The sequence below is a fragment of the Aplidium turbinatum genome, chromosome 5, assembly GCF_918807975.1.
Source record: "Aplidium turbinatum chromosome 5, kaAplTurb1.1, whole genome shotgun sequence".
Taxonomy (NCBI): domain Eukaryota; kingdom Metazoa; phylum Chordata; class Ascidiacea; order Aplousobranchia; family Polyclinidae; genus Aplidium; species Aplidium turbinatum.
The window spans coordinates 38,488,231-38,560,319 of record NC_137476.1 but is presented as its reverse complement, the minus strand read 5'-3'; the positions used below and the strand labels follow the sequence as shown (position 1 = coordinate 38,560,319).

The following is a 72,089-nucleotide window of genomic DNA, read 5'->3' as shown; positions in this document are numbered from 1 at the left end:
ATAAACATGCTTTCCTTATAGTTGGGCCATGCTTGGAGAATCTTAGACAAAGTTTTTACAAATTAAATGCGGACAGGTTAGAATTAAAATATAGTTGGTGTGATTTTCTCTCGTTTCCTGAAGTGAGGTGACGGCAATTTGTGAACAATATCACTTTTTGTGAATGATGCACTATCATCTTCATCAATTACAAAGAGAAGCTTTTCAAAATTTCGTGGTAGCCTAAGCACTGCATTTTCTTCAAAAATACTCCCTGGTATTTGCCATCTTCAAAAGAGTCGATTCTCGCGATATATGGAACTACTCTCGATTTTCTGGTAGGCCTACTATTTACTACAATGAAGTCTCCTTCTACAATTTCTGTATCACTTAAGCGCCTTCACTGGAGCTATCGGCAAAAGGAATTGGCATTGTATTGAAGTTCCAAAGAAGCATTCCCATGATCAGTTTTTCGTTTATAAAGGCCTACCCGTAGGCATTATAGCTTAATTCTTTCAAAAAAAGTATGGTAATTATGTTATGAAGTATGGTAGGCCTAAATCAAAAGATCTACAATAAAATTACAGTGATTCATGAAGATGTCACTTTATGGAATTTCACGAGGTTAACCAGGAACAATGCAAGCAATTTTAACTATAAATCCACTCATTTAAATTAGTTTAGAACTAGCAGAGTTATATTGTCCAAAATTATTTCAAGTGAGGCAAGATGATCTCCCTGATCAATTTGCCCCACGTGCAAGTGATCATCTTGCCCCATGCCAAACATTTTATTTTCAACTGCACTCTGCTGAAACTTAAAAATCGTCAGACTAATAAAATAATGGCATAACTCATTTTTTCTTGTTTTGAGATAATCGAAAAAAACTGTCTACACGGTTGTTTTTATCATATTTATTGTACAGTTAAACGAAAATAGCATGTCGATGGGAGTACAATGAGCATGTATACTTTGATTTTTTTCATTTTGCATCCCATAATGGGCTGGCATGACTTAGGCCATTTTCTGAATGCACTGACATGACTTAGGCCATTTGATATTTTGACTTTATCAATATGAGTTTTTTAACGGTGACATAATAACAGTGATAATACGACTAGAATTAACAGGAAAATCCCTAATAGCAACTCCAATCTAACGATAGGAGTTATATTTCATGCTAGACTGCATATTTCGCCCAAAAACAGGTCACAGTTGGCAAGACAAGCTGAATAAATTATCAGTAATGAGGCAAATTATCAAAAAAGGAGTGGCACAATGTTGGCATAACATGTTTCATAGATTGGAGATCATTATATTTCCTCAATTTGATTGGAAGATGGCTTGAAAAAATAGGAATCCATGTAGTGTCGTTTAAGTTTGTTTGTGACCGCTGTGGCAGATCCTGCCACTGTGCAGCCTCACATAATGGGACCTTGTACAATGCCTTTCCACTGCTTTCATGATTTCGGCCTATAAGATCATGAACCGTGGGATCTTTAGCTTCTTTCCAGGCCTAATACTCAACAACCACCATCCATCGATTTTCATAAAATCACTGTGTTGCATCCTCTGTACATTGTTGGGATGCGGTCTGATCTTGGCATTCTGGATGATAATTTCGTAATCTCTCGTCGTAAAAATGTTGTTTACCAATTTTCACTCGATAGTAGGCCTACTGTGCAATGTGCATGCTATCGCACTCCATTTGAGTGTGACCAGCCACGAGGTCCTTCTGAGTAATAGTGATGTCATGCTTCCATGCAAGGGCATAGTAGGCACTAGAGACATTAGAGTTACTATTTTGATATTCACACCCATCACTCCACTTTCTGTTTCATTCCAAATAGAGTAATAAGCATCTTTTGATTCAAGATTGAATAGTGTAAAATTGTGTACCTGCAGCTTGGTTTTATAGTAGGCTACATACTGCTTGCCTTAGTTTTAGGACACAGAAGTACAGCCTGTAAATCCATTGTCCATACGGATTTTACTGTGCTAGCGGACTCTTTGTCTTCGTCTTCTCATCTAAAGCTTCATTCTTCAACTTGATATGGTCATCGTATTGTTCCTTGGTAATAATACTGTATTTGAATGAAACACACACGTCGCACTGACCCTTTTACGTGGTAGGGGAAGGTCGGGACCCATGATCATGGTGGGAGCCATAATCCACCCCCGTTTTTTTTAATATAAAGTACTTTTTTTGCATTTTTTGACGTCATTATATTTTTTATGCCTGGATAACTTTCCCACAAACCTTTGGTCAAAATTGTGCTAAAAATGGAGGTGCAAAGAGGATTTATAGGTTTTGGGTTAAAAAAGTAAATTTTTTTGGCTGATTGTGTTTTAAAATAACTCATTTGTTATGCAAGAAATGTTCATGAACTTTTTTGTAGTGGTAGGTGATGTATTTATGATGAGATTAAGCTGAAAGTTTTTTAGATAGCAATGTTAGTTTTTTTTCAGCTGTTGTTTCATTTCTGAACGATCAGGTAGGGAGCCTTGAGTCACCTTGTGTTGGGACCTACGAGCCATGACAAGTGCCTGTGATAGTAGATGTTAAAGTGTCATATGACATCATTTTTTTGCTTTCACACCTTTCCATTAGGATATATCACAATTCTGACTTTTGTTTCGTTTGCAACTATTAATTATGCTATTTCACATGAAAATTCTGACAACTCATCCCAAGGAATCATTTGAAAATTCTCCATCGCTTATTTCAAAATTTAAAGCTTGGAAGCTGGCTTGAAGATTGATTTCACACATAAATAATACAACTATGTTTTAGAATTGTATTTTTGATATGGCGAAGTGATTTCTTTGCTAAAATACTACAGTTTTGGCTTATCGCAATTGTGGCTTATCGCTCCCCACATGTGGGGTGCGATAAGCCGCTTGGCGCGTGTTTATGTTTTTAAGCGTAAATTAAACATTTGCTGAAATAATAACTTGTGCTTTTGCTGTAGAGTAGGTAGCACTACAAGGCATTGCAAAACCAAATTTTAGAGAAAAATATTGAGAAACGTAGAAGATATGCATCTAAAAGAAAAAAGTGGCTCGCAGGTCCCGACCTTCCCCTATGAACAGAGCATTCGGCAGCCCGTTGCAACCAGTTCCCCTGAAGCTGCACGTTTCGATTTTATTGGGCCGCATTGGACATGAAGCTGGCCAAGAGTGTGTGCGTAGCCCTCGCGTAGTTACGACCACCGTAAATAAACATACAAGCAAATGGCCTAAATTGTTTCAATTTGGACCTGGAACAAACAAAGCCCAATGGCGATGATATCACGGGTAACGGGGACAGGCGTAGTAGAGTTGGAAGCCTCCAGCCCGGTTTCACATATTGGCGGCGGATCTATGATAATCGTCTTCCAGTGCCTTTTGCCCACGTATTTTCCATCACAGACTGGGCCTCCAAAGCCACATACGACATCACCATCCAAACTCAATTTGAAGATCAACCAATGCTCGGACACGAGCTGGAGCCGACGATGAAAACGGAGAAGTTCTCATTATGAAATACTTCCCTAAAATAGGCTGTGCTCCATGGTAGTATTCCTGATGACTCAGCAAGCTTTTTAGCTTGTGGATAAGAACTTCAGCTGCATGGAGACATGGGCCCAGGAATGGAACGAGCTGCCACATATCCCTCCCCAGTTTTCAGTTATACCAGCGCTCTCCATCCCTCCTGGAGCAGACCTCTCAAGAAAGGCATGGGTCACATTGAACAGGATCAGATGTGACGTTGGCTGCACTGGAGCTAATCTGTTTAGGTGGGGTTGCATAATACGCCGCCCGATATGTGTCTGCGGAGCGGTAGAACAAACAATGCAACACATACTCCACGAATGTCCCATCTTACGGCCCCCAAGTGAAATCATTGGTATTCGACAACTGGACCCAACTACCGTATCATGGCTGCACGATGAGGCATTGCCAATCTAAGCTACTACAAGTCAAACGAGAGAAGAAGAAGCAAGCTCTTTGTATTGCCGATGAAGTTGGGTTATGGTATAGTTCCAGAGTACAAGAATTTCTTCTTTCTGTACATTGTGACCTTTCTACAGTAATGGGAATCTACAGTAGGCAAGTCGTTGAGAAATTTCGCCAAAAAGTGATTTTCCTCTTTTCCCACTTTGGCACATTTAAGCTACCTACACATAAAAGTCAATTCAAACGTTTTGAAATCTATGTTTTCCTATGTTCTCCTTCTCCCATCTGTGAAACTCAAGAATGATGGCGAAGAACTCAGCAACGAGCTTATGAAGTCGCTAAGTGTGATATTAAGATGAGAATTAATTAGGTACCGTATCCAACAATAGCTTGCTACAAAAACCTGCCATGGGTACGAGAAGACTCCGAGAAACGGCGCATTGAGAAGATCTGACCTGTATCACAGTGTGAGGTGATAAGTCGCACTACCAGAGTGCTAGGAAAAGGAAGCTTCTCAAAGGAACAGAGAGAAAACAGATTGATTTAAGTAGGGTGGCTACTTGAAAATGGCCAAGATTACGATACCTAGAATAGAAAAAACATAATTATTGTGTGTTAAATTAATCGTCTAGCCTTGTGATAAAATGAAAGCTCTATTTCTGTACAATTGAGATCGTCGTCTTCTGACCATCTGCTCTGTTGGAGGAAAGCTTTACTTCCAGCAAACGATTAAAAAGATTTGTAAAATGGCCTAAGTCATGCGTTTGAGTTAGGCCATTTGACATTTTTACGAAAATACCACTTTCCCGTTAACGTAGGTCTTAGAAAATTATGTGGCAGATGCGCTACATTTTAGGGACCTACAAAACACTAATATCTCAATTTCGTCAAAAAGTGAGTTACGCCATTATTTTATTAGTCTGACGAAATACTAACGAGCTGTAAGAAGCAAGGCTAAATTATGAATTGACTCCCTACCTGATGCGCATACTTTCGCTTTTCTGACATTCTTAAAAAACAACGTTATCACCTGCTTTTTGTGATTTCGCAATTTTACTTTTAGCTACCAATATCACGTTTTTCAGCACAAGTCCTAAACGGCTAGTCTAAAATGGCTGAAAGTTACATATAAAATGGTAGGCACTTTAACATTACCCACTGGTCGAAGAGGTACGCAATCATGCGTGACATGTTCATTCGCGATTCAGCTGATTTCAGTCATGTGACTCGTGACGTGATATTCTGATCGAAAAATTTTGATACAAGGAAATTTAACTGAATGCTTCACCACAACCACCGTTGCCTAATGGTTAGGGCAGAGGAGTATAGTAATTTCGATTTTGTGGGTTCGATTCTCACCCTCTGCTAATACTATTTTTTCTTCTGCAACTGAACTGAGTGCAAGAAGGATCTTAATGGTAGCCACTTTAACAAGTCGAAGTTGTGACTAAAACACAAATATTGATTGAACATGTCACGCATGATTGCGTACCTCTTCGACCAGTGGGTAATGTTAAAGTGCCTACCATATAAAATGGCGCTTTGGTAGAGCTGCCACTACTTGGCAGCATTGCGTTAAAGCTTCATGTTAAAAGAAAATAAATCGGGGTAATCATCTTGTCCCCGTGATCATCAGTGACGTTCGGTGGCTTAAACCGTTGGGAAAGCAACTTGGAAATATGCTGCAGCAAGGTAGTAGGCACGAAAGGCGTAACCGTCGGGTGAAGCCCGAAGGCGCGTTGCCGAAGGCAACACTTCCAGCGGGGGGTCTGGGGGGCTTCCCCCAGAAATTTTTGAAAAACACTTCCAATTTGGTGCGCTCTGAGAGCATTTCCAAAACAAATCAAAAATAAAAATCTGTCAAATTGTGCTTCGCCTATGTCGTGATCATACATCCATTTAATGTTTAGACCATTCGTCATAGCACATGACTAGGGAACTGTGTTCCGAAAGCTAGTGTAATTTGATATTGCCAAAAAAAAACCCGCAGCATCAGGCTATAACAGATCGTTTGAATCTACACTGTGAAGTAATGTTTAGAAGTCATGAACAATCTTAATTTTAACGTTGCAGGACCAAAATCCTGTGTTAGACATGGAATAATAGTTGTCTAAATGTTTAATTCGTCATGAATGTTCATTCTCAGATATTCAGTTAAGCCTACACTACAAAAACTAACACTTAGGCCTAAACATTACAACTGCAAGCAATTTGTACAAAAAGCTGGATAAGTTTGCCTCCTGCGTATAGAAGCTTAACAAACTAAATATTGCATCCGCACCTGAACGTTCATTGGCGAAGTAACGTTATATCAACGCTGTAAAAAGGGCAAAGGCATGACTATGAAAGCTAGTACAGTAGGCTAAAGTACATGGCGAGGAGACATCACCAAACAGCAACAAGCTTTTTGGCATTATGATGCTGTGCGTTTACCGTGACGAGATACCATTCTGACGAGTTAGTCTAGTCGCTCTAGCGAATGTACGCATTGACGTCACTGGGAAAGCACAACTAACCTACCATAACCATAACACATCTGATTGGCTAAGCAGCTGGTGACGTTTTGCAAAACGGGTGAGGATTGGTTAAAACGAAGGCGTTTTTTGACATTTTTGAATCTGGAAAAGCAAGTTTGATAGTTGCTTACCTGGAGCCTTAGTGATTGTTTCTGACAGAAGTGTTTGCGTCAATTGGCATTTATAGGCAAGACATGCGGTTTGGTGAGGACTTAGACTACTCACAAGCGTTACGAGTAATTCTAGTCACGAATACAGTAATTTTCAAGTTAAAATAGACATGATAAAAATAATAAGTTAAACCTAGAATTCAGTCATTATATTTTGCATAGTTTTTGCTAAGGTAAGCACTGCTTTCCTTGCTTTCCCTCACCGATCGTCACTGGTGATCATCTTACCCCAGCTTGCCCTACTTCATCACTACAAACTTGTTTATTCAAAATTGTACACAGAGAAGTCAACAGGTATCAGTTAAGTTCTCAAAGACCAATTCGATCAACTATAATGGCTTAGTCAAGAAACGCTTCAACATACGCATTAAACTTCCAATAACATAATTTTCGAAAGATCATTATTCAACCGCCGAGATCAGTTCAGTTCAGTTCAATTGTTTTTATTTCTGACCATCATATCAAAACAATACACGTCAACATAGCAAAGGTCGAGAAAAAGGTAGAAGCGACAAAACGCGAACGTTAAAAACGTGCTTGTGACCGAAGTAAGTTATTGAGTTGAAAAAAAAAATTTTGGCACGGTCGCAACACCTTCAGAAAAATTTAAGATATAAGAAAATAAAAAAAAATAAAATGTTAATAAACAAAAAAACAAATAAATTTAGGCTATAGCTTTATTAGCCCACATAGCTTTAGCTGATATATTTAAGATTTGTATGGACAGTTGCTATGAAGATCGGCCATGGTGCGTTATCAAGAGTGCTGATGGTCTTAAGGGGAACACGTCTTGATGCGTTTAGCTCATAGCAAAAAGAGCAAGGCAGGCAAAGAAAACCCCACAAAGAAATCCTACCACGTGCAAAGCCATTTCAAGCGCAACGCACCATAGGCCTTGCACGACTCACAAAATACAGTAGATAGGCTATAACTTGACGACACTGAAAACAATGACGAAAACAAATAAAACAAACTAGCAAAAACAACATCATCATCTTTCGGAAATTCAATTATACCCAGGGAAGTTATGTCTTGAAGATATCAAGCGTGCTTTGATAAAAGTTGCGTTGATAAAGCGATAATTTTAAAACCCAGTCAGCTAAACTCGTCACTTCCACACTGATCCAACGTTAGCAAACGTTGAATTAATGCAAAAACGACAGGCATCGCTAGCTGGGAAGTAGTAGTGGCATGTCACAGTAATATGATAAATTTGGGTTACCGTGTATATGTTTTACACGTTAAACCATAACAAAAGTGATAAATAAATCCAATTTGGCATGTTAGAAAAATAGATAAATAATCAGACAATAGCATGACGATCCAGTCCAAGATATTGATATAAAAAACAACTGGTTGGAGCACATGGCCACCGCTTCACCGAAAGATGGCGATTGGTCGAAGAGGATGGAGAAACTTCTGAAGACTCTGTAGAACTTTTGTGGACAAAAAACACAAGAACCAGAAGGCCAGTATAGGAGTACTTACAACCTTACTATTTTGCTAATGAATCTACACACATTGGCCTATCATTTATGGGCAAAAAAAAAATAATATTAGCATGTTTGGTGCATGTAATACTTAGATAGGATCATTTTAAGAAAGATTTAGCTTGTTCATTTTTAATTTAAAGCCTTTTACAGTTTTGCATTCATTTCTTATAGTAGGGGGAAGCTTGTTCCAAACTGTTGGCCCCATGTACCGTATTGATTGTTTGCAAGTGTTAATTCTACAATATATCGGAATATAAGGAGAATTACTTCTTGTTGTTAGGCTACTTGATTGTTTACACATAATTATATCATTGAATGTTGTGGGAAGTAGCCTTTTTGAATATTTAAACATGAAAGTTGCAATCTCTGTAGTTTTCATTTGGTTAATTGATTTTAAATTGTTGAGTTCCATTACACCTTTTACGCTTTCTCTGCGGTCAATGTTAAATACAGTACGAAGAAAGTTATTGCATGTACGTTGTAGCTTTTGCAATGTAGTTTTGTTTTCATGACACCATGTTGAGATACAATATAATATCTGACTCTCAACTAGAGAATGGTAAATGGAGAGAAGTGCTTGTTTGTTTAGGAAAGGCTTAATTTTTTTTGTCACGCAGAGTGTTGATCTTATTTTTTGAAGCAAGATTTCTATATGAGATTTCCATGACAAATGCTCGTTTACAATTATTCCCAGAAACTTTATTGAGGCAACTTGTTCTATGCTGTTTTTTCGAATATTTAAGGGTGGGTGGCTTGATAGTGTCTTGCTTCCTTGACTTGAAAATAATATATGTTTGGTTTTGGTGACATTTAGAGACAATCGATTTGTTGATAGCCATTGATCTATGCATACAAGCTCTTGATTTGCAATATCATATACAGCAGAAACGGTTTTATTTTTATATATAATGGTGGTGTCATCTGCAAACATAATTGCAGTTCCGTGTTGAAGGCAGTTAGGAAAGTCATTTACATAAATCAGGAATAGAAGAGGGCCTAAGATAGACCCTTGTGGGACACCCTGCCGTGTGAGCGGTTTAATGACTACGCTAGGCTACTGCGTTCTGTATGGCATGATAGAAAAGTGTCAGTATGATGATATGTCTGATTAGATAGGCTACTGCGAGACAGACTCGTCGTAGGAATTACAAACAAGTTGCTGTCCGAACGCATGCAAATGGACCCAGAGTTAACTTTACAAAAAGCTATCGACGTGGCATGACACGCAGAAAGTATTGTAGAGAAACAAGGTAGCCTAAACTGCAAGGAAGAAGGAGCAAACATTTCGACTACATGGACGTTGTAGAGCAGGGCTACTCAACTGGCGGAGCGCGGTCCCAATCGGGTGTTGATGGTGGACCTTGAGCTTTTACCTTTACTTCTACTTTACTTCTGTAGCTTTAATGTTTTGTACAAGTTGTAACAATTATGATCTTTCTCCTTAATTTGCTTTTAAATAGTTTTTTTTGCATTGCGATTAACCTATTTTGGTAACTTTTTTTGTGAAGTAGGCTAATTGCATTTAAATCGCCAAAAATTTATTTCTCCTGTAACTTTTGTACAACATTTAAAATTTGAAACTGGAATTGATTGATCAAAATTTGTGTGAACAGAAGTAGGCTACCTTTGGTAGGCTATGTCTGTATTTTATTATATCTATTTAGTTTTTCTTTTTTTTTCTGAATCAGCATGATCACGCTGAGCCGGTTTTCTGTAATTTTTACCTTGCTGAATCATTTATGACAGGGGTCGGCAAACTGCGGCCTGCGGGCCAAATGCGGCCAGCGGACAAACTTTTTGCGGCCCTCGAACGATCTTACTTTTAGTGCATAAACTAAAGTTTCATCTTTATCTACGCGTGAATTTATTTTATATCATAACAAAAAGCCCTTTAACATGTGTCCCGACATTACTCGGTAACTCCCATGTAGCCTACGATACAAGAACTTTTGCAAAGTTAGATGGCTAAGTCGCAGTGCTATGTTACAACGGTTTTATGATTTGCTAAACGAAATAGTGGGTTTCTTGAAACAAAAGAATGCAGGTTTCGGCATTGATGAACTTAGTGATCCTGATGGGTTAACAGATTTAGCCTTTCTCACTTCTCATATGAACAAGCTAAACTTACAACTACAAGGAAAGGAGCAATTTATTAATCAGATGTATGATCATATTACTGCCTTCGTAAACAAGCTACGTCTTTGGGAAACTCAACTAATCAATTCCAACTTTGCTCATTATCACAATTAGGGCCTTTTTGAACCTTCCAACCCTGATAAGTACATATCACTATTCACTTATCGTTTCCACTAAAACTAACTTTGAATCTCGTTTTTGCGATTTCACAATCAAATAGGCTAAACAGATTCGATTTATTTGCCATTCCATTTTCAATCGATGTCAATACTGTGCCACATGAGATGCAAATGGAAATAATTGAACTTCAATCATCGAACATATTGAAGGCCAAATACGATTCAGTTCCAATTGCCAACTTTTATAAAGAATATGTCCAGAAATCCACCTATCCTCACCTGTATGACAATGCAATACGTGTAATGTACATGTTTGGAAGTTCATATCAGTGGCGGATCTACCGGGTGGGCCTGATTGGTACAGGCCCACCCAGATTGACAATGGGCCCACCCAAAATCAGATTCATAAAAACAATTTACACAAAGCTACATTTTGCAACTTTCCGCGAGAATTCGAAAGGTGACTTTGGTGACGTGCTCAAACTAACAGAAAAACTGATGGTAAAACATGAGGTAACTAGCTGGGACGTGGTTGTCTCTCGTGAACGCAAGCTACCTTCAAAGTTTTACAAGTCTATTGTCACCACTATTGTCACCACCTCAGGAATCTCTCCGGCAACTAACGTCAAGACACCCCTTTGTGCCAGCTGCTGTTGAATTACTACATCCATTCAGCGATCATGCCATCAGCGCAGCACACTTCATGGAAGACACTTGGAATGCAGCGTGGTGCGCCACCGACACCAAACTACATGGTTTTATACCCCACTCGGTGGCGCGCCTCCCTGGTATGGACCTGCCTCGGCCGACTTGGCTCAAGCTCAACAGAATCCGAACCGGAGTCGGTCGCTTCCATTCCAACATGCACAAGTGGGGTCTGGCTCCCTCATCGACCTGCGAATGCGGCGCGGAGGAACAAACTGCTGACCATGTCGTTCTCGAATGTCCCATCTACAAGGCACCAAATGGAACGCATGGTATAGCAACGCTGGACGAAGCTACATTCACCTGGCTCTCCACCGCCTGCCCTGAAATTTGATTTGATCTAGTCTCAAACGAAAGAAGAAAGAAGACAATGCTGGGAAAAATGTCGGCCGTCAAAAGCAATGAGGATTTAAGGGCACTGTGGAACTGTATTCTTGACAGACAGATCACGGAGTTAAACTGCCGCTTTATCGACAACACGTAGGCCTATGGATTAATCAGGGCAGCGGCCTCTTTCGCAGCTGGATCTATCACTGTGCACGTGTGCACTGTATGGCATTTAGATCGCAGATGCTAAACATGCTGTATTCATTCAACACATCAAACGGAAAATAGATCGGGAAAACTTTTCAACATTGATGAAAGTACTGGACAGCTGCCCTGCTGTCATTTTCTCGAACATGAACAGTGTTTTAAGGACCATCATAACACTGCCTTCCACGTCCTGCATCGTTGAGAGACTTTTCTCCGCAACAAACAGGATCCAAACGCGCTTGAAATCATCCATGCTAACTGGACGCCTTAACAACTTGACACTTTTGAAAAACAACTCATTGACAGTTCGGATTATGATGACATAATCAACTTTTTAACTCGAAACCTAGGAGACTCCGTCTTGTGTAAAAGCTCCGGTAAGTGGTAACACTACGTTTTTGTATGCTGGCCCTCCGTGGCATTATTGGTAAAGGCCCACCATGATATTTCCTAGGCCCACCCATAAATTACGTTCTGAATCCGCCTCTGGTTCATATTGTTGTGAGCAGCTTTTTTCAAAAATGAATTACGCAAAGAATAAACTTCGCACTCGCCTGTCAGATCGTCATTTGAATGACGTATTGCAAATATCATCAACAAAGTTGCCAGTTGATTTAAACACCTTGGCCATGACACAGAAACAACATCATCCTTCACATTGATAAATGATAAGTAAATAAAAACAATGCATTGCGTTCTAATACGTGTTTGATACTAAATATGAAACGGCAACAAACACGTCTCATTGTGCAATGGACACAGAAATACGAGTTGCATGTGCGCCATGATTTTAAGGATAATGTGGCGATTGTTTATAGGTTGAAATTTATGCGGCCCGCACGTTACCGGAAGTTTGTAGATTTGGCCCAGTAGTACAGAAAGTTTGCCGACCCCTGATTTATGACATCACAATTAAGTTTTTGAATGTGAGACTCTTAAAGTAAAAACTTCGGGTAACTTGTCACTTTTTGAAGTTCTTTTGTGTTAAATCGCTTTCGTTACACTGGCAAGTGTTGAGTGTGGGCCTATTTTTACAACCGGCAAAATAGCGGTTTTATTTTTCTTTCTTTTCTAGGTTTGGTGGCTGCGCAAATAGTAGCGTATTTTCCAAACACTGTTTTATCGATGTATATTTTAAGCTTTTGAGTTTTCTCATCTTTCTCTTTTGTTCAGGGGCGCCGGAAGCGGGGGGGCAGGGGGGGCGAATGCCCCCCCTGCCCTCAATTTTTCTGCAGATGGAGGGGCAGGGGGGGCAATGGTGCCCTTTTAAAGTCATGTAAGCTACTGCACATTTCGCAATATAACAAATTTCTGCTATTCGCTTTCAGCCTAATTATGATCTTTCATTTTTGCCTCAAAATAATATTTACGGCACAAAATGTTGCAACACAGTACAGGCCTTAAAACTCGTTTTCTTCGGCGGCCATCGTGGCTTACTGGGAGCTCCTTCTCGGCGGCCAAATCTGCGTGCTTGGAGGCCAAAATGCAAATAATAACGATAGCACAAGTAAATAGAATTATACTTGCAACAATGATAAAATGATAACTTAACGTTGTTGAAGGCTGGGCCTGGGCGACGTCCTACAATAGAATCGTTACACAACGCAATAACTGCTTTATCGGGATTGCAATCTAGTACTGCGGGTCCATCTAACGACACTCGCACGAGTGTCTCCAATGTGGCTGATTTTAAAGAAGTTGGCCACTCCCCTAGACTTCTTTTTACCAACGAAAAACAACTTTCGACATGAGTTGACGATGACCGCAAGGTAATAAAATAAGTATTTCAATGATGTGAAGGACATTACTAAAAAGAAGCATAATTTTTGCAAAATATGATCAAAAAATGTTTTCCCCTCGGATGTCAACTAACTTAGTTCTCCTTTTTAACAACGATTCACTGTCCGACAACATCGACTCGACATAAAAACGACAATATTACCAGCCGATGTAAATTAGCACTTCGGATTAAGACTTTGTTAAAATTAACGTCGGGAATTACAAACAAGACTTACAGCGGATCGCAGATGGATATCTTCCATCAATAACAAAAATCTTCCCGCACAATGCAACAGGGTCGATTATGACGCGCTGACGTAATTTTGCGTCACTCTTTGATACCACATATTTTCGACAGTTAATCCACGATCATTCTATTGCGAAATTAAATCATTGGCTAGAAGAGACCGGTGACCAAACTTGGCCGATTGAGGATGTAGCACCGGCGGTCATTCAAACACTACTTAGCGGCCATGGCCGCAGGTTGCTTTAAGGCTTGACAGTAGGTTACATCATTATAACATAGCATGATGCCCTTCTTTGTATACCGGACACTTGTAGGCTATCATTACTCAATATTGAAAAAAAATTGAAAACTTGAAAAAAAATTGGCCTTTTAGTAAACAAAAGTGCCCTATTTTCGTAATCTTGCCCCCCCAGTCAAAAATCGTTCCGGCGCCCCTGCTTTTGTTGGTATCGACTTTGTGTGTTTACTTATCGTCCTCTACATGTTCGCACCAGCAATGAAAAATAAAATTGAACTGTTGAAAGTTTGTGTTAATCTAATTTCCATTTTAGACCCGCCACTGGCAGTTAGCCAATTCCCCATTTTTTTTTCAATGCGATCGATTCATCGACCTCAACAAGTTTGATGTAATACCAATAATTCTTGTAAAAGTTTCATCAGCGGGATCTATAATGTCTTCAGTTTAAGTTGATATGTTATGATCTTCTGTGGAAATTTTATAATCTGTCTTGTCAGCACTAAGCCATTGCGGTTTGCTACGGTTTTCCCCACCTGTTATGTTCATGAATATTTTGGTAGTTATTATTTCCCGCCATGTTTTCTTGACCGGCGTCGAAAGACTGAAACTTAGGAGGAACCTTACATTATGTAAGAAAAAGTTGTTTGGAAATATTTTCAAAAGAATTGTAGGAGAGTTTGGTTTTCCGTTCACGTTTTGAAGTGCTCGGTTTATTGTTCTGTTGCTTTTACCAATAGCTGTAGGACAGGAAAGTTTAGTTTGTTTTTGTTTATAGGATAATCAACCAGGATAATCAACCAGGATAATCAGTTTAAAATATGGCACGGTCGCAACCAGACTTGGACAACTAGAAATTAGATTAGAATTATAATTAGAGTAATTTAAGCGTTTACAAATTAGAGTAGGATTAGAATTAGAGCTACCCAAGTTTTCACAAATTAGAGTGGAATTTAAACTAGATTAGAATTGGTTGGACAGTTGAACACAGATGTCACATGGGCTATCTTTTTTTGGGTTGGATAAAAACGCATTTGTGGCAACTCGGGATGAAAATGTCATTCCACCATCACAGCGCCAAAACCACTTGAAAAATTGAAACGTTAGTGAATTGATAAATTAATCAAATTTTTCATGACTTTGCTGCTCAAGGGATGGAATGACACTTTGATCTTGATCGTTTTATTGCATTTTCTTTGTATAACGTCGATAAGAGCGCAGTATCCTTCCATTTGCCAAAAAATACTGTTGGACAACCTAAAAATTTTAGCAAAACTGGAGATTGGATAAGAACTACAATTAGAGCAAACAAGTTTTAACAAATTAAATTATAATGAGAATTAATGCAAAGAAATTTATTCTCACACGAGTCAGTTCAATCATATATAGCTAAATATCGATTTCGATCAGCTAGAAGCTAGATCATCTTCAGTTAAGCTTATTCAAATAGAATAAAAGACTAGAATTACTTCTATTTGAATAAGCTTAACTGAAGATGATCTAGCTTCTAGCTCAGTGTTCTTCAACGGGGGCGATATCGCCCCCCGGGGGGCGATTTTGGCCATTGCGGGGGCAATTTGTACAATTTTTGAAATTGGGGGGCGATTTTACTGTTTAGGGGGGCGATTGGTAAGGCCGAGCGCAATTATCGATCAAGATCGTTCTGGATGCTTAAACTACTTTTTGGTTTGTTCGACTACCGTATTTATATTGTTGGGATATTTGAAGTTTTGTATGTAAATTTTTAGCGACATGAAGGTATCGCTGCAGCGCTTCGCGTTAATTCCAGGCGAAAAACGTTTTACAAACGCACGATATTCTTGCGTGTTTATTCTGTGAGCTGCTACGAATGGTTTTCACGGGAGGCGGAACTCAAATCATTGCAGTGAAACTAAACTGCCTTGTCTCCGCGGTTCGCTAAGAGCAGTAGTGCTGGGCGTTCTTCTTTCGCTGCAGTATTTCATTGTTTTGATTGTTTATTTACGTAATAAAGGTATCGCAACGAGTTAACGAGCCGAATCTCCGATGGTAATAAGAAGAAAACGAGTTTTGCTTTCGCAATACGCATACAAAGCCCTCGATAGTTACTTGTATCCTTCTCGAGTTCCCTGCGGCCGAGCAGAGCTTACTTTCGGTGGCCGTTTCTGAACCCTTCGGCGGCCACGGCCGCCGTTAATTTCGAGGCCTCGTTTGAGGGGGCGATTTGGATCCGCACTTTCAACAAAGGGGCGATTTTGTAAAAAAGGTTGAAGACCACTGTAGCTGATCGAAATCGATATTTAGCTATATATGATTGAACTGACTCGTGTGAGAATAAATTTCTTTGCATTACAAGACATGTAACCGAGTCGTTCATATCAAGCATTGTTGCGGGTTTGACACCTGTCAGAAGATACTTCATTTTCTTGATAATGAGAATTATCGACATTTCGCTTTAATTTATCGAATTAGACAACTACAATTATCCAGTTGTCCGAGTCTGGTCGCAACACTTCAGGAGAAATATCAAATTTAGAAAGCACCAAATCTAACAAATGAGAAAGTTGAAATGAAAACTATGAAAAATCGGTTATAGGCAAATTGTTTGTAAGCAATTGTTCGTAAAGCAATTGTTCGTAAACTGTTTTTCGTAAAATGAAATCCGTAAAACAATTCTTCGTAAAGCATTTCTTCGTATACATCAAATTTTAACTGCATGCACGAAAAAATGCTTTAGGAAGAATTGTTTTACGAAGAATTAATTTTACGAACAATTGTTGTACGAACAATTGCTTACGAACAATTGCTTTACGAACAATTGCTTACGAACAATTTGTCGGACACCGAAAAATTACCTGAGTTTGAATCTAAGCTAATCAAAAGCGCCATGTATTGGGTTAAATGATCTCAAAACTGAAAATTAAGACCACCATTTCACTTTGTTCTCATCATGTGCGTGGTGTTGTTCCCTAAGGGTTGTTTCTGCATTGAAATGCTTAGGATGTTGAATCATGACAAGCAGAATGAGTTTTTTTGTAGTAGTCTGCAATATACGCGATTTCTTTCAGTCTCCTTTTATAGACTAGGCTATACCGACTTACCCATTTTGAACAGATCCCCTTTTATAAGGTTTGTAGTCAAACTTCTTATAAGAAAGGAATAATTTACTCTCAAATCGAAAGTTTGTTTCAGTGTCAGTCATAAGGTTGGCAATTTATTAAACCTATGACCAGACTTGGCATCGAGCTCAGGTCTACAACTCCCAATATTTCCAGACAAACTGACCGAGCGGCGAGCGCTAATGCCTGCTTGGCGCTATTATTCATTAAACTTTGCAAAAAAGTAAAATTGCTCTATTTGTGTCACCAGATGATAATTAAAATGTTGTTTCTGCTTGAAGTTTTGTTTTTAATTATTGCTCAACAAAGCGACTTTGTCAAGACGCAGGTGACAATGTCCTGTAATGTTCCCATCGGCTTGAGAGGCTTGAAAGGTGAGTGCCTTAAATAAGAGTTGCCAAATAAAGTCCTAGCCATCAAACCTAACTGGGTCCCAGTGAAAAATCCAGTCGGCACCTGGGATTGTAGGCATTGTCGGCAGCAGTGGCCGAGTGGTTAGCGCGTTGGGCTCGCAGTCGAGAGCCTGCATGTTCGACTCCAGCCACCCGCACTTGCTGTTGTTTCTCTGGTCAAGAAACTTTACGATAATTGCCTCTACCCAGTGATCGATTTCGAGTAATGGGTCGTACTAAATTTAAGTCATAAGTAGAGTAGACAACCGGAAACAGACATTGCCGTCGGCTGCAGCGTGGGTCAGGTGTACGTCGGAAGGCGTACACCGATGCATAGCGCTCAAGTCCGTTTTCCCGCAATGCATGATAAAGATATGACAAACAAACATTGTAGGCATGCCATGTGGGTTATTTATCGGCCACAAATGAACATTTTAACAGCTTCTTGAAAACAAGAAGTTAACCCTTGCAGTGCTTTATCCTCTGTGTTGGGTAGCAAGGCTGCATCATCAGCAAACAGCAGTTCATAGATTAGTTGTGTTTTTGTAAGTGCTCTAAGACGCCGAAGGTCGAACAGAGAGATATTAGTACGGTAGCGAATGTAGATACCATCATCATCTGAAAGATTTTTTACAAGCTTTTGGAGCATTGCAGTTAAGATGCTACGTAATGTTGGTGCTAAAACACAACCTTGTTTAAAATCGTTTGATATGTTAAAAGTGCAGATAGGTCATTTCCATGTTGAACTTGGTCGTGTTGGTTTGTGTGCAGCTGGATGATCACGCTGAGAAATTTTGGAAGACAGCTTAATCGTTCCAAGATATTCCGGAGTCCATTTCGACTCACTGTGCCAAAAGCTTTGGTGATGTCGACAAAGGTGATGAAGAGGGCTTTGTTCCCAATATTCTTCTTGTAACTTAAGGAGAACAAATACCGTGTCTATAGTGCTTCTATTTGCTCTAAATCCGCATTGTAATTCTGGGAAATACTCTTCGATTATGAGAAGTAGCCTGTTTAAAAGCATTCGGATAAAGATTTTACCGGCAGTTGATAGAAGGGTGATTCCACGGTAGTTAGAACAGTCAGATCTTTGTCCTTTGTTTATGTTTTAGCCTACAGGGTAATGATGATTGCATCACGTAGGTCTTGATGTATAGTTTGTTGTTATCCCAGCAGACAATAAAAAGTGCATGGAGTTTTGTGTGTAACAGAGGTCCACCGTGTTTCTAGATCTCTGATAGTATGCGATCTATACTTGCAGCTTTTCCACATTTTAACTGGTTTACCTCATTGATTGTTTCTTCTAACGTGATGACATTGTCCAGCTCAGTTTTAATTGGCAGGTGAAAAATACGACAGAAAAGTGAGTCCTCAACTATACGGTCGGTACAGGTCAAAAAGCATGTAAGTTGAACATAAAGAAATAGTCTACACGTTTTTAGAAAAAAATTCACACTTAGGCTATGCAAAAAAAACAGTAGGCTACTTTAAGTCCAAATCATCATCATCATCATCATAATCCATCGTCGGTTTGTTCCCCACTAGTGGGGGTGGCCGATTGTTTCCGCGCAGCAATTGTCTTAATCCCTTTTCTCCATTTCACCCTGTCCCTTGCATCTTCCTCCTTCAGTCCGACTTTTTTAAACTCATCCTTCACTTGTTGTTTCCACGTTCTTCTTGGACGACCGCGTTTCCTCTTCCCATCCACCTTTAGATCTAGTGCCTTTCTAAGAAAACTTCCTTCCTCCCTCCTTATCACATGTCTATACCATCTTACTCCATTTGCCCTTGCCAGTTGGTCTATGGTCTCTCTCATCTCTAGCATATCCAACAATTCTTCAGTCCTTTTTTCCCTTCTCGTTTTCACCCCACACATTGCTCTCACCATTGACCTTTCCGTTCTTCTCAGGATTGCCAGTTCACTCTCTCTCAATACCCATGTCTCGCTACCATATAGCATTGCAGGCCGCACACAGCTCCGATATACTTTTCCTTTCATCCTTAGTGAAAATTTTCTGCCATGCAACATTTCCCCACATTCCCTGAACTTTGCCCAGCCCAATCTTGCCCTTGTTGTCACCGCTGCTTCACATCCACCACTTCCATTTATCCGATCACCCAGATAACAGAAGTCTGTCACTGTTTCGATGCCATGGCAGAACTCATCATCATGGCCTTCCACTTCGGTAGGCACTTTAACATTACCCACTGGTCGAAGAGGTATGCAATCATGCGTGACATGTTCAATCAATATTTGTGTTTTAGTCACAATTTCGACTTGTTAAAGTGGCTACCATTAAGATCCTTCTTGCACTCAGTTCAGTTGCAGAAGAAAAAATAGTATTAGCAGAGGGTGGGAATCGAACCCACGAAATCGAAATTACTATACTCCTCTGCCCTAACCATTAGGCAACGGTGGTTGTGGTGAAGCATTCAGTTAAATTTCCTTGTATCAAAATTTTTGATCAGAATATCACGTCACGAGTCACATGACTGAAATCAGCTGAATCGCGAATAAACATTTCACGCATGATTGCGTACCTCTTCTGTAGTGTAAAGGCATAATACATGTTATGCCCTGAGACGCCACGCAATGGTAATTACGCAGCACTGTGCGCGTACCTGCCGTTGGGCGACGCAAGGACTGCTACGTGAGCGATGACTGAGGTTTTTGTGGTCATTCGAGACTAACACAACATGGTGTCAGAAGTGGGATTCGAACCCACGCCTCCATCCGGAGTATAGTATGTAGGACTATAGTTGTGTCTTACTAGTGCATATTGTTTTAATTTACCATATTTCCTTGAAAGTGTCTTACGATAGGAAAGTTGACAACGTTCCGCGAAGTTTCATGATTGTTTGACTTGTATACATGAGACTGGCTCACAGAAGCTTCACTGATCTTATTTAATACCGTACCCTATTATCTTCCCATGAACCGTGTGAAAACTTATTCTGTTTATTGTACTGTATTTGCAATGTGTGGTTATACACCTGTTTCTGTATGATGTCTTTACAGTACCTCGATGCTTGGGCGGAGATGTAGTGTAAAGGCATAACACATGTTATGCCCTGAGACGCCACGCAATGGTAATTACGCAGCACTGTGCGCGTACCTGCCGTTGGGCGACGCAAGGACTGCTACGTGAGCGATGACTGAGGTTTTTGTGGTCATTCGAGACTAACACAACATCGACCAGTGGGTAATTACCCACTTGGTCATTACCCACATTACCCACTTCGACCAGTGGGTAATGTTAAAGTGCCTACCTTCCACTTCATTCTTTCCTTTACTGCATTTCCCACAAACAAAACACTTCGCCAATCTTGTTGCAGCTCTCTTGACATTAGCACATCTTGCATGTATCCACTTTCCACATTCCTTGCATTGCATTGAATTTCTCATCACTCTCTTGCCACATATTCCACAGGGATCTACTTTGCTCTCAACAACTGTTCCTTCTGCTCCACTCACCATCACTTTTGTTTTTTCAAGATTCACCTTCATACCCTTGGTTTCAAATGCTTCTTTCCATTTCTCAAACTTTCTCCCCATTCCCTCCATACTATTACTTGTCAAGACCAGGTCGTCTGCATACAAAATTTCACTCAATAAGCCTTCCCTCACTCCTTCAGTTACAACGTCAACCACAATAGCAAATATCAGAGGTGACAAAACTGATCCCTGGTGTACACCAACCTTCACAGAAAACTCGTTTGAATAATTTGATCCAACTCTCACTTTTGTTCTTGCATCCTCATACATAGACATCACAGCTCTCACTAATACCTCCGGTATACCTCTTTTCCTCATTGCCCATTCCATCACTTTCCTTGGTACTCTGTCAAATGCCTTTTCTAAGTCGACGAAACACATATATAGTTTTCTCTGCTTCTCTCGGTATTCCTCCTGCATTCTTCTCAATATAAACAGAGCATCCACTGTACCTTTTCCTTGCATAAATCCAAACTGCATATCATTTAATTTCACCAATGTTCTTAACCTCTTTTCTAGTATTCGCTCCACAATTTTCATTCCATGCTCTAGTAGTTTTACACCTCTATATGCACTGCAACTTCTCACATCCCCTTTTCTCTTGAACAGTGGAACAACAATACTATGCTTCCACTCCTCCGGCATTCCCTCTCCATCTAATACCCTTTGGCTAAGTTGTAGCATTACTTCAATTCCCAACTCTCCACTTGCTTTTATCATCTCTACGCTCACTTCTGATGGACCAGCTGCTTTATGCAGTTTCATTTGTCCCATTGCCTCCACCACTTCATCACGAGTAACCTTTCCCATTGGACCCTCCACCAGATCAACCTCTGTCATATGATCCCATACATTCTCCTTATTCATAACATTTTCCATATGTTCCTTCCACACTTCTCCTCTGCTTTCCGGGCTGAAATGCAACTTCCCATCTCCACTCCTTATACATCTTCCCCCTACAATATCTTTCCCATCCTTTTTCATTTGCTTTATGAGTCTGAATACTTTGTTTTGGCTTTCCCACATTTTATTAAGTTCCTCCTCAGGACCATTCTTCATAGCTCTTGCAACAACCCTCTTTGCCTTCTTTTTCATACTCTTATACTTCTTTTTATTCTCTTCTGACCCATTTTTGCGCCACTGCTTGTATGCATCTCTTTTCTGTGAAATCGCATGCTTCACCTCCTCATCCCACCACCATGTGTCCCCACGATCCCTCCTCAGTTTCTTTTTCCCACATACTTCATCACATGCTGCTAGGACACCTTTCTGAAATGAAGCCCACAAATCCTGCGCACTCATGTTTACCAGCTCTTTTGCTCTTTTCACAAACTTAATTCTCGTTTCTTTTTCCTCCAGTTTCCACACATTTCTCACAAAAACTCGTTCTTTCTTCACAATTTTCTTCACTTTTTTCATATTTAAGTCTCCTCCCAGCTAGAAATTTCACGTGTATTACACGTAGATTCTACGTACCTTGGGTCGTGCATTATACGTTAATTTTCACGTATAATACACGCATATGTGTCGACCCTATTTCGCGTGTATTACACGTATATTTGGTGGTGGATTTTACGTGTTTTACACCCGCATTACACCTAATTTCCTCGTATCTGACACGTAGATTCTACGTTCCTTGGGTTGTGTATTATACGTTAATTTTCATGTATAATCACGCATATGTGTCGACACTATTTCACGTGTATTACACGTATATTTGGTGGTGGATTTTACGTGTTTTACACCCGCATTACACCTAATTTCCTCGTATCTGACACGTAGATTCTACGTTCCTTGGGTCGTGTATTATACGTTAATTTTCATGTATAATCACGCATATGTGTCGACACTATTTCACGTGTATTACACGTATATTTGGTGGTGGATTTTACGTGTTTTGCACCCGCATTACACCTAATTTCCTCGTATCTGACACGTAGATTCTACGTTCCTTGGGTCGTGTATTATACGTTAATTTTCACGTATAATGCACGAGACTATTTCACGTGTATTACACGTATATTTGGTGGTGGATTTTACGTGTTTTTACACCCACATTCTACCTAATTTCCGCGTACCGTATCTGAAATCAACAATTTAACACATTTGTATTTATTTAACACATTTGTATAACACATATTGTTATAAGAGGCTACTGTCCAATTGTGACCCTTCTAGCACTCATTCGGAGAGTTAATGCTTGTTTTAACCTTATTTGGAATTAGAGAAGAAAAAGAGAAATAGCAGTGGTGGGAATCGAACCCGCGTCAATGAAATGACTACTTTCTAGCCCTAACCTTAACCCCTAAGCCAACCAGCTGACAAAAAATCCATCACTTAATTTGCTTTCTATCATCTTCTTTTCGCCATTTTTACGTCACTTAAACCGGAGCTTATGATTGGTTGGCGGTTTCATTCTAGTCATTTTTAGTGGCAGAATTTCGACTTGTTAAAGTGGCTACCGTACCAAAGCTTAGTAAGTAATTGTTTAATATCAGTAAGCGAGACCACTTAAATTTACACTAAGAACTATCGTTAAAAGATCACATTAATTTGCGACTAAAAATGTCATGAAGTTTCCTTTTTACATAAAGTAATAAAAACGTGTAAAGACACCTACAAAAACACATAATCTAACTTATATCCTAAAAAATGCGGAGGAGCTTGGTTGACACCAATCCACTTGAGTGGAGAATTCTTTCTGTTTATACCGTCCTTGGGAGGTAGTTTTACCTAACACAGATTAAAAATTGCCCAAATGAACGAAAGAACTTCAACACGTTTAATATACGTGGAAAACACGTGTTACTTTTCAACAGATGGAAACGTGCAATACACGTGGAAACAACATATAATCAACATTCAAAAAATTCCGGTAAAACATCCTTCTGCTGGGGTAAACATTTTTTCTCTTTTGTATGCCCTCTTCTGGGTGTGATTTTACCTTATATACCTTAAAAATTAGTCAAATAATCATAGGATTTTGAACACGTGTAATATACGTGGAAAACACGTGTTATTTTTGCAAGAGTTATATTCACAAAATAATCCCTGATAAAACTTCTAGAATCATATTTACACACTAGTCATACTAAATGATAGCTAAAATATGTCTCTAAAATATTGTTTTTTAAACAAGTGAATTTTTGTTGGTGTACACAAACTCCTTAATAACACCTGAATTCTACCTAAGATACCATACTACCTAAAATCAACCAAAAATCAACGTGTAATATACGTAGCTTTCTAGCTGGGCTACTACTAGTCTATGCTGCAACTCCCACGGAATTACTTTCACATTCTTCAAGTACTTTCTCTGTTCCTGCCCAACCACAATAAAATCAATTTCCGACTCATGTCCTCCTGATCTGTAAGTCACCTTCCTTTTCTCTTTCTTTTTAAACCATGTGTTGGCAATACAAAGTTTCCTTTCATCACAAAATTCAAGTAGCATTCTTCCTTCCATGTTTCTCTCCCCAAAACCATACCCTCCATGAATGCCCTCGAACCCATTTGCTTGTTTTCCAACATGCTCATTAAAATCTCCTAATCCAAACACCAACTCTTTTGAACTCCGTAAATCCCATTCCTCTGCCAAAACATCATAAAAACTTTCCTTTTCTATGTAATCCCTACCACTTTGGGGTGCATATGCACAGATTAGCCTCACTACCTCCTGTTCAAAAGCAAGTACCATTGTCATCACTCTGTCACTCCTTCTTCTAACTTCTATTACTTTCTCACATAATTCCTCTTTTACCAAGAAACCAACACCACCGATTCCTGTGTTATTTCCTGACCACCATAACTTATATCTCCTCTCATTGACACCTAAAAACCGCGCTGACTGTCCCCTCCATCTTACTTCCTCTAGGCCACATATATCCACCCTTCTTTTTCTTAGTTCTTCACATATTTCAGTTTCTTTACCACACAAACTTCCCACATTCCAGCATCCGATTCTAACACCATAATCTTTTTTCAATGTTTTTTCTGGGAGGAGATCCCCCAGACCCTCCGCGAAGGGTCAAATCGTTTTTGTTAAATTTCTCAAAAACAGCAACAAGCAAGAGACGATTAGGCTACTGAGTAGCCTATGCTTAATCATCACGTGGCAACATACTAAAGTGTGTCACAAAAGGCGAAAATTGCTTCGTCTCCTGCTGATTTCAAGAAATATAAAAAAACATCGAATGCCGATATCTCAAAGCCCATTTTGTGACTTAGGTAATCTACCGTACTTTCTGTTTTCATCTCTTCAGTTCGGCTATTGACCACTTTGTAGTTAATTTCGCTAATTTTGTGAATTTTCTGTGATTTTCATAAAGTTAAATTTCAAGTGCTGTGATAACTCTTAAAATTAGAAGCATCAGCAACGATTTGTCATAACAGGGTCTCTATATCGTTTTATTTCTGAAATTAGAGTTGGTAATTGCAGAAAAAAGATAACCTATAGGCCTACAGTAATTTTGACAAGAAAACTTTAAACTTGATCTTTATACCACCCATCAGACTTTTATGTTTTGTTTGGACTAAAGAAGCTATGACAACTCAGCAATTACATTTCAGCCACTGCCAAGTCAGCAAATGAGATTTACGTGCTCACGTTGGACTTGCTTGGTCATTGTTTGCTAAACTGCATTTGCTGACTTGTGACATGTCAAGTTTCGGCATGCTCAGTTGTCGCTTGCTCAGTTGTCACTTGCTCAATTGCCGCTTGCTGAGTTGTCGCTTGCTCAGTTGTCACTTGCTCAGTTCACAACTGCTGATTTGTAGGAGACTCGTTGTACCAATGCGGAAGAGAATTGGTTTGCTGTGTATCACCTGATTGATTATAGCCTATGTTTCAACCTTGATTGATTATAGCCTAGGTTTCAACCTTGATTGAATTTTCTGCATTGAGCAGCGGAAGCTCCGTTAGATAGCTAGACATTCGCTCTTTCTTCTTGTCTGGGAGGGCTGTAGGCCTACTCACAGAGAAAGAAGTGCTATTCAGTCGCATAATTATTCATTAGGCGTTCTGACTTCATCATTATTCGAAATTATGATCTCATGCGAGAGTCTGGATGTTTGTAGACGCCATTAAATTTAAAAGCTTTGCTTCAAAATAGAAGTTTGGCAGTTGAAATTGAATTCTTTTGACTATTGAAGGAGTCCAGCCATAGCCTAACTTGATGACTCTACTGAGGTAGCTTTTTATTACTTATTAGCAGTGTTGTACGCGTCAATGAAATAAATTGACAGCGTCAGCGCGAATTGCCTAAAAACTTTACGGCGTAAAGTACTGCTTCAGCTCTCAAAGAAATTGATGGAGTCAGCGTCAGCGCTAATTTCTAGCGCTATTTTAGCCAGGGTCTCACAAAACGGAAGTATTTCAACCAAGTTTAGGCTTAACAATAGCTATGAATAAAGAGCAGGTAGGCTATTGTGTTTTGAGACTGTATTGTAATTAGCCGCTTGGCCTATTAGTTATTTCATTGTAGAAACAGAAGCATTTCAAAACGTTTGTCTGACAATCTGCTGCGTTAGGGACGCATAATGTCCTTTCCAAGTGAAAACATGTGTTCCACAGCAGCGCTGGATGGTATTGGTGTGTTGTATTTCAAAAACAAGCCTTGAAAACGTTCACTGTTCCAAGCGATGGGTGATGGATGGTTTAGCATATCATAAAAAACAAGATATCATATTTGTAGGTATGCCAGATTTGGCCAATGAATCTTTTGCAGCCCCCTTATATGGCCTGATTTGTTAGCCTACATTTTGCAACACGTCTCCAGATTTTTCGAACTTTTGGTTAATGTCTGAGTAAAATTTTTAAAAATCACATTTTAACATCTTTTGCTCTCGTTCCCAAGTAATTGAAAAATAAGACTGCATTTTGTTTATTTACTGTTCCAAGCGTGCTGTGATGGTTTAGCATATATAAATTTTTTAAAGAGGTCCGCTGCAACAAAATCACTCTTTTCAGGGGCATAGAGCTCTTGAAATAAAGTATCTTCAACCTCCGCGATGACATTCATTGATTTTTCGCTTTCTTTCTCTGATCCTTCGTTCTCGATACTGCTCACGATATGAGTAATCACCATTTGGCGAACTTCTTCCGCTTGTATTCCAAGTAGCCATTCCAACCAACGCGAAAGCTGTTAATTCGGATGAGTTGCGCTGGCCAAAATACATTATGAAACTCTCATTGTGAAACGATATAACAAAGAATGACGCATAGCGCTTGACGCTTAAAATCGGCAAAATAGTTGACGGCGCTGTCACTTCCGTCAATTAAAAAAAAAAGACGGCGCTAGCCTCAGCGTCAACAAAAAGTTGACGCCGTCAACGTACAACACTCCTTATTAGAGTTCCTGCTATTGTGGTTATGGACTCATAGATGCAATCGCTTAATTGAAAGATAAGCCAGAGTAATTACCCACAATGCATTGCAGGAGACCCAGGGCCAAAAGGAAGTGGCGGAAACTGCGATTATTGTAGATCGTCGGTGCGTTTGTTAGAAGATAGATTATCGAAATTAGAGTCGAGGACTCTTACTTTACCGACAAGTCAGTTTTAACATTATATTTGTCTGTTAATTTGTTCAGAGTTAGGCCTACACTGTCGCTGGCAATGTCAATCAAACAACTGTTCACGTAGCTAGGGCCTGTAAAGATGGCAGGAGATACATTTGGACACAGCATACGTTTTAGGATATTTAGCCTAATGTAGCGTTATAGTTTCTCCGTTTGCGTTTTATCCATGTTTTGATATCAATCCCTGATTTGTTTTTGCCGGAAGCTCATTTTTCTTTGAAATTCTCACTAATTAGCTTATATTTGCACTTTCACTTACTCGAAGTATTGTTTTAGGCTACTTCTTTTAAAGAAACGGCTTGTTTTGGATCCTGGGGTCTTCTTTGCACCGATCTCAGATTATCCTCACACGGCCCTGCTGGAGTTGAAGTTGCACATTTCATTCCTGCATGATTGGAACTTTTGTGTGAAGAAATCATATTTGTAAAGTTCAAACTTCTACTTGGGTTTGGTAGTAAAGGATATGTACATCATCAGTGGAGGATATGTACATCATCAGTGGAGGATATGTAACTCGTCAGTGGAGGATATGTACCTCATCAGTGGAGGATATGTACCTCATCAGTGGAGGATATGTACATCATCAGTGGAGGATATGTACATCATCAGTGGAGGATATGTAACTCGTCAGTGGAGGATATGTACCTCATCAGTGGAGGATATGTACTTCATCAGTGGATTATATGTACCTCATCAGTGGAGGATATGTACATCATCAGTGGAGGATATGTACATCATCAGTGGAGGATATGTACCTCATCAGTGGAGGATATGTACCTCATCAGTGGAGGATATGTACCTCATCAGTGGAGGATATGTACCTCACCAGTGGAGGATATGTACCTCATCAGTGGAGGATATGTACCTCATCAGTGGAGGATATGTACCTCATCAGTGGAGGATATGTACCTCACCAGTGGAGGATATGTACCTCATCAGTGGAGGATATGTACATCATCAGTGGATTATATGTACATCATCAGTGGAGGATATGTACATCATCAGTGGAGGATATGTACATCATCAGTGGAGGATATGTATTTCATCAGTGGAGGATATGTACCTCATCAGTGGAGGATATGTACCTCATCAGTGGAGGATATGTACCTCATCAGTGGATTATATGTACCTCATCAGTGGAGGATATGTATCTCATCAGTGGAGGATACTTCCTCATGAGTGGAAGACATGTACATCATCAGTGGGGGGGTATGTATTTCATCAGTGGAGGATATGTACCTCATCAGTGGAGGATATGTTTCTCATCAGTGAAGGATATTTTCCTCATCAGTGGAGGAAATGTTTCTCATCGGTGAAGGATATTTTCCTCATCAGTAGAAGATACGTTCCTCATCAATTGAAGATACGTGCATCATTTCCTGAAATACATGAAAGTTGTTGCTGGTCACTAGCGGAGTGATGGGATCGAACCATCGACTCTAGGAAGGATGCTGGTTCGATTCTCGATGGATACGTCTATGTGCGACACCAAGAATATTGGCGACATTTTGTCTAATAGCAAGAATCCTCCATTGCTACGGTGATGCAAACGTACAAACAAAAATCGTTTTCATTAACGGACAGCTTCCGCTGCTTTCTTTTTGTTGTGAAGGTCAACCGAGATTTTTCCAAGTAAAACGAACGAAGTTTTTACCACTCCTTTCAATACACAAACGGGAGCAAACTTCTGTAGACATAGAAGACTTAAACTTATTAGTCCTAGGGAAATATCGATAGGCACATTAACTGTATCAAGTTCAGTAATTTTGTTCAGCTTTTCCTTCATTTTCTACAGTTCCTTATGAAAGTGACACATCTTACCAGAGATATTTATTCTTTTGGGAACTTTCTTAACCTATTCAATGTAGAGTAGCTTAGTTGAAACTTATATTGCATTCTAAGGACTGCTCTCCATGCAGCGGCAATTAGTGGATGGAATAATTCTCTGATAACAATATTTCAACAATCGGAAAACTTCACTCTGCCAATCTCGGTAACCGGACCTGCGTTAAACTCAAATGCCTCTACAAGTATGCGAAACTACGAGGAATAACCTATCAAGGCTTTGTCAGTCCGAGGATAAAGATTCAAAACCAGTCAACCAATCAACATGATTTCCACAACTTTTTGGTAAACTCTACATGGTAACTTTAGTCCAGAATCTTTTTCTAGCATAGGCTACCAATGTTAGAACTTCTTTTTCAACCAACGTTAAGGTTAATTGTTAATCAACGTTAAGGTTAATCAACCAACAGTTTAATGCATACGCAATTGGTCAATTCGGTACTCATGCAATGATGCAATCTATATAAGTTATAATCAATATGCAATCAATAAGATGATTCCAACTGTGAATCTCAAATATCAACATCGGCGGTTGATGGTTTCAACAACAACACAAAAGTTTGATGACGTTTTGATGGGTGCAGTTCTAACCAAAGGAAACTCATCTTAAAGAATCCCACAAGGCCCAAATTCTTCTTCAACATACTGAGCTGATGAGCGATGTCTTTTCCAAAGTTCTACTTCATTAAAACCTACTATTATTTCCGAAGGTCGTTTGATGAGCTCGCTGTAGCCTACAATTTGTCCATTTTCGTTCACAATAACTGAAGTTTGGAACCTCTCAGGAAGCACCGGCGTACAAGGACCACCTGGCGACTGCTCCTACTGTAGGGACTCCCTCTACCGGCTGGAGTCTAGACTGCGTGACTTGGAGACACATGTCGCCCGTTCAGGTTGGTCGCTTGTGGATGACATTTCAAACAATTAGAAACGTTGTTGATACATATTTCATTCATACGCAGCAAGTGATAGAAAGCCGTACGAAAAAAAAAGAAAATATCCGATTGGAAAATACCCACTCGGAAAATATCCCCAAAGAATTATAAATATTTCCCACTCTGATTATTTTCTGTATGGATTTTTTCCGTGTAAATTTTCTCCCGACGTTTTCAGCAATAAGCATGTAGCTGCATGTTAAATCTTCATGCATTGCTACCGCGTCAATTTCTGAGCATGCCCCCTTGTTTATTTTCTACAAGTATTGCTCAGATTTAGAGATTTGGAAGAAACTTTTGTTTTGCAGGTAGCGCTGCCACTAGCTCACCCATAGTTTGGGGTGGAGGGAGCTCTTCGGTGTCTGGAATCATTCCTATAAACCCTCCACCGGGCACAGGAAGCATCGGGTACTGCGACCACCTTTACAACGCGCGACTGGGAAGGGATGGTGTTTATGACATCACTTCCCAAGGAAGGGTGATCGAAGTCTATTGTGACTTTCAGCATGACGGACACAATTGGCTGGTAATGTTAGTTCAAATATTATAATCATAGGTGGGCAAAGTTACTTACAAAAGTAACTAAGTTACAGTTACTTGGCCAAAATAGTAACTGAGTTACCGTTACAGTTACCGATTTTAAAAAGTAACTAGTTACCGTTACTAGTTACTTTCAGTTACTCACAAATCTGAACATAAAATTCTGCACCTGGCCAGCTCTGCATGCAAGTCCAGTTTAACCGCAATGTTTGATATATAGCCTAGTGTTAGAGCCATCCATGCTAACATAACAGCACAAGTACAAAACCAACAAGGTTTTATTTAAAAAAAATACTCATTAGCTTATATGTTTATTTCCTTTGAGAAATACGAGCATTTCAAAGTGCTCGTCACACAAGCCTGCCCTTTTGGGCTTTAAAATGTCCTTGCCCAATCGTCGTCGTCGTGTGAGCCTCTGGGGCCGAGAATCTATTCTTTTACCGCCCCAGATTCACGATGTTCCCCGGACTACACTGGAAGGCTACTAGAGAGCAGCCAGTCTGCTTTCATAATTCATGACACGCAGACCTTCCACTCCGTTAGGTGGCTTGAAGATGTTACAGTCATTGATGATGTCCGCCCCGATAGTTCAATTGGTTAGCGCGTCACTTCTGGAACGAAGAATCTTCAAGATCAAGCGGCACTGGTTCGACTCTCAGGGCATGCGCTTGAGCAACGCAGGTTAAGAACTGCTCTCCATTTAGCGGCATCTAATAGATGGAATAATTTCCCGGCAACGAGACTTCAACAATCGGAAACTTCACTCTGTCAATCTCGGTGACCGGGCTTGCGTCGGTGATTTAAAGCCTTTAGTCTACTCTACAAGTATGCGAAACTGCCAGGATTAAGTCCTGCAAGAAGCTTTCCCAGTCCGAGGATAAAGATTTAATCAATCAATGATGTGGTCTGTTCCTCGGCACCACATTCACAGGAGGAGGAAGAGGCCATTTCCCATTGGTGCATGGTTGAGCGGAAAAGCCTCACGCCCGCACGGAGACGGTTGAGGCGTATCCATGCCTGTCTTGGTAGTGTCAGGTCGATGGAGCGTGTGTCGGCGATGAACGAATAAAGTCTGGTGATGAACAAGTGCTGCAATGAAAACAATATTTCTACTGCAGCACTTGACGGAATGGGAGTGTTATGTTTTTAAAACAGTTTTTTCATCGGTCCAATTGTGAATCTGGATCCGCTTAACTTGTCTTCAGGGTCCGCTTCCAAATACTCCTGTAACAGATTCAACGCGCATTGCTTTTGTCACGATTTCTTTCTATCTCTTACCAGGAAAAAGACTTGGAAAGGTTCAGTGACGTAGTTTAATGGGTCAAACCGAAAAGCAGTCAATTAAATGTCGAATAATTCTACTAGTGAAATGATAATCTGACTTCTTGAAAAACTTTAACGAACGGCTTCTCAAATAACTCTAATTTCGAACACAATTTATATTAGCACCAATTCTCATCTACTTGTATTCAATTACTTCAACTCTCAATCACCAAATTCTGCATCAACTACCAATCCACAACTCATAGCACAACTCTCATAATCAACTCATAATAATAATAAAACATTACACAAACTACACCACTATTTATAGTTGGTTGTTCAGTCCAGTAACTTCGAGAAGGTTACGTAAGGTTACATCATAAAGAACCATTGTTCAATCAAGCAGCATTTAAATGTAAACAACAGAAGTCTCTAGAATGTCACGTAGGGAAAATGATTCCAGAAAACACATTTTACATAATACAGATTTCGTAATCAGAGGTTACTTCAGGTCATAACCGATAATAACACATCGCACCAGAATTCTACAACCAAAACAACACGCTCGTTGAAGATACAAAGCAAGCCATCGCGAGGCATTGCACCTTGATTGTGACAGCTTTCTTTTCTTGGTTTTTGCGTAAAGTGGTGCAAAAAGTTCTACGTGGCTCTACCTACCACCATCCACTTCAGTGTCGCTGCTACTCCCCTCTTCAGCAGAGCAGTTTGCTTCTTCAATTGCTTGAAGCATGTTCTGTTTTATTTTGGTCTTCAATTCAGCAATGTCGCTTAATGATCAGGCATTAAACACAGATAGCCTAAGTCTAAATTGTGGGTGGAATGCAGTAGCAAGCTGAAAGTCGCTGTCCTCGAACCAATGACCAAATCTGGTTTGTATTGCTTCCACAAGAACGTCCACCAACGGCAAGCAAACAGCAATGCTGTTGCTGGTTTTAATGTCAGACAATCTTTTTAGAGGTATTGCAAGCGTTACACTAAATGCAATAAATTTCAACTTCTTGAAGGTAACTAACTAACTGACTGTATAAGCATCAACAAATTGCTTTTAATCGCTGCGTGTTTCTTGATGCTTATAGTCAGTCAGTTAGTTAGTTACCTTTAAGAAGTTGAAATTTACTGCATTTTTATAAATATTTTTAGGTTCCTGATGAGGGCTTAAGTTAAACTGAAAACGTTTGACTGTTAAACTCATTTGTAAATAGGCTATGTAAAATATATTATTATAATGCTCAACCCTGTTGTATTGTTGTGTCTTGCCTGTCTTTGGTACATATTGATTAATCGCCAAAAACAGTTAATTTAGTTAAATCAAAAACAGAGAGACTGTTCACCAGGCATTTGATAATAAAAGTAATTTGCGTTCTTCTGTAAGTTACGTACGATATCACAAGAACGCAAATTACTTTTATTAGCTAAATCAGTTATCAAAAATCGCCAAATCATAAATATGAAACCAAACATCTTAATATATCGCCAGATTTCTGGACTTTGGCGATAAATTCGCCAATATGGCAAACCTTCTCCACCAGACCACAAAACAAAAGTAGAACCGCGCATGCGCGGTGCTGCGCCGATACATCTGCGATAAAAATGCATTATTGCGCAAAACGCAGCAAACACGCACTAAGCAAGACACAAACACGTGCAGAGAAATAAACGGCAATTAAACACTGAAATTTCAATGCAAAAGTAACTTGTAACTGTTGAAAAAGTGCTAAAATAGGAACTAGTTACCGCGTTTCGTTACTTTTGGAAAATAGTACAGCAGAATTCGCCTATAACGGCACCTCTAGGGGATTGCAAAAACTGACGTTATAGCCGAATTGACGTTATAGACGAACTACCGCAAACTATTCCAAAACTGTCTTTTGATTAAAGAAAGAGGTGTATAATCCAGTCAGGTTTACTGTGTACCACCAAACTGACAAACGTCACGCAGAAAATACAGTAAACAAAGAAATTGTTTAAAAAAAATAACCTACAGCGAAAGGTAGGCTACAGGAAATTTGCGCAATAGGCCTACAGCTCGTTACATAGTTTATACAGTTACTGAACGTACAACTGTTGCTGTGAGTTTAAAGGTCAGCTGTAGAGTGTAGAGCTGCTTTTTACATGTGATAGTTTTCACGCGGGCAAAAAGTTAATTCAGTTAATTAAAGTCCTTGCTCCGAACGACGTAGCAAAATAAAGGGAAGACATTTTGCAAGCAGCAGCGCTAACTGGATTAAAAGACTGACCGTTCGTGGTGAAGGTGATGACTTGAAGTGACGTTATAAACGAACAAAAGACGTCTGGGGACCAATAAAGGGTGCTGTTATATGCGAATTGACGTTATAGGCGATGCTGTTGTAGCCGAACTACAATGTACGTAAAAGATAGGAATTCTGCCGGGACCGAGCGAAATGTGACGTAATAGGCGAATTGACGTTATAAACGAAGCTGCTATAGGCGAATTCTACTGTAACAAAGTTACCGTTACAGTTACTCAAAAAGTAACTAGTTACTGCCCACTTCTGGTTATAATAAAGCTGACATGTAGTGCCATAATCGATTCAAAGGTTGGACTAAACCACGTTTCGTATACATGATGCTCCTGCCAGCAAAATGTTTGCCTGACTCACAATTTAGTCCATTGCATGCACAAACCACGTTGCAAAATAATAAAAATTAACCACTGCAACTAAATTCGCGACTTCAGTTGGTTTTCAAGACTGCGTGGCCGAGTGGTGAGAACATCTACACTACGTGCATACGGTCGTCGGTTCAATACCGCTCCAAAGCACGTGCTTACATCTCCGCACTACATTGAATGAGAGCCTAAATAATTTAAAGCAGCTGACTCAATCATCGTCTCTTGTATTACGCATGTGCTTCGAAATAAAATCTACTTTGTGTTGTCACAATACGCGCAAAACAAACAATGATTTCATTTTAAAACTTTCCAGGTGTTCCAAAGACGTGAATCAGGTGGGGTGGATTTCTATCGGAACTGGGCCAATTACACGGCCGGATTTGGGGATAAAAGAGGAGAATTTTGGCTTGGTGAGAAGTTGTCTAGTTTTTCAAGCAAATTTTTCGAGGTGTCTGTTACTGTTCAAAAAGGATATTAGGCTACTCCAGCTAAATTGACAACAGTTTTTGACACATTTTTCTACATCTCTTCTTGAAAGAATCAGACAAAGTAACTTCAATGTAACTCACAAAATACTTCAACAACAAGCAGAGACATAGCTCTGGCAAACTTTAGAAAAATCCCATCACTATGCTGAAGAAAGATGATGTTGATCATCATATCTGCATTGTAGTGGCCACGTCTTTGAAATAATATATCGCAGCCCAGTGTCAGCGCCGCTTTAGTTGGTTCAATTTCAGTAGGTAGGCCTATAAAGGAACTTTTAATGGTAACTTTTGGAAAGTTACAACCCGGCTGCGTAAGTGGTTCAAAGTCTCTCATCGTTTAATTCTTGGTTCAGGATTGGAAAATCTCCACATTATTACAAGTGCCGGACCGAAGCTTTTGCGAGTTTACCTCCAAGATTGGGACGGATACAGTGCCTATGCTGACTACACGTAAGTAGACTGTAGTGAAAACATATTGAGTGATGAAAATGTAACAAGCGATAACCAGAGTGAAACAGGTTTCAAGGACTTTGCTCTCATCGTTATTCGTGTTGTTCCGACTTCACTCAGTGGCTAAATGCCTCGGTTGAGAAACTCACTACGATCTCACAGTCTTTGATGCATTCCCTCTGTGACTCCAAATCTATCCTCGCAACGAATAATACAACTATTGGATGTTTCAAAACCGAGGCTGTGTAAATATCTTGTGCATGATAACGGTGTTGCAAGCACAGCCGTGCTTGTTTACTTATCACAACAACTATTCAACAACCAAATGTTGTCTTGCAGGAACTTTCGAGTCGGCGACGCAAGTTCGGGTTACATTCTCAATGTTGGAAGTTACCATGGCAATGCAAGTATGGAAGTCCCAGTGAATTTTTTGTGGGTGATATCCCGACTAATAATATACGGATAAAAAATAAACAATAATAACAGATAACTCAACGTTTCGCCCAACTCCACACAATCTTACGGTTCCGGAAAAAGTCATGGATCCTGAGTCGACGCTTGACTGAATGTCATTGTGCGCCAACAAAGTGTCAATGGAGTTGCAGCGATTCTTATCAATTTGTTTTCATAAATTTTGTCTACCATTTAAACCTACAGGTCAAGTGCGGTCGCAAGTTTTAATTTTTATTGTGAAAAATTGGTTTCCGTTTATATAACGCAGACCATACCAAGTGCACTGCAAATTACCATTTTTACAATTTAATGAAAACCTACAATGTTTGCCTTTGCAAGAAAAGTGCGACAATGTTGCCAAGTTTAAGTTGGAGACATAGACAACGTTGAAATCAAAAACCAAATGACCCGAAAAAACTATAAATGATTTTGAATTTTCAGAGAAGTGATTTTTTGAAAAAAGGTTTGTATTTACCTTACAATCATAATCGGTCATGCCTGAATAATGCGTCGGCTACCATGAGTCTCCACAAATGAATTGTCCATAGTGCTTATTAAGTTTACAAAATCTTGGTTAGTCTATGTTGAAATTTTTTGAAGATTTCCAAACGTGGACGCCCCCGGTGCCTCTGACCAGGAAGTCGCCCCATCATTGCCGAGTGTTCAATTCAGCGTTTGCGGTAGACATGCCCGATAAATGTCATTCGCTTTTTTGATAGTTGTGATGAGGACGCCAGGGGTACACCCAAAGCGTCTCCACACTTCTTCGTTAGTGATCTTATCCATACAGTAAATTCCCATAGGTCTATAGCTTTAGTTGATATTTCCAAGAATTGTACAAATCGACATTTGCTATGAAGATCGGTCATGATGTGTTATCAAGAGTGCTGACGGTCGTGAGGGGAACACGTCTTGATAATAAAAGTAAACTGAAGGGATAAATATTTTTCAGAAACGTGCTTTTATTTTGTCACAGGCGACTCGTTATCGTATCACAATCACATGAAATTTTCTACTAAAGATCGCGACAACGACAATTGGAGCCGGAATTGCGCCATTCTTCGTCATGGAGGCTGGTGGTACAATGGATGCATTGTCTCCCATTTGAACGGAGAGTATCTAACGGGAGGAAAAGTGAATAAAAGGGGAATCTCTTGGCATCATTGGAAAAGCAGTTATTATTCTATGAAAAAGGTCGAAATGAAATTGAGGGCAAACTGATCGCGAACAATGAAAAAGAAGATGGCAACATCTTGAACAGACTTTTCAAATTTCACTCCGACATTAACAAAACAAAAGATAAATCTTTATGCTCATTGTAACTTAATGAAACAAAATCATTGCGCAAGGAAGGGCATCATCTGGAACTAACCACATTTTTTTAGAAAAGTTCATACAAAAAAACACTAGCACGATACGTCATGTGTTCGAAACCTTGCGGACAAGTGTTGGGTATTTTTACAAATTGAACTGAACACGATTATTTATAGCTCATATATCTGTGAAACGTGATTTGTAGGGTAGATTCTATGTTAATAAGGTGGATAGGTCTATGCATGTCACAGTTCTTTCCAATTCTTACCAGGAAGAGACTTGGGAAAGATTGATGACGCAGTTTATTGGAATATCAAACGTAAAACAGTCAGATAGCTGGTCGAATAGTTCTACTTGTGAGATGATAAATTTTAACGAATGGTTCAGCACTTCCAACAAATAATCAAAAATAACAGTGAATAGCAATAGATTCCAACAGTGGTAACTCTTAATCGACTTTAACGTATTTCACTGACAACTTCTCATGTATATAACTCTAATCTCGATCACAACTTATTACAGCACCAATTATCATCTACTCGTATTCAATAACTTCAACTCTCAATCAATAATGAACTAATAATATAATCAATCACGCAAATTACTCCACTATTTATAGTCGGTTTGTTTTGACTGGTAACTTTCAGAAGGTACGATAATTGGTTACATACGATAATATAATTGCAATATACCTAAAATGAAAATTGCAAGATAAGTTTGACTTTGCACTATAACTGTAGCAGCTTGCACTGTAGCAACCCATTATACGGACTGCTCTCCTTTTAGATGCAGATGAAATAGTTCACAGCCAACAACTATCGAAAACTTCACTCGTCAATCTCAGTGGTTCAAAGCCGCCGCAAGCATGTGAAACAAGGAATAACCTATCAGAGGCTTTGTCAGTCCTAAGATAAAGATTTCAAACCAACCTACCAAATGACTTTCACTAACCCAAACAGCACAACACGTATCAAAAACCGGTCTCATCCGTTTACTTATTTACAATCTTATTTCAAGCTACTGATCTTGTACAAAATATGAACAGGCTGTTTGTGCAAATAAACCTAATTGTTTCAATTTTATTTGCTTACAGGCTTTCGCAAATATAATTTAGGTCTACTCTTTGGTTTCCTGTAAAGACTGATTTCTTTCTCCCTTGTTCCAGACCGCTGCCATTTATAGCAGGTGATGTCTCCCTTTGGTGGACGGAAATAAAACTTTCTGTTTGTGTTGGGCAGGATGGGGCTGCTTTTTAATGCTCAACCGAACGCCAAACAAATGCCATGGTACTTCAAATTAAACTGCAAAGATATTTTATTTTTCTATAATAAATGAAACTAAAGAAATGCGAAGTCAAAAATTCTTATCATATTTTTTAAACGCTTCAATGCCTCTGCGGGCCACGAGATCGGACGTGTTTTCATCCAACACATTTTCGTACAAGATTTCTACGCATCGGGTTGATTTCGTTGCATGGAGTAAAGGGCGTTCAAGAGCTTGCAAAATACAAGCACCAATATAGGGCAGCACCCGCGTTCCCCGGCCCAAAAGTAAGTCCCACACCTTGTCCAGACTATCGCTGTGCAAGACACCGGCAAAGCCACGTTTACACCAATTATTTAACAAGTCGTTTGAGAAAAAGTTTATACTAGTTAAGTGGTTGTAAAGTTTATGGCTGTCCCGCTCAACAGCACCAAGCATAATGCGGTAAAATTCAGAAGTAGAAAAACGAAATGTTTTAAAAAATTCATGAAATTTTACCGTCATCCAATATGCTTCAACTGGCGCATCAACAATTTCATCCACAGAGTTTGCAATGGCCATAAAGTCAAGATGCCAACCATCAACCCCGCATCTTAAATTCACCTCTCCTGTTTCAACTAAGTACATCTTCAAGTACGCTTCCGGGCTGCTCAAAGTTTGATTCGGGCTCTTCATCGCTTTTATGGCGCTGAACAAATCGTCGTACTGCTCTGATCTTTGTTTCATCACAAAGGCATGTGAACGTTGATCCATGGGAAGAATATCAAGCAGCATCTTCCAAACCAACACTCGGAAGCCAGAAGGCATCCAAAACCGGGTGCAGAAGTTTTCCAACTTCTTTCGATCCACAACATCATTTCTTAGAATGGAAATCAAAGCTTTTTCACCAATTCCTCTGCATCCGACTTTGTCATAATAGGACAAGCGGAAGTTTCGTTTGTTGTTCGCTTCGTCATTCATTTCAAGTAAACGACGTCATCAAAAACCTGAAATGAGAAAACACAACGAACTGCTGGAGTGGAACTTTATAAGTTAATCAACAAATCTAAAAGTAAAATACACATCAACATATTACAATTCTATGCACAATAACTTGATAAACCCGGAAGGGATTGGTTGCGGAAATCTTTCTCTTGGGACCAAGAAAGCTTTTTAAGAACTTAATCCTGGCAGTTTTGAATACTGTACTTGTAGAGGCTTTGAACTACTGTAGAACATACACAAAAAAGCATGAAACAGATCACATCAGATGTGTGTGATCACTCCTTCTGTATGTTTTTCACCTTAAAGAAGTCCAGCTATGTGAAGAATGGATCTTTGTGGCACGATGTCTTGCATATGACATTGCACAATAAGATTACAGTTGCATGATTTTCTTTTGACCGCAAACATCTCTCCAGAATGGTGATCATATTTTTTCTACCTTGTGTTTGATCATTGCAGACAATTATGCAAAAGAAAAATGAGACATGCTTATTTTGATCACCACCCTGGTAAACATTTTCATTATCACACACAGTTATATCGTCCGTTGCAACAGAGTTAGCACACACAGGTGGGTCTGCTACTATTCGGCGAGTCCGATTCGGCGAGTTCCCTATTCGGCGAGAGCCCTTTTCGGCGAGTGCCCTATTCGGCGAGGTTTTGAAATTTTTGAAAGGAAATTATCGGGTACCGTAGCCTAATTATAATTGCCGTTTTTACATCGTTTTAACGTCGCTAAACGTTGAAATCGTGCAGAAAGGAATAAAAAGAAAATGTTTGAACTATTAAATTAAAATTCGTCATGTCAGTTCGGTTGTTTTTATTTCTGACCATCATATGAAAAACAATACACGTCAACATAGCAAAGGTAGAAGCGACAAAACGCGAACGTTAAAACGTGCTTGAATTCGTCATGTCAGTTCAGTTGTTTTTCTTTCTGATCATGATATCAAAAACAATACGTCAACATAGCAAAGGTGTAGAAAAAGGTAGAAGCGACAAAACGCGAACGTTAAAATGTGCTTGTGACCGAAGTAAGTTATTGAGTTGAAAGAAATTTGGCACGGTCGCAACACTTTCAGAAAAATTTAAGATATGAAGGAAAAATAAAACAAAGAAAATGTTACAAAAAAAAAAAAAAATAGATCATGTTTATGTCTATAAGTTAGTACTTTTGAATAGTTAAAATGATTAGTTTGGACCAACAAATGTGTGGCCTACAGCTTGGATTGAAAGGAAATTATCGGGTACCGTAGCCTAGTTATCCCGACCAGCAAAAAATTGTTTCAAGAACACAGTTCATTTTTACATTGAGAGTAACAGAATGAAAAGGCTAAACAAATGTGTGGCCTATCGTGTTAACGTCGCTAAACGTTGAAATCGTGTAGAAAAGGGAGCTTTTGCTGACTAGGATACTTTGAAACTGAGAAACATTCACAGAAGCCCTACGATTTGTTCCAAGAACCCATTTAGCATACCATTTCATTTGTACATTGATTCAACGTCTGAATACATTATCTTAAAAATGCAACGTATCGTAGGGCTTCTGTGAATGTTTCTCAGTTTCAACGTATCCTAGTCTGCAAAAGCACCCTTTTCTACACGATTTCAACGTTTAGCGACGTTAAAACGATAAACCACACATTTGGTTAGCCTTTTCATTCTGTTACTACAATGTAAAAATGAACTGTTAGGCTAACTGGGTTCTTGGAACAAATTTTTGCTGGTCGGTATAACTAGGCTACGGTAGCCTACCCGATAATTTCCTTTCAATCTAAGCTGTAGGAGTGTAGGTCACACATTTGTTGATCCAAACTAATCATTTTAACCATAGGCGCCTAAGCCGTGGGGGCCAGGCCCCCACGCATATTTCCGCGTGGGAGCAACTTTTTATGCGGCATTGATACATAAAACAATAGATGAACTAGCGATCGGCAGCAGGAAAACATTTTTAAATACAAACCGCAACAGCTTCGCAGTAAATAATCACTAGAACGAGTAGCGATGCTACAATCCCACCCCAGACAAAAAAATCTGTCGTTTTTACGTTGATTTAACGTCTGCAGACGTTGAATCAATGTAAAAATGACTGATTTTGCTGCCTGTGACATAGCAAAAATCTACCATTTTGCGTCGATTCAATGTCATCAGATGTTGAATGCACCCAAAAACAACATAATTTGCTACGTTGACGCAGTGTGCGTTTAACTTAATGCGCTTGCAAACAGCCTCCTGTCGCTTTCGAAAGTCGAAACCTCTGCAGAGAATTGTCGCGGCAGTGAATTGGTTGCTGTGAAAATGAACTTGAAGTCTCGGCCCGAGGTTACCACTAACCAACGTAACAAGGGCCGGTACAAACCGCACTGCCCACAGTCGCACAAGCGGCATAATCAACACAACAACGGACTCGCGCAAACTGCATGGCGCACACACGTCCGTTGCCATAGAAACCCGATCAAAGGCGGGGAATATGCGCATCTTTTGTTTCATCTGCAACACGAAAACGGGCGTATTACAGCGAATTGAAACTTGAAAGCTGGTCAGCCATAAGTTGCGATATTGTAGTGAAAAGGGAGCAATGTCAAGCCGTAAACTTAATCAAGCGTCTCTCTGTAACTATTTTTCAAGGGCTGTTTACGGATGTCAGCAACTTTTAAATCTATTAAAGGTGACGTGCTGTTGAATTGATGTAAACATGAATGATTTTGCTTTCAACGGGTATATTTTCAAGCATATGATCAAGTTAGTATTTTCATTCCATTTACAGTATACCTTTTAGTAAACCTTTTCGTCTCTTGTTTCATGCTAATAAATCTAGTTCGTTGCTAAACTTTATGTTGCGCTTAGCTTAAAGAGTCGCAGTCCATCAACCACTAGCCAACGCAGACGCATAGCATGTGTTTTGGTCGAGCTTTGTTTATAATAATTAACGGTAGGTCGAACGTAGCGATAACTCTGAGTGTGGCAATAAAAGCAATCCTAGTGTGACGACATAATTACGTCATCCATCTGCGTGACATTTCGCTGAATTTACGTTGCTGCTGATGAAACACGCTTTCGCCCCCACGGCCAAAAAAATAGTTAGGCGCCTATGATTTTAACTATTCAAAAGTACTAACTTATAGACATAAACATTATTTTTTTTGTAACATTTTCTTTGTTTTATTTTTCCTTCATATCTTAAATTTTTTTGAAGGTGATGCAACCTTGCCAAATTTCTTTCAACTCAATAACTTACTTCGGTCACAAGCACGTTTTAACGTTCGCGTTTTGTCGCTTCTACCTTTTTCTACACCTTTGCTATGTTGACGTGAATTGTCGCTTCTACCTTTGCTATGTTGACGTGTATTGTCGCTTCTACCTTTGCTATGTTGACGTGAATTGTCGCTTCTACCTTTGCTATGTTGACGTGTATTGTTTTTCATATGATGGTCAGAAATAAAAACAACTGAACTGACATGACGAATTTTAATTTAATTAATAGTTCAAACATTATATTTTTATTCCTTTCTGCACGATTTCAACGTTTAGCGACGTTAAAACGATGTAAACACGGCAATTCCAATTAGGCTACGGTACCCGATAATTTCCTTTTAAAAATTTCAAAAACTCGCCGAATAGGGCACTCGCCGAAAAGGGCTCTCGCCGAATAGGGAACTCGCCAAATCGGACTCGCCGAAACGGGCCATTCCGCACACAGGTAAAGGGGGAATTTCACTTTCCGTTTTAACATAATTTTTTTTATAATTTTTCTACTGGCTAGTTATAAATTGTAAGTGGGATGTATCCAGAACTTTCCTATGTAAAGGCATGTTCGAAGCTTAAGGTTTACTGACCCCGCATCGACGACCAAAATGCTGAATTTTCACCAATTTGAAATGCTATTTTGTCATTGCTCAATAAACAAACTTGTCGCAAAAGGGCGAGATGGTGTTAATGCTGTACGCTCATTTATGTTCTGTCCACTAACTTTGCAGGATGATACGAACTGACAAACTATAATACGTAGTCTTTGCAGGATGATACGAACTGACAAACTATAATACGTAGTCTTGCTTAAATTAAAAGCAATAGTAGGCTACGTTTGATCAGTTGCAGCTATAAAACGCAACCTATAATTTACTTCAGAATAAAAGCAATATGATCTGCAGGTTCCGTAAATGGAATGTACTGTACAGTTCCACGTGAATTGTTATCATGATTTTGTTTACACAAATTTGCCATTTACAAACCATTAAACGTTCACTTGATAGGCTACTACAGAACCACACACAAGAGTAACCTTTGTTTGACAGCAAGGTAACGATAAAAAAGAACTTGTGTTAACAAAAAAAAAAAAACCAAATTGTGTCAAAAATACAACAAACAACAAGGTCTTTTAGCCAGTTCCCCAGATTATTGCTCAAATTTAGTTCTGGCTGAAGTCTAATGAATCATAAAATCTTGTTTCGACTGGAACCTAGGAATTTTTTTTCCTTGATTGTAATATTGCTTTAATGTAGGCTACCCATCTCTTTTAACGCTGTCCACCACATGTGATGAGCATCTGTTGTGTGTGGCAGAGAAAACGCAGAAAACAACTGTTGTGAAGGCATCTTTGTTTTGATGTGCTGTTTTATCACATTGCTGTCAACACCACGCATCGCTGGGGGTTCCGTAACTGGAATATTTTGCCAGTCTATCATCTCAAAGTAAGGTTCGGAACTGAACTGCAATATTGACAGGGTGAATTTTTGCTGACGAGTGCTGTGAGATGATAACATTTTTGAATTGAAAATTCTTCTGCATCCTAGCTCCTTACATACTCTTTGATATAACATATGATTGCAATCAAAATGTTTTAAGGATGGGCATAAAACGCATTCCTCTATATTACTTTGTTGAGGATACTGCGAGCTTTATTCGATAGGTTCTGAGCAGAGTGTAGAATTTTAAAGAAATATTTTTGGCCATTAGTGAAATTGCTTTCCTTTATAATGGCAAACCATACTGGAATACCTATAAACATTCATAATCTCGTCCAAACAATCCACCAATACAGTTGACGCGTTAGAATCGTTAGATGCAACATATAAATGTAGAATTCTATTGGCTGTGTTCAGGGCCGGATTAAGGCGGGGCTGATGGGGCTGCAGCCCCAGGCCCACCAAGAAAATAGGCCCATTGATAACAACTTACTAAGAGCAACTGACATGCTTATTATCAGGATCGAAAGAATAAAGGACGAGAATCATAGAACGAATGCTAACTGTGTAAACCAGTGGTTCTTAGGGGCACGCCTCCCCAGGGGGTGTCAGCTAATTTCCAAGGGGGGTGCGAGACCTAACGTGCTCTACAACTTGAAACCATTAATTTAATTGAGTTATGGTCGTGCATAATGGAACGGTTTCATAAAAATAGTTGGGCGCTGCAGGATAGCTAAATCACTTTGAATAAGGTAACAGATTTTCTTCATGGTCTACATGACTTTGTTAAAACATTAAAATCCCGATTTTAAGAATTCGAAGAAAAGAGTAAAGTATTAAGTGTCTGTCATCATTATATTGAAGAAATTTCAAGAAAGAAGAGAAGAAACGTATGCTTAGATAGCGGAGGGGTCCTGAAGACACAACACTTGATCCATCCAGAAGATTCAAAGTAGACTCATATTTGCCAATCATTGCCCAAATTATTTTGTGTATGAAATCCTGAATTGCAGCATATGATCGTCTTCAAATAAGATTTTCGTTTCTAGCAGAATTAAACACCATGTCTAACTGAAACATTGAAGAGAGTGCAAAAACATTGCTTCACTATTATCCAGATGATCTAAAAGAATTACTGCCTGAAAATATGATTCATTTTTCTTCACTGCTAAAACAACACCATTTTAACAGAAAATGCAGGAAAGAAACTCAAATGTTTAAATTTATCAATGAAAGTGAGTTGATGTATGCATTTCCTAACGTAGGCCTATCTGTTGTAGCCTACTAAGAATGTATCTTTGTCTGATGATTTCTAATTGCTCAGGTGCTGAGCGCTCATTTTCAGTGCTTGAAAGAGTAAAGAATCAACTGCGTTCATCCATGGGCCAGAAAAGGTTGCATTCCAGAGCTGGTAATAACATCATCGGTGTCTATTTTTTTCCAAACCTTTGTTTTCAATGCAGAGTAGAGCTAAGGAATGTAAAGCTCTTTGCTTTGTCTAAATCCAGCAAACATGTCATTTGAATGTGTTAAATAATATTTCATTTTAATTGTGATAGGTACATTGAGGGGAATGAAATATAGGCCTCAGATTACCATATAGCCCCAGGTCCATCAAAACCTTAATCCGGCCCTGGCTGTGTTCAACCATCTTGAGTGGTTCATCATACCTGGACTCCTATATGCGAAATGAATTGATATATCTCTACTTTTCACAGATCTGTGCATGTGTAAAAGATATTTTTGGTCAGTGCTGAGGTCATTTTCATCAATTTCAATCTCTGGTGCCGGAACTGCTTTATATTTTACAACATCTAGTTGTGTGACAGTGGCTAGCTGCTTTATAATGGGCCCAGTGAAGCTATCAGGTCTGCAATTATTGCCATATCTTTTATAAGATTCCTAAGAGGCAATTCATTACTATGGAGTAGGGTCATTCCATGTCAAGTGATCCAGACCATGTAACCCACCCTCTCAGATTTTAATGAAAATTCACACACTGATAAAACTTTTCTTCCTGATTTCAAAAAACTAATTTTTTTTTAAATCGGTCAACTAAAACAAAAGTTACGGCCACTTAAAGTTGACTGCTTTTTGTGGTCGTTGAAGCGTAAAATCCATTTCGATTTCACAAGTTTAACTATAGGAAGATATTTCTCAGCTCGTAAGAAATTGTACTGATTGATTTTTTCAGGTATTGTAGGACATATACTTCTTAAACCATATCACTGAAAACTAAAGCTCTTGACCATCACCTTTGACCTTTAACCTCATGTTTATTCGTAGCCCCAATTGTGCTCAATCATGCAGAACATAATTTTTGATCATAAATAACTCATGGTGCTCACTAGTTACAATCACATGCAGTGCATCATTTTAAAGGTATTTTCAAGGAAAATTGATATCAGAAATAAAATTAATGGCTTATTGAGTATTTTACCTCACAAAGTGAAAACAAAAGCTTGTGTCTGAAAATCAGTACTATTTTTTATTGCAAGTGTGCTATGCCAAGTTCCCCTAGTGATGTTGTGTATATTTATAATTTAAAATAGGCTCATTATAACCATTTGTGAACTCTTATGTTATTATTCAATGTATTGTTGTATGGTATTTTTGATGTGTTAGTTTTGTTGTGGAAAAATAGGTCAATAAAAAGTATGTACCCAAAGTGACAAAATGTTGTTCTGGAATTTAGAATTTATCATTGTTGCTCAGATGGATTTATGGCTTAAAATGTTTAAGTAGCAGGACCCATATTAGTTAAAAAAAAAAAAATTTTTGGTACAATCTTGTTGTTGGCTCCTCTCCCTCAAAGTCATTGAGGAGGAGCCATTCCAAGTTGTTTAGTGGTCAAGCCATTGCCTCCCCCCAAGATTTTCATTGGACAGTATGTTTCAGTTTTGTATGACAAAAATGGGTACATTGACATAGTACAACAGGTTGACAAAACAAATGAAGATATTTTCCTAGAATTTATGCATCCCAAACGACCATCATCTTCATTTTTTTGGCCAGAAAGGCAAGATACATGTTGGGTACCATTTCAACATATACTCTGCACAATCACTCAACCAACACTTGTGAATTTGTGTGAACAGTACCAAGTGCCTGTACAATCAATTAAAAGGATAACTCAGGCTTTCTTATATCATTGTAAACATTAATGGCTCCATTTTACTACAACTTTTCTTATGCTAGAGCAAGACCAATTTATTGTGATAGAACTTCTAGTTTAAATTCATATTTAATTTAAGGATTCTTGTTGCATTGCTTGAAAATTATAATGCTAACTTTTATTGCTGATTGCTCTTGAATTACTAAACACTGAGGTCTTGTGTTTTTTCTTGTGTTGTTTGATAAAAAACAATGTGCGTGCCTTGGGGTTAGACAACTTCAAAGACTTAATCAAAAACTGATATGTACTAATTTGAGTCACAATCTAGTCTAGAATATTCTGTATCAATTCTAGTATCATTGTATTAGTTAGATGCTTGTATCAAATAAATAATCTGTTAATTTTCATTGTTTGATTTACATGTGTGGGGTAGACTATAAGACTATGGTATATGTATTTCAGTATGTGCATAAGCAAGATTCACCGCTGTACATATATAATTATACTGTATATACCATGGTGAATCTTGCCTCAACGAATATATGAGAGTGCTCGATGACCAGAGTCAGAGCATAATATCACAAAGTGGATCTGATCACATTATAGATTCATATAATTATATAATTAAGTTCTCCTTCTTTTTGCATTTCTTCTGATGAGCCCCTAAGGGCGAAACCAACAGTAGAGAACTTAATAAAATATGAATCTATAATGTGATCAGTTTCACTTTGTGATGTACAGTATATATATATATATCTGGTATGATTGCCAATACGGTAGATTCAGAGTGCTCAATAATATAATCAGAGCGAAATACTGTATAGTTCAGCAAACAAGCCAGTTACATCACTATGTATGCACACATGCAACTTATATGCATACCGTATGTGCAGTATGTGTCTTCATATATAATGCCTGCATTATTGCTAGATGTTCTGACTGAGTCTCTTTCCATATTTCTTAATCTTTATATATATTTAATTGTTATTTCGCTGTACAATTACCCGATACCAACCCTTAGATAACCATTTGTGAACTCTTATGTTATTATTCAATGTATTGTTGTATGGTATTTTTGATGTGTTAGTTTTGTTGTGGAAAAATAGGTCAAGAAAAAGTATGTACCCGAAGTGACAAAATGTTAATCTGGAATTTAGAATTTATCATTGTTGCTCAGACGGATCTATGGCTTAAAATGTTTAAGTAGCAGGAGCAGGACCCATATTAGTTTAATAACATAAATTTTTGGCACAATCCTATTTTGTTGGCTCCTCTCCCTCAAGGTCATTGAGGAGGAGCCATTCCAAGTTGTTTAGTGGTCAAGCCATGGCCTCCCCCACACAGCCACAAGCTTGGTCGCTTTTGTGGGATTTGTTTGTAGGGTGGTTGTGTCCAGGGAAGTTGGGAGCTTGGGGCATTCAAATGGGTGTCTTGGAGGTGTGGAGGGTGGTTTTGCATTGTTTGGCACAATCTTCTTCAAGGTATAATATTTAATGAGACTACCGTATTTTACGGACCATAAGGCGCACCGGACTATAAGGCGCACTCTCAATAAATTGCTTTGATTAGTTTTTTGTTCATACGTAAGGCGCACCGGACTATAAGGCGCACCGGACCATAAGGCGCACCGGACCATATATAATAGTAGTATCGGTACTGGTTTTGAGTGTAGGCAATAAAGCACTACTGCACTTGATCCATACATAAGGCGCACCGGACCATAAGGCGCACGATCAATTTATGAGGAAAAAAAAGAATTTAAAGTGCGCCTTATGGTCCGTAAAATACGGTATTTTAAATTATAAATATACAAAACATCACTAGGGGAACTTGGCATAGCACACTTGCAATAAAAAATAGTACTGATTTTCAGACACAAGCTTTTGTTTTCACTTTGTGAGGTGAAATACTCAATAAGCCATTAATTTTATTTCTGATACCAATTCTCCTTGAAAATACCTTTAAAATGATGCATTGCATGTGATTATATAAAACTAGTGAGCACCATGAGTTATTTATGATCAAAAATTATGTTCTGCATGATTGAGCACAATTGGGGCTACAAATAACATGAGGTTAAAGGTGATGGTCAAGAGCTTTAGTTTTGAGTGATATGGTTTAAGAAATATATGTCCTACAATACCTGAAAAAATCAATCAGTACAATTTCTTACGAGCTGAGAAATATCTTCCTATAGTTAAACTTGTGAAATCGAAATGGCTTTTACGCTTCAACAATCACAAAAAGCAGTCAACTTTAAGTGGCCGTAACTCTTGTTTTAGGTGACCAATTTAAAAAAAATAGTTTTTTGAAATCAGGAAGAAAAGTTTTATCAGTGTGTGAATTTTCATTAAAATCTGAGAGGGTGGGTTACAAAATCCCATTTTTCTGGATCACTTGACATTGAATGACCCAGTAGGCATATTAACCATTGAAGTGGCTTTTGGAAATGATCTTCCAGGAGCTTTATCACGACGCCTTTTTGACCTGTGTTTATTGCGGTTCCATCGCATCCAATTGCCATTACATTATCGTAGCTAATTTTATTGGATCCAAGATATTCAAGAATCCCGGTAGCTATTGACACATTAGATCAGTTGGCTGCAGTAACATGACCAATGAAATGAGAACTTGGCTCCTCAAGTAAAGTAATGTGTTCTTCAACTGCGAAATGTTTTCGAAGTCGCCCACCAATTTCATTTTGTTTGATGGTTTAATCTTTTCGGCCATCAAAATATATGCTGTGCAAATTTATGCACATGATAATTGATAGGTCTACTTTCCATTTGAGTTGTAAACCTCATTTTTTTCTCGCTCTTCTCACTTTGTTTTATCTATGACTGATTGAGATTCGTTATCTGTTACAACTCCTGCATCTTGTAGAAATGATGAAGCAATAAGTGCTGCAGACCTATCTGAAATACCAGTACGATCGCATAATTCAGCAAATACTACTAAACTGGAAGTAACCTTGCTTTTTCTGGGGATTTCCGAGGCAAAACTGGGTTGATAATCAAAATCTTCGCAGCGTTCTTCATTGGATGACAAAGTTTCTGAGCTTGAATAAGAAGCTAAAGGTGTTTTAACCAAAGCGCTACTTGTGCCTGCTCCTGGGTCTTCACATAAAGAACGGAATTGTTCTGATCTTGCGACACTCCTCGGAAAACATTTAAAGTTAGATTTTGTGGCCGATTTATCATGTTTATCAATCACCATTATGCGAGTTGTTCTTTAATCAAGAAGGAACTGTTGTTCTGTAACAGGGACACGATTTTCCTGCGGGCAAGTACATTGCAGAAAATTGGAACACTTACGGTAGGCTACAACAACTGATTTCAAATATTTTTGCTTTGCAGATTCTTTCATTTGGTCCAAATTTTTCTGAAATTTAGGCCCACCTCTAGAATTTGACTTAAAAAGGTTATTCTTTTTTTTTGTAACTCTATCATAAATATGGGGTGGCGACGATGTCGTCCCCTGCCGATGTCGTACCCCCGATGTCGTACCCTCATACACCGGGACGCGCAATAATTTACGCCGGCAAAAAAAAGCTTCAGATGCGGCGCGCTGTTGGATTTCAGCTCGAGCGTCAATGCCCATGTCGTCTCCAGTGAGTGATCATGAATCACGCTGCCGAACAGACTTCAAAATGCGGCGGGCTGTTGCATTTCAGCTCGAGCGTCAATGCTCACGTTATTCTTTCAGTTTGGTACAACTTGTGGGATTAGTTGATGAACAAACAATTTTTTTTTTGTTCAGATGAACAAACAAATTATTTTAATTTCAAAAATAAAAATTAATTTCTAGGCTAATTTTTTTCAAATGTCCGCTAGCCAGGGTTAATTATTTTGTTGCTGACGAGTAAACAGTTTGTTTATTTATTATTATTTCTTTAAAATAACATAACCTACGGACACGGTAGCCCACTGCTACAAGTGGCGGATCTATGCAAAATGGCGCCCATGGCAAAGTTTAAATGTGCGCCCTTTTTAACAATTTAAGTTAAATATTGCATACAAGTCTTTTATGAACAAATCGTGAAGAAAATTAATCAATGTATTATTGCCGTTTTATAATGTTCAAAGGCAGTCACAAGAGATTGTTTCGTCATGCACATTTTGTTCTCTCTGCAGAGCTAATCAATTTGATAGAATGCTGCGCTATTGCGCCTTTCCAAGTTATTTCTAACATAAAAACTAGCCAACGCGGCTTATTACTTTTTCATCTGACGCTGTGTGTGTATAGTCTACTGTAGCCTACTACCAAGTGAATTATTGGACAAAATCAATCGGACATAAGCTTGTCTGCTTGACTTTTCAGCTTCTGCTGCTTGCAAGTCTCGTCTCTTTCGCCCTTCAGCCCCACTTTCCTTTTTCTTTGTATTGGTTTGTTTCAGAGTCTAAAAGGGCAAGTAAAAGTTAAATTAAAAAAATCCTTGGTCGATAATTACAATATATAGCCTAGGCATACGCAAAATGTTTTCGTAGTTCTTTACGTAGGCCTAGCCAACTTAATTAAAAATTCATCTCAATAGAGCACTGTGTTGATGCAACCGGCGGTGACCGACCTGTAGATAGGGGTATTTTTGTCTGATAACTGTGGATAAAAATAAAACGACCCAAGTCCGGCAGATTTTTTCAAAAACTAATATTAATTAATTTAATTTGTCGCTGACATTTGTTGGCATGTCGGCGGGTTTTGTAACCGTTGGGTTATAGCCTATGCTAACTAGAGATTGAAGAAACTGATAGCGAATCAATCCCAACATTGGTGTGTAGGCTACTAGCTACTAAGAATTGCGTTCATTTTATCCGTTTGACAACTTGAGGAAGTTAGGTAAAAGTACGGTACCGTATATTTATAAAGCACAGCTTGTGAAGTTGTCAATGAACCTCAAAACTTCAGACTGCTTAGTGCTAGGCAGTGCCAGCACAGCACGTAAAAGAAATCATACCTAGCATAATTCTTGGTCTCAAAATTTCACATAATGATGCTTATAGGCTCAATAATACTTCAATGCTAATTTCTTCCTAAAACAGACTGAGTGCTCTGGTCAGGACAAATTGAAGTCATACAACAGATGAGATTTATAAATTCTTATAAAAATGAATAAGTAAGTTCTGGAGCTACTTCTAAGCTTCAACTAATCGCTGCTTAGCGACTTTACTAAACTTCCAGTTTTTAAATGGCAAAATTGTCATTTCCGTAGGGTGGCAAATGACTAGGTCGTCTCGTTGTCTCCCTGTCGGTATGGAAACTTGTGTAACCTTTGCATTGTGTATATTACTTGCATATTTCCAACATGTAGGCCTACTGTAGCCTACTATGTTCCTGTTACTGACAAATAAACCATTGATTGATTGATTCCAATTGTTGCTGACTGAACGTAAAGTGAGCCAGGAGAGGCACAATGTTGCTTTTTCAACGTCTATGGTTTGACAATGGCTACAGTAAAGAGTGACCTTTTTTGATGTTTGTTGGGCGCAAATTAGATTTTGAAGAAAGTAGGCTATAACTCACAAATTTTATTTTTTACCAACCGATTTTTGCGCCCAAGGCTCGAGCCATGCCTGCCATACCCTAGGTAAGCTACACCACTGCAGTGCTACGGCCTCTAGGGGAACGAAGTCGTAAAAATGTGGCTTGTAATTCTGTTCACTTCCGTTTAATTGTGTGTCTGAAAATACGTTATCAATGGAAAATTACCATCACAAAAATGAAGAAGAGCAAATTTTAAAATTAGTTTGCAGTCATTATGTGTTTATATCTTGACCTAGCCTATAGCATAAATTTCAAGCTAATACCTGTCCGCTTACAACAGTTAGCTTTGTTTTCTAAGTAGGCTAGTCCTAGGCCTATGTTGACTTGCGAACAAGGCGGACTATATAGAAAGCAGGATAGACTATATAGAAAACAAATGCGAACCAGCGATGCAGTGCAGTAACGTGGCACCTTTTTTTAACATTATTGTTAAGCAGAAGCGCTATGTTCTTTGCTTGGATTCGCTATCATGCAATAGGCCAAATGCAAAAAAGTAATGCTTTGAATGATAATCAAGACATAAAATAGCCCAGTCAAGCCTAACAGTAAGAATATAGCTAAAACAGATCGAAATCTATAGAAAATAATTTCAAAATCGCAACCTAGTTAAGCTTTTATTTAACAACGTTTCTACTTTCAACAACGCGTTATCATTTCTCACTATGCGGCCCGTGGAGTTTTTCTCAGACCCTAATGTGGCTCTTCATGTTCGCAGTCTTGGACCACCCTGGTTTACACAACTGTTTTTTTTAGTCACACGTTAACTGAGGTTTACTCTAGCCTAGCTTTTTCTGTTTTCATGGTTTTAGCTTTCAAAGTAGGCCTAGCAGTTCAGATTTTCAAAGTAGGCTACTTATTAAAAAGTAACAGTTGAGCACATCTCTAATCTACATTACCAGATAACGTAGGACCACACTTGTTGCATGTCATAGTTAATGTTTTTGCTAGCTGTTTCTGTGTTTTTTGTCGTAGGTTAGATATGTTTACTTTCGCCATTTATTGCGTTTATTTATTGTCCGCCCCGTTAGCTCAGTTATGCGCCGGCTCAAGATCACGCGGCGCAAGCTCGACGCTCGGGATGTACGCTTGAGCAACGCATTTCAAGACTGCTCTCCATTCAGCGGGCCCTAGTGAATGGAATAATTTCTCGGCAACAACACATCAACAATCGGAAAACTTCACTCTGCCAATCTCGGTGACCGGCCCTGCGTCAAGAGCCACTGCAAGTACGCGTAACTACGGTACCAGGAATAACCAATCAAGGCTTTGTCAGTCCGAGGATAAAGATTCAAAACCAACGAACCAATTTGCAGTGGGCTACGTTAGCGATGTGAAAATAAATGTTCATGAAAAGAAATTGAGTGTTGATTCAGTGGCGTAGCTTGGAAATGTGCCGCCCGGGGCGGATTCAGATTTTGCCACCCCTTCAAGAAAAAGTATGTGAAAATGAAATGCGTTTTTTTATCAGATTATAATCCAAATCAAAAATCGTAGTCTTAAAGTGCCACCCCCAGACGTGACGCCCGGGGCGGTCTGTCCCCCCCCTTAGCTACGCCACAGTGTTGATTGCAAGAACATGAAATTCATGTTTTTCGGACAAAAAAGCAATGCGAAGTTCATGAGGAATCAGAACAGGGCAAGAAAGATTTTTTTGTTTTCAATTCAGTTTTATTTTTCTTTGTATAAGTGATGATAAGTTGAACAATATTGTAACGAGTAAAACAGTAATGATAAATTTAACAATAGAGTACAGGAACAAAACCAACAAAAGAAAAAGGTAGCAAAAATTTCGTTTCGATTTGAATAAGTTCGTTTCGAAAAACCATAATTTTTACCTACATTTAAATGGACAAAAAAAGTTGAACATCTGGCAACAGGGACGACATCGACGTGGGACGACATCGGCAGGGGACGACATCGGGGGGACGACATGTCCAGGGGACGACATCGGTGGCATTCATAAATATGTACTGATGTTTGTACCTCATTTGTATTATCCTGCAAAGTTAATGGACAGAACATACCTAAATGAGCGTACAGCGTTAACACCATCTCGCCCTTTTGCGACAAGTTTGTTGATTGAGCAATGACAAAATAGCATTTCAAATTGGTGAAAATTCAGCATTTTGGTCGTCGATGCGGGGGCAGTAAACCTTAAGCTTCGAACATGCCTTTACATAGGAAAGTTCTGGGTACATCCCACTTACAATTTATAACTAGCCAGTAGAAAAATTATAAAAAAATTTTTGTTAAAACGGAAAGTGAAATTTCCCATTTTTTTTCAAAAAATTGAAAGTTTGACCCCCCTGCGGGAGCAGAAGATGCACCCCCAAACTGATGAAATTTTGCACACGTAATTTTTCATGCATGTGCCACTTTTTATGACTAGCCGTTTTTGAATTTCAAAAAAAGTCAAAAACGGCCCACCCTAATATACAGTATTCATGTCATAACATTTATGACCAGGGCAAATCTAAAACTTAAAAATATGTTAAATCAACTTTAAAATTAAGTTCAACAGGTTAAATATTTTCATGTGCATTTAATTCAATTCCTTTTGTTCTGTGACCCATAAACAATAAATGCAATAAAACCTTTAACAAAAAAACAGAAAATATGTACCGCTACAACTGTATTAACATTTCCAATGACATGAAGTGGAACCTTTTACAAAAAAACAGAAAATATGTACCGCTACAACTGTATTAACATTTCCAATGACATGAAGTGGAATTACGGTACATGAAGAAAATATGTACCGGTACAACTGTATTAACATTTCCAATGACATGAAGTGGAACCTTTTACAAAAAAACAGAAAATATGTACCGCTACAACTGTATTAATATTTCCAATGACATGAAGTGGAATTACATGAAGAAAATATGTACCGGTACAACTGTATTAACATTTCCAATGACATGAAGTGGAATTACCTTAAGGAGTCTGCATCAGGGGCGGATCCAGCAAGTAGTTTGATGGGGGGGGGCGATTTCAACAAAACGCAACTTGATGTGTAGGTTTACATTAATTAATTCAACCTTAGCAATAACACCGTAAATAAGTTACATTTCTGTATTTAGGGGGGGAGGCGATCTCAGGAGCAAGTCTTTTAGGCGCAGACAGTTACTCATCCTCTACAGTTCTTTTACACCGTAATATTCATATGTGCACTCTAGGCGACATGTGGGTGTCATAGAACAATGGTGAATATGGTTTTCATCTGGTAAGGTTACCGTACGATATATGAGAAATATTGATTATTATGCATTTTGAAGAATAAATTCAAAAAAGATCAAATTTAAGGCCAAATCTAGAAAAAGGCCAAATGTATAATTTCTAAGGCCACTAGACTCTAAAAAAAGCAAAATTCGAGAAATTTGGCCTTAAAAAGGCCAATCTGTTAGCCCTAGGGTTGCCAGAGGTTAGCATAAAAAAGAGCCCAAGCTTATGCAAAAAGTAGCCCAAAAGTAGCCCAATTTTTTTTGGGGTTCTAAATTAGAGCCCAAATTGGAGCCCAAGCAAAGAAATAGGCTATTATACAAAATTCTTCAAGAGCGCTTGATCATCAGTCCCAAATTATAAGTTTTTTTCCAGTTCTTCACATCTTTCAGACAGATTGGCAACCATGCATTCACTCAACTGTTTGTTAAAATAACTACAAACAAGTACCGGTTCCACACCAAGCAACACAAAAAATGATTTAATTGCTTTTCGTGATGAGCTAACGCATCAAGAGTGTTCCCCTCAAGACCATCAACAGTTTTGATAACCCACCTTGGTCGATTAACGTAGAAACTATCTTTTTTTTACTCATATAAATTGTTAAAAAAAATTTCACTAGCTTTTCTTTTCTCATCTTTCTACATTTGTAAAAACTTTATTAAGGTGTTGCGACCATGCCATAACTGATTGTCCTGCTTTGGCGTCATGCACGTTATAGCGTCCGTGTTTTGTTGCTTCTACCTTTTTCTAGACCCTTGCTATGTTTGAAATATATTGTTTTTCGTTGTGATCGTCAGAAATAAAAACAAGCTGAACTGATGTCCACTGCATTTTCATGAAAACCTGGATCACTTAAGTTGCCAGGATTGCCAGATATTAAAGCCTAAACATGCAAATTTTTGAAAATTAGCATTTTATACGTACCAAATTGGTAACCCTGCCTGACTGAGGCCTCCAAAAACGCTACTCCTCAATGAAATAATTATGAATTAGGTAAAAATTTTAAACATGATACAATTTTTACATAAAAAGTTATATTATATTTGTAAAAAAAGTAGCCCAATTGGGCGCCAACCAAAAAAGCGCGCCCAACGCGAATTTTTGGCGCCTGGAGAAATCAAAAGTAGCCCAATTGAGCGTAAAAGCGCCCAATCTGGCAACCCTAGTTAGCCCTGTTGTGAACGGTAAGCACTTTAACGGCAAAATTTCTTTAACTGTCGAGAAAACCTCGAGCCAATCAGAAGCTACGTTGTCCGTGACGTAAGAACGTCAAAATCATGAATGATCATCATGAAACTCAATAATTTAGCCTACTTGTTTTGTCAGCTACATGGCGTGTGTCAGCTACACTTAATCTAAATCAGGGGTGACGAACCTTTTTGCGGTCGCGGGCCACTTTATCAATTACACATGGTTATCGGGCCACACAACTTAACGCTTGTCAAAATTCTATGACGTCACATATTGGAATCGACCAAAAATACAAGGTGAAGTTGGTGAATAGTGTTTTAACAACTTTGCCTTATAGCTTTCCTTTTTCTAACTTTATACCGTACCTTGAAAGTTAGTGTTTAGGGCAAGAAAATAGCAAAGGAAAGGTGTACCAGTGAATGCATAATACAGCTTTGAGATGTCTTTAATGCATGAGCGATTGTTAAAGAGTTTTGCGGGCCTAACAAAACTCTTTGACGGGCCGCAGGTTCGTCACCTCTGATCTAAATCTTCAACCACCTGGCGTGAGCCTGGATACGACAAAAAAACTGCTCTTCATCTTCGGTACTATAAATCCCAATAACTTTGTGAAATTACTTTAATCAAACATACTTCTAGCTGAAATGTGTAAGTCTGCACTCTGCCACATTTAAAAGTTTAGCTCAATTAGCTCCAAGTGCCTTTGTCTAAATCTTTTCTCAACTTTTTCTGCCGCTGCGGTACCCAAAATATATGATTTTTGTTTAACATGTGCGGTATTAACGTTTTGTAAATAGCCAATGCACTATGGCACTTCCACTATTGTTAGGCCAGATCATCATCCATGTGTCTCTCCTCCCCTTGCCTAGATGAGACCTGCCATTTGTCCTCGCAACCCTTTTTTTCCGGACCAAGTTGAGAAGTTTAGAGTTTCGTTATTTGTTGGATGTAAGTAGACGCATGCTAACAGTTTTGACCACCTTAACACACTAAACCAGCTTCTGCTCAACATAGCCTACAGTTTTCAATTTTTGTCCCAGGAATTAACTCTTCAAGCAATACTTTCCCTAGTTTGTGTGTGCATTAACATCCTCAATTATATGTCGTCGTTAACAATTGCGACATTTGTGAATTCATTTGAGGCTTTGGTCACCGAAATCAATATATTTGAACTAACAAATTCAGTCCACAACACTTTCCATTAGGCTGTTATTTAACACTAGCACGTTAAGTTAAGCACGCATATGTGCTGCGATTTGTGACCGTGTTAGCAACTGAAAAAAACCTTGGTGTGAAGATCACAGAACTGTGCTTGCAACTGCACGGTGTTATCAAAGTCCAAAACAACTCGGCTCCAGGTCCCCTGCGGTCACAGACACGCATATTATCCCTGAATTGGGGGGTATCGCGTTTGCCAATCGCTCATTGTCGCCTGGTTTGATTGCAAACAAGTCAATTCTATGTAGTTGCTTTCCTCATTGCGTCCAGAGTTGTTGCACCATAAGCAGCCCTCATTGCATCCGCATGCTCTCCATAACGGTGAGTGTAGGGGTTTGGTTTGGTTACAATTGCTTTATCATCACGAACGCCATTGTCACTTTTCCTCATCCACCTTTCCCAGGCTTGTTCGCGATGAAAGGCACAGAGTAAAACGGAGCAATCTGCGGAACAAGAAGTTGTGGGCATTGAGTGGTACAGTGTAGTATCAACTTAGCAGTGACGATACAAATGTATGAGCAATGAAGACAGCACACAAGTAACGAAAATGTGAATGCAATTCACTAACTTGAAAAGACGTTCTCACAATAATATAAAGGAATCACAGTAAAGCTTGACAGGAAAGTAATAAATGATATGGAATAAGGAAATAACGCTACGGTGCTTTATTCTCTTAAATTAATGCAAAGCCATATCTGAAGTGAATTATTGAACACAAGTATCCAGAAAAGTAACGTACTGCTTGGGAAACAACCAACTCTCGTTTTCTGTCATTCCTCACTTTGTTGTAGTCTTTCCCATGCTGACACATCAATGCAACACTTCTGGAATTGATGTACGGTGTATCAGATGAAAGATCCCAATGAATACGACTCTTTGCAAAATCTATCAATAGGCTACATAGTACATACACAACATTTAAAGAATTTGTTGTAATAAAATATGGAAAAAGTTGATGAAACAGAACACATTTGCAAATCTTTATAGCTTTCTTTTTATTGCAGTTAGTAAAATGTTTCCTCTTTTGTGATGCCTAACCTCCACTTTGGTGAAAACACTGTGCTTTGCAGAAACCTTTTTAGAATCTTTGTCAACAAGGAAAAGGCTTACGGTATTATTGTAGTATGAATATCAACACTTAGTACACTAATGAATTGCAATGGCAAGATATTAAAAATCAACATTAACATGGCACCGTATGCTTGTTTCTGAACAACAAGAAGTTTTGTTCCTGCTTTTGCTTCGTACTCTTCAATGGATCTCATGGCATCTTCCACTGAAGGCAACCACTACAACAAAAAATAATTTGTTTTTTATAAGCAAAGCATTTATGCCATAGCCTAACAGTGAAGAAATGCAAATACTACACACATGCAACAAATCTGGGTTTAGCGAGTATAAGGTAACTGGTAGTTTGAAGCTTCAGTTTTTCTTCTTTCCTTCTACTATAAATAGACTACCGGTATTTCACCACATTTAGGTTTGTTTTATTCTGATGACAGCTCCTGATGAGTCAGTCAAAAATAAACTGCAGCTTCGAGCTACCTTTTACTTGCTATTTTCAAGTTCTGTACTACCATTTACTATTATAGAAGAGTTCAACGTATACCAATTGTGTGAAGTTGGAAACAGTAAAATAGTTGAATATTGGTTGGTGAACTGTTGAAGGTCTTGGGCCCTAGTATATTGCAGCAACTACATTACAAACCTGTACCAGTCCATGACTTTCAGTGTCATCACTTTCCTCTACTTCTGCAGAGCTCTGAAAATCACAAAGAACATTTGTAATGACACAATATATATCTTTTTAAACTTTTTAATTATGCTCTTTTTTAATCTTACTATGGACATTCACCTGACAGGGATGGCTCTGTGCATCTAGTTTAGGAAAGGTGATGCAACATCTAGTCGTACTTAAACTTGCTTTGTTTGTTTTTAAAGCCACTCGGAGTTGTTTGTTTAAGTCCTTTTTGGTTGTGGAAGTTTGTGTGGATACCTTAAAAAAGTAAAGAAGGTAGAACACACTAGAAAAACTGGATGGTTGAATTAAAAAAAATTTCTTTCATGTTAACATGATCATTTAAGCTGTAGAAAACCTATATCATTGAGTGTATAAGTTGAAGACACTTTACAATGATACAAAAAATGTAAGAATTTAATTTAATTAAAATCAAAATGTTGCATATCAATACACCCGGTAGTGCTTTTTTAATTATCATATTAATTTATTTTTTGTCATTAATGCATCCGGAATGAAAACGATACCATTAGTTGAGGTACCGTAGTCAATACCCCAGTATGTAAATGAAAAGGTGACATGGCCAGTGGCCACAAAAATCTGTCCGCCCCATTTGCTCAGTGGTTAAGCACCCTACTAAGACCAAGCGGCGCTGATTCGACTATTGAGATGTGTTCTTGAGCAACACATCGAAAGGACAACTGTCCATTCAGCAGAACCTAGTGGATGCTGCACAATCTACTTCATAAAACAATCTGCAAAAAACTCGTGGTATATACATAATGCGGTGATAGTAGCAACACTCGAATCCTGATAAAAGCACTTCTCGTTGACATATTAGCCTACATTTTTATGCCACTTGAAAGTGAAGATACCACTTTTTGAAAAAATTGAGTACTTCTAAAAACGTTATTTCAAAACCAATACATCGAATTGCCGTAAAAAGATAACATTTACACAAGTTATGATAACATTATAGCCTAGCAAAATAAACTTTAAAATTTTGCATAGTCTTAAGTGGACTTCATGCCATCTTTCACAGAAGTGAACCACTACAACAACAATAATAATAATTGTATGCGCTGGCAAATAAATACAGTGCAACCACATGCCATGTAGCTGACAACTGTTGAACTTCAAATACCACTACTTTTGTAAAAATATATAGCCTACTCAGTACTCATACTGTAAGATCTAAATCAAATATAAGCACTTTTTGTAGTACTAATAGTTTACCCTGAAGAATAGATCTGACTTAACTGAAACAAACCTTACCTGAGTTTCAGGATGATCATTCATGATGTGGGCTACTTGCGTTTTCCTGCACTACGCTGCCTGCTATGAAGCTAATAATGCAAATGTCAGCTAATGCAAATGTCGTCACACCGCCAGCTATGAAACTAATGCAATTTTGCAAATGGCGTCCATTTGGGTTTTTGCGCGTTTTTTATGATTTCACGTCACACAGAACGTAGCTTCTGATTGGCTCGAGTTTTCTCGACAGTTAATGAAATTTTGCCGTTAAAGTGCTTACCGTTGTGAACTGAAGATTGTCAAAATAAAGTTGCCAATCTGAAATTAAATTTATTTGTTAATTACAAATCATGCGTGAGAGATTGATTCAATTTGTTTGTTTGTCATATCTTTATCCTGCATTGCGGGAAAGCGGACTTGAGCGCTATGCATCGGTGTACGCCTTCCGACGTACACCTGACCCACGCTGCAGCCGACGGCAATGTCTGTTTTCGGTTGTCTACTCTACTTATGACTTAAATTTAGTACTACCCATTACTCGAAATCGATCACTGGGTAGAGGCAATTATCAGTCAATCAATGTTTTATTTGTCAGTAACAGGAACATAGATACATGTTTAAAATATGCAATTACTATACACAATGCAAAAGTTACACAAGTTCCCATACTGACGAGGAGACAACGAGACGACCATACGATCTACTAGTCAATTGCCACCCTACGGAAATGACGATTTTGCCATTTAAAATAAGCTTACAAGAGAAAAATAGAATAAAACGTTAAAACGTTCCCGCGCTTCAACATACGCACCAAAAAAAAAACATATTTAAGATAACGTAGGCCACTAGGCCTTAACACAAAATTCCAAGAAGCAAGCAGAGGTTAATCAAGTTTCCGACTGAACATGTTGTAGGCCTATTGCATAATTATGAAACTAGCAAGTTGGTTTCCATAACATAGCCTATCACTTACGATGCACTGTAGCTTTGTAAAATTAAAGTTTTGATCTGTTTTTTGAAACAATGAAATGATAAGTTTTTTAGCCTACTTGGAACCTCTGACCAAACCATTGGTCCCAATACCTGCATGGACTTTTTGCCAAATTTTGTGTTTGATCTATTTATAAAATAGTTGTTGCTTGTTTTGATATCTTGTGTTATGCTGATGAATGGATGAAGCATTTGTAAATAAATCACAATACGTAGACGGATACTGATTCATATGAACTTTGTAGGGGAGATGTGAGACCAATGAACAGGGTGGGACCCATGACCATAGGCTCGATTTCGCCATCCTGTAGGCGTTTTGTTCATTTATTTGTTGTTTTGGTGTCGAGATTTCTTCTTTGTCAAGTACATGTGTTTTGGTCAACTCAGACTTGCTAGTTTGATTTTAAGAGGCAGAAGTTGTTTTTAGAGGAAAAAAATAAGTTTTTTCGGTCGCATTCATTTTTTGTTTTCGAATAGGAGGAGAACATTTTTAAATACTTTTTTTAGTTCAGGCTATGCACCATGGATTGGGTGATAGAACTGCATTGGTTTCCGGTAAAAATTCACACCAGTTTTTTAACCATTGCATGAATGCAAAGATGGAGCAGATGTGGGACCTTTGACCCATGTTTGCCATCAGGTGGGTCAAAGGTCCCCCAATGTTATTTTATTTGTTTTTAGCTTCAATATGCCTACTTTTAGCTGTGTAAAAATAAAAATTCCTTGTTTACACAAGAAGTGTTGAACAATTGTTTGAAGGAAGTAGCCTATTAGAACATAATGTCAGTTTAAGAAAGAATGCCAAACAAAACAATATTGATAGAAACACTTTGTGCCGTTAGTCAGAAAAGTGTTACGTCATGACACGACGACTTCGCCAAAGCAGAGTGATGAAGCTGGTTTCTATGCGCTTGTGAAAGTGTATTCCAGTGAAGGAAGATGTAAGAGATTTGCTGGCCTGTTGCTGAATGGTCCTGATGAGTGATGAGGATGGAGATTTTGAGATTTCTTTTTTGAAGGGGAGCGTCAAAATTAAAAATGCTTTTGTGTTTCCTGATATTGAGGACTTTGTGAAGTGCTCAGAAATTGTGTGCATTTTTGACAAACCTACACAGGTAGCACGTACCAAAAGGCTTTCTAGAGTTATGCGGTTTAACGAAGATTCATCTCGCCATGACATTTAATGATGCATTGTAACTTTGTTTTGACAGTGCATAAACGAACACTTTTCTGATGCTAGACTTGAAATTTCACTTTTCGTATTGTTTTGATTGTATTTTTTTGTGCAAAATAAAAAATAAAAACATGAAACCTGAAAGTATTGTGTAGTTTTCGACTCGATTGTAAGGGTGGGTCAAAGGTCCCACGAGGATGGGTCATCGGTCCCACATGTGTGGGACCAATGACCCACTTTTTTATTTTTTTATAATTTCAGTTTTAGAGGATAAAACTTCGAGATATTCATTTGGTTTTTGGCATGTAGGATTGTAGGTAGAAGGGTTTGCTGACAACTTTTCTGCAGATTTTGATGATTCTGAGACTCAAACTTTGAAAAATTTTGGCCAAAGTGTGCAAAAAGGGTCATTGGTCCCACATCTCCCCTACATATGTTTTTTTTAATTTAAATGTTATATATGTCTTTTAGTTTCAAGATGTTCATTTTGAAAAATAAAGAATTAGTGCGAGCATAGTAATTTTGTTTCGTAATTATTCTTATAACCTTTTTTTGTAATTTTATTAATGGATCCAGTACACTGTCACAGGCCTTTCCCCAACTTGATATACAATATTGCCAATGACAGTAAATCAAAACGTGATACACATCTTTTAAAGTGTCTGTGTTGACATAATTTCTGAGTTTTAGCAACGCCCATGAACCTTTTGCTACTTTTCCGCAAATTTTGTCTATGTGATATTTCCATGTTAACTTGTTATCCATGTAAACGCCAAGGTATTTTATTTGATCTTTTTGTTGAATGGTTGTGTTACCAATGTTAATATTAAAATTTTCTATTTTTATTTTTTATTAGTTATTAGCATGTAGGCTATCAGGGATATCTAAAGAAGGGGATACGAAGGCTTTTATTACGTCTGACAATAGAAGGGCTTTGGTTTATCGTAAATAATCTGTGTTTATCGTAAAATGACAACTGGCACCGATAGTAGTTTAATAAATCTTGTTATGATAACTTAATTGCATTGCGCTATTAGCATCAGGCCTGGATATTCATAACATGCTCATGGTTGCTTGTTAATTCAACTACCCATATACTTGCTTTATATCTAGCCTACTGCAAAGGCTTTGTTAAAAAAAACAGCTTACTGGTAACTTTTCAACTGTCTTTGTAAACAAATATTCTTTAAATATGCTCTACGTAACATTTGCTAACTGATTCAGTAGCTCATTGTACCAGCTGCGCTACAAAACTTTCTAAAATTTTAAAAAGAACCACATGTTTAACGCGCTACAAACTACCGCCCTGGTAGTGTCATGAGAATAAGGCAATCGCTGCGAGCCTTCATATCCCCTTCTCTAGATATCCCTGTAAGCTATCCAGTTTTTGAGCAATTTAACGATAATCTATTAAGCTTTAACCAGTTGTAAACTTTTTGTATTTCGGCATTCACATTGTTCTGCAAACTTATTTCACATTTGTCGCTCATCGTAAGATTGGTGTCGTCTGCAAACAGTTTAACATTCATCTTTGTTGAATTAGGTAGGTCATTTATATAAAGTAAGAAAAGAAGGGGTCCCAATTATTGTAAAGTTTCTTGCCCAGAGAAACAATAGCAAGTGCAGGTGGCTGGAGTCGAACATGCAGGCTCTCGACTGCGAGCCCAACGTGCTAACCACTCGGCCACTGCTGCCACCTCAATTTTATTTTTCAATGCTGGAGCGAGCATGTAGAGAACGATAAATAAACACACGAATTTGGCACCACAAAAAGGTAAAGATGATAAAACCAATAGTTTAAAATATGTGTAGCTCCTGCGAACTCTGCATACGTCTTTTCATAATTTGTTGTGGAATTCGTGTTGCCTTACAGGCACATGATTTATCCCGGCGTTGCGTAGGGTTGGCCTGCTAATCCTCAGGCTGGAATTTCGGTGCACGGTCGATTGGTCGACAGGACAATTGGTCGACAAGACAGTTGGTCGACAGGACGTTAGGTCGACAGGTTAGAGTTAAGTGCGTAGGGTTAGGGTTAGAGTTAGAGTTAGGTTAGAGTTAAGGTTAGTTAACTAACCCTAACCCTAAAATGAATCGTTCTGTCGACCTAACGTCCTGTCGACCAACTGTCTTGTCGACCAATTGTCTGTCGACCAATTGTCTTGTCGACCAACTGACCGGGTACCGGAATTTCACAGAGCGCATGCTTGCTTTCTTGCATTACGTTGCATTCACATGACTTTGCGTCTATCTGCGTTGTTGGTCTGTTATGTGCTGTGTGTAATCGTCTTAAATTTTTCTGAAGGTGTTGCGACCGTGAAAATATTTTAACTTAATTAAGTTACTTATTTCGGTCTCAAACACGTTTTAACGTTCGCGTTCTGTCGCTTCTACCTTTTTTAGACCCTTGCTACGTTGACGTGTATTGTTTTCGCTATGATGGACAAAAAAGACAAAACTGAACTGAAGTCGGCGCCATGTTTGTAATCTAAAAACTGATTTTTAAGCTGCAATGTCCAGAGTCTTATTAGCCTACTTAGTATGAAAACTAGTAGACTAGGAGTTGGTATGTTAGTTTCGATAAGTTGTGGAATAAGTTGCGGTTTTTCAATATGTAAGTCACAGATCTTCATTCACAGATCTGCTTCGTCATGCAGCAAAACAGGCAATTCCCCGTGGCTAACGCAAGGAATACATACCATGCTGGGACGAAATGTGTCAAAGTATGTACGAAGACCTGAATGACTCCGAAACATCTGAAGACTTCCAAGAAAGGTCTGAAAGCCTGATGCAGCACCTCAACACCAAACGTCAGGAGCGATGGATTGAGACAGTCGAAGCTATAGACTTTACCCACTCCAGTCTTTAAGCATGGAACACGGTCAATCGCCTGACTGGAAGAAGTTCCAGAACTTGTTCGAAATGTCCTGTAACACCTAATGCCATTGCATCGCAGGTTGTGGAAAATGGACGACACTAACAAATAGACTGCCAATTTCAACGCAGACTCTCAAGCCTCACATCAGAAATGTGGAAGGATGACACGCGTAACAACGAACTAACTGAAGACTTTTCGACCGAAGAAATGAATGAAGCCATAGAGTTACTGAAAGCAGGGAAGGCCCCAGGACCAGACCTGATTCACCCCGAATTCATACAAAACTTAGGAAAGGAAACGATTAATTGGCTACGAAATTTTTATTCTCATTGCATGCGAACCCTACCCAGTAAACATTTTTCCTTGGCCCAACGTAGGCTGACGGTTGTTCGGGTTGGCTGAGGGTGGTGTAGTTTTGCCAACTTTGCCAACTTTTGAAATATTTTAATTGAAGATACCTTCGAAGAATTGTTTAAGTTTGCTTCATCGTATTCCTTTTACAATTGTAATGGGACAATGAAAATGCAAAAAAACTTAGAATTAGAAAGTCGGTTTTTCCAATGTTGGTGTGCAGTTGTACAGAACGTTGGGCCAACGTCTTATTTGCGGGCGAACTACGGTAACCCCTCAATTTTTTTACGTTATTGCTATAAGTAAAAAAAAAATTTGAAATGTTTTTCTAAATCATGCATCACTATGAGGATCACTAATTCTGAAAAAAAAACACTAATTTGCAAATTTAGCTGCAGTTTTTCAAGTTTGTTAGCAGCAGCTAGTTTTTTTAGTGTTTTACTATGGCTCTATATAACTATACTCTGCCTTCTTAAAATTGATCAGGGCTGTAGTTTCATCTCGCAATTTTTACGTGCTCCGTTCATTTTTGTTTTCGAAGTTTTCATTTTATTTTCGAAAAAAATTATGACAACACTGAGCTGAATAATGGGACACAGTTTCCCGTACCATGTGTTTCAGGCAAGCACTTTAAAAAAACCATAAACATCTTATAACAACTAGACAGCGCATCTCGATTGAAGAAATTAAAAAAAGGCATTCGCCATTGTTACTGTCTCAAATTTGCGTGAAAGCTGCGCTGTTACAGCCAAGCCATACAACAAAATCTGTCATTTTTACACTGATTCAACGTCTACAGACGTTTGTTAAGACAGAATTTTTGTTAAGCGTTTTACGAACCAATTTAGCTTGTATTTGCTTGCAAGTTTTCTTACCAATGCGGTAAAACCTAATTTTTAAATAACATTTGTAGCCTACACAGTTTTGACTAGTGTAAAAATATGATTATTGGTAACGGTGCATTCAAACACATGATCCGAGAGATTGGTAAATATCTTGGAATAATATTTACTCCTTTTATCATCTGAATTGTATTTTCTTCGTTTTCTACATCCATATGCACAGCACACCATATCTAAAGCATTGACAAACGCGAGTAATTGGTACATTGTAAAAAATGGCGGACATCTGAACGTGCTTTTTCAAAATTCGCTAAAAAGAGATGACGATGCGCATGCGCAGTCAGAAACTACAATTGTCTGTGACGTGAATCGTAAAAAACGCGCGAAAACCCAAATGGAGTTGGACGCCAGTCGCCATTTGCATTTGCAGTTTTGTCTTGTTCGCTTGCAGAATCAATGGAAGTTTATTTGTCAAGTTTTCTTCCGTATTTGAGTTCATAGCAAAGTAGTCACTTGCCTAATGTCCCTACCATGTTTAAATGCCCCAGTTGAATGACTTTTTAGTACGGATAGCTTGAAGAACATTAAAACTGACTACAGGAATAGTTTAGGCTAAAGTCAGAAAGTTTAGTTGGTTTGCTACACACCCAAGGTATGAAGTCAGCTGACAAACTGGGATTAAGGGATCGAGCTAAATTGTTGCAGTTGGCAAGGGCTCATGAAGAGTTCAGCTACAGATGCTGAAGCACATGAACTAATCAACTAATTACTAGTCGAATTAGCTCTCATGAATAAGTCGATAGTCGTGCACAGTTTATGTCATTTTTAGCATGTGATAAGCATTGGGAAATCTTCACTGTATCCCTGTAATGTTAAACATCACTGTAATTTAACATACCGTACTGCTTTTTGCTGTGAGACTTTGCCCACTAATACAACAAAGTTATGTAGAATGGTTTTTGCTAGTGTTGTTGTTTAAACCGCTTAACTCTTGCTTTTTGTTTCAGAACGTGAAACTGTTTGAATGTAATAATGATTTAGGGAACTTTGATGTAATCTAGGAATTTTTAGACGTAGCTTTGGGGACTTTCAGGTTTTCATTTATGAGAGCACTGCCCAAATAAATGATCATCATGAAACTCAGGTAAGGTTTATTTCAGTTGACTCTAATCTATTCTTCAGGGTAAACTATTTAATACTTTTTACGGCAATTACGTGACCTGTTTATTGGTTTTGAAGTAACATTTTTAGAAGTAGCCTACTCGATTTTTTCAAAAAGTGGTATCTTCACTTTCAAGTGGCATAAAAATGACTATTATGTCAACGAGAAGTTTTTTATCAGGATTCGAATGTTGCTACTATCACCGCATTATGTATATACCACAAGTTTTTTGCAGATTGTTTTATGAAGTAGATTGCGCAGCATCGGATGCAACCTAATTAGTACCACCATGAACAATTCGTACCGTCAGTTCGTACCTTGAAAAGATCGAAAAAAAAATTAAAAAAAGCCGAAGTCGCTGATCACAGTTTCTGCAAATATTTTAAAATTTTTCCGCAAACAAACAAAAACTCTTAGGATCATTTAAAGAAATTTTTAAATGTTTGCGGAAACTTTGATCAACCCTAATCCCGAACCCTTTTAAAATGTTTGCGGAAACTCTAATCAAGCCTAACCCTTTTAAAACGGTAGGCCTACCTCTAAATACCCATTGTCAGGCATAGTAGGCTTTTTGGGGGTTTGTGGAGCATTTTCAGGGGTTGTCAGGTATTGTGGAGTAGGCTAACTACTTTCAGGCATTGTTGGGAATTTCCAGGCATTGTCGATCATTATCAGTGGTTGACGGGTTTGTTAGGCATTATAGCATTTTCAGGGGTTGTCAGGCATTGTAGAGTAGCTACTTTCAGGAATTGTCGGTAATTTCAAGGCATTGTCTAGGATTTGTCTAATGCCTGACAATGGGTATTTAGAGGTACCCCTTTTTAAATGTTTGCGGAAACTGCGAGTGCAATCGGCGACTTCAGCAAGCTCTTAGGATCATTACCAGAAATTTTAAAATGTTTGCGGAAACTGTGGAAAAATGGAAACTGCGATCAGCAATTTCGGCTTTGTTCTATTTTTTTTCACTCGATCTTTTCAGTTTGTTTGTTTGCGGAAACACCCTAAACCTTAACCCTTTTAAAATGTTTGCGGAAACTGCGTTCAGCGACTTCGGCAAACTCTTAGAATCATTACCGGAAACTTTAAAATGTTTGCATTACCGGAAATTTTAAAATGTTTGCATTACCGGAAATTTTAAAATGTTTGCGGAAAAACGGAAACTGCGATCAGCAATGTTCTATTTTTTTCTCTCGATCTTTTCAGTTTGTTTGTTTGCGGATACCGATGTCTAGCTAATCGATATCTAATCCTTTTAAAATGTTTGCGGAAACTACGATCAGCGACTGCTTTTTTAATTTTTTCTCTTGATCTTTTCAAGGTAACTGAGGGTACGAATTGTTCATTAGGGTGGAGTGAAAAATAAAAAAACTTGAATTTCAAAAAGCGGTCTTGATATATGGCCCCAAATATCAAATGAAATACTTCTATCATAATTTTGGGTTCTTGCACCCTCTAGTGGCCGTGCAATTTCACCAAACGAGCTGAAAATAGCTAATTTTGCCATATCTTGATAACTGCTTATACTAGAAAGTTAGTTTTTGGCTTAAATGCTGCAGAAGTAACATGTTTCTATCTTATTTCCAAAGAACTTTCTCTTAAAAATGTACAGAAAAAAGTTACAAGCAAATTACTGATTTTTTAAAGTAAAATCAAGCACTGATGCAGTGGGTGCGATGTCAAAAGTGTATAATGATTGATCTTATGACTGTGAAACATACCCCATCAAGTAGAACTACTTTTAAAAACTTACTCAAACAAATGAAGTCCTCTTCTAGTATAAATACACTTGATCTTAGCAATCAAAGAATCAATAAAACAGTCTAGTTTCAAAGTGGACTTCGAGTAACCCACTATTTTTATGGCTGATTCACACTGTCACAGTTCGGCTTCAATGAGGCAGAATATAGTTTTGTTTTAGAAATTCTTAAATAAACTGAATTCATTGTGTGCATATTTAATTTGTATTTCAAATGTCATATTGGAGTCAAAACGCTTAGTGTGAATCAGTCCTTCACATTCTTACAGACATGCTGTTGTATGGTTTGTATCACACAACTCCATATTGAAAACACAAAAATTTCAAAGCTGGTTTCAGCATCACACAGTATTAGTCTGCACAAACATTAAAATCGTGTTTGGTATTGAAGAATTTCGTCAGCTTTCGGGACTTTAGTTTTTGTCTGATAGTGATGAGGCCATCTCTACGTTTTAATCCAAATACATGAGCAGATGCTTGATATCTTTGAGGTTTAAGTTGACAACTTGGTGAAAATATTTAGCCTTGATGTTAATAACTGGAATTTGGAACAATCTGATGTTGGTATCAATGTTACTGTTTGGAGGTTTGGGTTCATTTACATACCCACCTTCAAAGTTGTCAATTGGAATGTGGTATTGTGCGTTTGATTTACGCATATCTGTGATCTTGTTTATTGCAAGTCTTCAGAGGTTACACTGCAGTTGGTTGGATAATTCAGCTAAAAACAAAAACGGAAATAATTGTAACGAACACTTCATAGGTGTCATGAAAACAGGGTGGGCAAAACATATTTTGTTAAAATAAAGCCCACCCGGCCCACCCTATTTCGACACCTATGTACGCTGGTAGCCTGGTACGCACCGCGACTGTTTGATGGGACTGCTTTCTATGCTGTTTTAACGATCTCGGCTTATGCATTTCAACATCCATCTGTTCTATTGCAGTTCAAACAACTGTGTCGTATCTAGGAGGAAAAAGCCTATACGACACGGTTAATCGATTGATGCCTCAGGTGATGTTAAACGAAGTCGCAAGTTACGTCTCGCGGACCGGGAAGGGGAAAATACATTAAGTGGAGAGAAAAAGTTTTCTTTTGATTCCATGCAAAACTTAAAGAACATGGTCGTAGGTAAGTGTTTGTTTAAGTTTTGTATTCACCTCTTGTTGGTATGATATCGTCTCCAGAAAGAATACTTACTGTTCATGATTAATTTTCAATGAAATAACAACATCTGAAGTTTACCTATTTCGTAATCTTTTTTGTCAATTTGCTGTTTACTATCCCTGATTAATGCCTCAGTCTAGATCTAGTTGAAAAACACCTGCTGTTTACTCGTGTGCAGTAAAAAAGATGAGATTAGAAAG

The 72,089-nt window shown here is 38.5% G+C and overlaps 2 protein-coding genes and 1 long non-coding RNA gene across 6 annotated transcripts in view; 2 read left to right on the top strand and 1 right to left on the bottom strand.

Moving 5' to 3' along the window:
* Window positions 1–17,206: 17,206 nt before the first annotated feature.
* On the top strand, window positions 17,207–38,434 carry LOC145770382 (microfibril-associated glycoprotein 4-like). 2 transcript variants are annotated; one of them, XM_082582016.1, is made up of 8 exons: window positions 17,208–17,324; window positions 27,276–27,389; window positions 30,047–30,154; window positions 30,505–30,722; window positions 34,966–35,062; window positions 35,494–35,590; window positions 35,930–35,997; window positions 37,020–38,434. In XM_082582016.1, exons 1-8 carry the CDS (start codon window positions 17,213–17,215, stop codon window positions 37,262–37,264), a joined length of 1,059 nt encoding a protein of 352 aa, XP_082438142.1. In that variant the 5' UTR covers window positions 17,208–17,212; the 3' UTR covers window positions 37,265–38,434. The 2 variants fall into 2 exon arrangements, with proteins under 2 accessions (XP_082438143.1, XP_082438142.1); XM_082582017.1 differs by lacking the exon at window positions 27,276–27,389 and having other exon boundaries at window positions 17,207–17,324.
* Window positions 38,435–38,580: 146 nt separating this feature from the next.
* LOC145770383 (TBC1 domain family member 7-like) lies at window positions 38,581–55,986 on the bottom strand. Its single transcript, XM_082582019.1, has 2 exons — window positions 55,882–55,986; window positions 38,581–39,606 (listed from the first exon to the last, which is right to left on the bottom strand). Exon 2 carries the CDS (start codon window positions 39,578–39,580, stop codon window positions 38,711–38,713), a length of 870 nt encoding a protein of 289 aa, XP_082438145.1. The 5' UTR covers window positions 39,581–39,606; window positions 55,882–55,986; the 3' UTR covers window positions 38,581–38,710.
* Window positions 55,987–68,481: 12,495 nt separating this feature from the next.
* LOC145770657 (uncharacterized) overlaps window positions 68,482–72,089 on the top strand; it is a 5,086-nt gene continuing 1,478 nt past the window's right edge. Inside the window, exons 1-2 of one of the 3 annotated variants that reach the window (XR_014289160.1) lie at window positions 68,482–68,947; window positions 71,669–71,853. This is a non-coding gene — a long non-coding RNA (uncharacterized LOC145770657). Of the gene's footprint in view, window positions 68,948–70,195; window positions 70,284–70,534; window positions 71,854–72,089 lie in introns of those variants that run through there. The other 2 variants (XR_014289159.1, XR_014289158.1) reach the window with 2 other exon arrangements.

Excerpts from the sequence above, each read along its gene's own strand:
- LOC145770383 (XM_082582019.1), bottom strand. The coding sequence starts at position 39,580 with ATGAATGACGAAGCGAACAACAAACGAAACTTCCGCTTGTCCTATTAT.
- LOC145770382 (XM_082582016.1), top strand. The coding sequence starts at position 17,213 with ATGTTGTTTCTGCTTGAAGTTTTGTTTTTAATTATTGCTCAACAAAGC. Across the intron at positions 35,063-35,493 it reads AAGAGGAGAATTTTGGCTTG|GATTGGAAAATCTCCACATT; the intron begins GTGAGAAGTTGT and ends TTCTTGGTTCAG. Across the intron at positions 35,998-37,019 it reads AAGTTACCATGGCAATGCAA|GCGACTCGTTATCGTATCAC; the intron begins GTATGGAAGTCC and ends ATTTTGTCACAG.